The sequence below is a fragment of the Schistocerca piceifrons genome, chromosome 3 (assembly GCF_021461385.2).
Source record: "Schistocerca piceifrons isolate TAMUIC-IGC-003096 chromosome 3, iqSchPice1.1, whole genome shotgun sequence".
Lineage (NCBI taxonomy): Eukaryota > Metazoa > Arthropoda > Insecta > Orthoptera > Acrididae > Schistocerca > Schistocerca piceifrons.
The window spans coordinates 907,708,034-907,780,122 of NC_060140.1; the positions used below are offsets into that span (position 1 = coordinate 907,708,034).

The following is a 72,089-nucleotide window of genomic DNA, read 5'->3' on the forward strand; positions in this document are numbered from 1 at the left end:
GGCAGCTGACATGCTGCATGGCGCTATGGCCCTGTTGAATTCATTGATTCTACATTCACACGACAGTCGTGGGATCCAGACCATCTCGGAACTGTAAAAAAACAGTATGGACAGGCGATAATGCTGTCGCTGTCTAATTCCGGCACATGTCGTCTTTGTCTCCTACAGATGCGATAAACAGTGCTAGACTTCTGAGGGCGCCACACTTCATGCAGTCGCAGCATGGTGTCACACATAACATGGGCGGGTCTGCTAGATGGCATATACGAGGGTGGTTTCATAAGTCTTATTAAAAAAGCAAGAAAAATTTTTTTGATTCGTAAAAAACTCACTTTACTTCTCGACGTAGTCTCGTTTGAGGGATATATACTTGGCACGGCGAGCCTCCAGCTTTTTCATCCCGTCGGAAAAGTTGGTTCCGGCAAACTCTGCAAAATACTCATTGACTGCAACTATCACTTCCTCAATTGATGAAAATCTCTTCCCCGCAACCCAAAGTTGCAAGTTAGGGAACAGGAAGAAGTCACATGAGGTTAAGCCTGGTGAATAGGATGAATGAGGAACCATTTCAAGCCAAATTCATGCGCTTTCGTCGTTGTCGCTGATGTTTGGGATGATGCATTATCTTAATGAAAGAGCCCTTTTTTGCTTGCCTACCTTGGTCTTTTTTCGGCCAACGCAAGTTTCAAATGAGCAATACAGCGTAATAGTGTCCAGTTAGGATTCTATGAGGATTTTTCCTGGGAGTCCCAAAAAGCAGTGGTCATCAGCTTACCAGCTGACAAAATGGTCTTTGTCTTCTTCAGCGCACTTTCATCAGCCTTTGTCCATTGTTTTGACCCGTTTTGACTCTGGTGCGTAATGATGGTTTGAGGTTTCATCAACAGTCACAAATTGGCGCAAAAAGTCTAGTGGATTGTGATTAAACATTGCCAGACATTGTGTTGAAATGTTGTGCCGGATGGCCTTTTGGTCGACTGAGTAATTACGGCACCCACCCCGTATACAGCTTATTCATAGCGCAGGATATTATGCATTCGCTCAGTTGAGTTGCTTACAGTGTCAGCAATCTCACGATTTTTTATTCGACGGTCTTGCATTACCATATCATAGATTTTATCAGTCGTTTCCTTTGTGGTGACCTCAATTTGACGGCCTGGACGCACTTCGTCTTAGGTGCCTGTCCGACCACGTTTAAATTCATTAATCCAAAAGTGAATGGCCTTCATTCATGATGCAGAGTTTGCGTGAACTCCACCCAATTCTGTTTTGATTAGTGCGGCAGTCCAACGTTTCAAATAAAAATGTTTAATAACAGCATGAAAATCGGTTTTCTCCTTTTTTCAATCGCTGTCGACTCGCTGACCAATTCGGACAGCTGTCAATAATGAGCTGTACGTTGTACATTGTTGAAATTCTTTATACGATCCTTGGAATAATCAGACTAGCCGACCATGAAGGTGCAACAAAAATGTTCCATTCTTTTACAGAAGTTTACCAGACTTACCAAACCACGCTCATATACCAGGAACTACTTTATAATTCCGTTAAGAGACATTCATATAGCCCACTCATCCGTCGATAGCTACGTCTACCACCATATACAGTGCTGAAACCCGGAACGATCTGATGCATCCACCAAATAGACCGAAGTTGCAAACTGATACGCAGAATATAAGGTTTAAGCGTCTGCACGCTGACATTCTGTTAGATATAGTTGTCTACAGTTACAGTTCCGTACAGCAATCAAACATTCCTCATCTGCAGCCCTCGGTTGCCGACCAGATACAGTCGTCGGACAGTTACCGCCGAGTGTCGAAGTTTAGTCGAAGTGATAATCAAAGTGTTTACTTAGTGAGAGGCTGTAGTCTTTAACTGCAGTCCAAACTGAACTACAGTAAGTTCCTAACCTTCTACTGCGTTAGGTTGGATTAACTTCAGAACTTTACCTCAGCCCCACGTCTTCTTAACACAGCAAAACGTCAGCATGTTTTCGTGTACGAGTACATCTATATAAACAAAAATGTAAATGTCCGTTTGTTCAAAATCGTGTAGCTCCGGAAGTTCTTGACCGATTGCTTCGGAATTTTGGCATAATGTTCCATTGGCATACGTCTGTGTTTTCATTTACCTATTTTTTAAACATATCTACTACACAAAAAAAATGGTTCAAATGGCTCTGAGCAATATGCGACTTAACTTCTGAGGTCATCAGTCGCCTAGAACTTAGAACTAATTAAACCTAACTAGCCTAAGGACATCACACACATCCATGCCCGAGGCAGAAATCGAATCTGCGACCGTAGCGGTCACTCGGTTCCAGACTGTAGCGCCTAGAACCGCACGGCCACTCCGGCCGGCTGCTACACAAATTTATTTAAATTTAATAACAGGAAAACGTCATAAAACATACAATAATTAAACGTTGTTACCTAACAGGAAAGCTATATTTTTGGCTTATTGGTTTACGTTTAGAATACTACTACAAAATCTGAATTTTCAATAACAATAGACAAGGCTCAAGGTCAGAGAGAAGGGCCATTTTAAGCTTGAGTCATCCAGAATTTCTATTATACTGTGGTCCTCGAACAACTGAATGCCTTGCTAAATTTTACAACATCCTACGCAATGGACAGCTACCACCAATACTCAAAAGAGCTAAAATTGTCACAACACTGAAACCTGGGAAAAGTGGAGATAATACAGAAGATTATAGGTCTATTGCCCTCCTGAGTGTCTGCTACAAGCTGCTGGAAAGAATAATATATAATAGAATCTCGTCTACAACCCTAGATAACAACATACCAATAGAGCAAGCTCGCTTTAGACCAAAGCGCAGTTGTACTGACCAGGTGCTGGCTCTAACAAGTCACACAGAAACAGGGTTTCAGGACCTGTAGCTGTGTTTGTGGATCTGACATCATCATACGACACAGTTTGGTGAAAAGCGATGATCCTCAAATGCCTTAATATAATCCACAGCAAAAATCTTGCCACCCTTCTGAACAACATGTTGGCCAGCAGAGCGATTGAAGTGCATATAAATGACAACGTAAGCAGACCTTACAATGAATGATGGATTACCACAAGGATCGGTCCTTGCCCCATTGCTGTTCAACATTTACACTGCGGATTTACCAGCTACTACTGCTAGAAAGTTATAGGCTGACGACTTTCCACTGACAGCCCAGTCCAATGACTTTGCAGCAGCAGAAACCGCACTCACAGAAGATCTTCAGAGACTCGACTGGTTCTTCAAAACCTGGAGACTGAAACCAAACGAAAACAGAGGTCAGCAGCTTTCATCTGAGCAACAGACAAGCCAACTATATTCCTCAAGTTCAATATCGTGGCCACCTGTTGAAGTTCAATCCTCACTCTAAATACCTAGGAGTCATCTCAGATCGATCCTTAACCTTCAGGGCACATCTAAGTACAATATCTGTTAAAATCAAAAGGCATAACAACATCCTACACAAACTCACAGGAACGGGCTGGGGTCCCTCTGCAGCCACTCTCAGAACTACAGCACTTGCCCTAGTATACCCAGTAGCTGAATACTGCAGTCAAGTATGGCTTAACAGTACCCATACAATGAAAGTAGATGTCCAGCTGAACGACATAATGAGGATTATATCGGGCACCATCCAGTCTACTCTTCAGAAGTGGCTACTGGTACTTCGTAACATTCCACCTGCTCATCTCCAAAGAGCATTAGCACTGAAGAAGGGATGGCATAAGTGCTGTGACAACCTTCTCTTACCAATATATGAAGACTTTCTACATGAAGATCTCAGGCTGAAATCTCTGGACTCCTCTTTGTTTCTAGGAAAGAAGCTGGCCCAGGATCAGTTTACAGTAAGTGAAGCTTGGCGCAGCGACTGGCTGTCCTCGAACCCAGACAAATCTGGACTGATCTCGTACCCAACTAAGAAACCCCCTAATTTGAACCAACACAGGAAAATGTGGACATCACTTAACCAGATAAGAACCCAACACGGCAGATGTCAGTTTTGTAAGCACAAGTGGAAGATTGCTGATATCTCTTTCTGCAACTGTGCAGACGTGCCTCAGACCATAAGCCACATCGTTATGGATTCCCCACTTCGAAGGTTGAGTGATTCAATGGAGGAGATCCATCAGGCCAGTGAGGGAGCTGTGGAGTGGTTAAGGTCACTGAACATCCATCTGTAATAATACTGATGTTACTCATAGATCGAGGTCTAAACCTGTATATGTTTGTAAATATCTAAATAATTGTACATTGCATTTTGTAACAACACACTGTATTTTCAAGCCATACGAAATATATATAAGGTCAGAGAGAGGGGGAAGAGAAAATGGGCAGAGGGTGTGAGAGAAAATGGACATACAAAACGAGAAGGAGGAGGTGAACAAAAAGAGAGAGTGCATGAGGGGATGGTGAGTGATCGGTAGCGGGGAGGGGAGGAGGTGAGAAAGTGGATAGAGAATGGGGCCAGGAGGTGGTGGACTGAGAGAGGGGGAGAGAGAGAGAATGGGGAGGACGTGATGGGCACTCTATCCATATTAGGACGTATATCCAAATCCCATACATATTTTCTTTCTTTTCCATTTAAGCAGTCTGAGCCACAGCAGAGCGTGGCAAGGTACAGCTAGTTATTGTAATACATTATTTATTCTTATTTCAGCTACTCTATGATATGATAGCAGTTAGCGCGCAACTATAGCACTGTCCTATAGCCACTGAAGTCTGTAGCTGGAGGTTCGCTTCCTGCTACCTCTAAGTTAACGGTGAATACAACATGCCGACGGACGTTTCTCCTTCTTACACGAGAAATTTCTTCAATCTGTCCGCGGTATACTAGTCCAGAATAGTTTGATAACTGCGAGATAACGAATTAAATAGTGTGTTCGTATCCATACAACTGGAACGAAGCGTAGTTAATGCTGTGTGTGATGATATTGGAGCTTCAGAACATGTAAGTTCCGTTTCAGAAACGTGTGAATCATTTATTGCATCTTGCTCACATTCAGTGACGTAAAGAACGGTAAGCGTACAGCACTAAAAAATCAGCATAACCCTTACAAGGACACAGGTGAGCCACTGGTCATTAAAGTGAGAGCACCATAAAGGGGAAAAGCAACAAACGTGAAATTGACATGAAGTGCATTAAATGCGTACTATCAGTGTTTCACATCTACCACACAGAGGAGACAGGTATAACGGCATCTACACTGTGTGTAAAAGAAGTATTTGTAGCGGGTTTCTTAAGCAGAAATAATATTTCAGTGCTGTTTGTGAAATGATTCTGTTATACACTCCTGGAAATGGAAAAAAGAACACATTGACACCGGTGTGTCAGTCCCACCATACTTGCTCCGGACACTGCGATAGGGCTGTACAAGCAATGATCACACGCACGGCACAGCGGACACACCAGGAACCGCGGTGTTGGCCGTCGAATGGCGCTAGCTGCGCAGCATTTGTGCACCGCCGCCGTCAGTGTCAGCCAGTTTGCCGTGGCATACGGAGCTCCATCGCAGTCTTTAACACTGGTAGCATGCCGCGACAGCGTGGACGTGAACCGTATGTGCAGTTGACGGACTTTGAGCGAGGGCGTATAGTGGGCATGCGGGAGGCCGGGTGGACGTACCGCCGAATTGCTCAACACGTGGGGCGTGAGGTCTCCACAGTACATCGATGTTGTCGCCAGTGGTCGGCGGAAGGTGCACGTGCCCGTCGACCTGGGACCGGACCGCAGTGACGCACGGATGCACGCCAAGACCGTAGGATCCTACGCAGTGCCGTAGGGGACCGCACCGCCACTTCCCAGCAAATTAGGGACACTGTTGCTCCTGGGGTATCGGCGAGGACCATTCGCAACCGTCTCCATGAAGCCCCAACATCGTGCAGCCCGCCTCCAGTGGTGTCGCGACAGGCGTGAATGGAGGGACGAATGGAGACGTGTCGTCTTCAGCGATGAGAGTCGCTTCTGCCTTGGTGCCAATGATGGTCGTATGCGTGTTTGGCGCCGTGCAGGTGAGCGCCACAATCAGGACTGCATACGACCGAGGCACACAGGGCCATCACCCGGCATCATGGTGTGGGGAGCGATCTCCTACACTGGCCGTACACCACTGGTGATCGTCGAGGGGACACTGAATAGTGCACGGTACATCCAAACCGTCATCGAACCCATCTTTCTACCATTCCTAGACCGGCAAGGGAACTTGCTGTTCCAACAGGACAATGCACGTCCGCATGTATCCCATGCCACCCAACGTGCTCTAGAAGGTGTAAGTCAACTACCCTGGCCAGCAAGATCTCCGGATCTGTCCCCCATTGAGCATGTTTGGGACTGGATGAAGCGTCGTCTCACGCGGTCTGCACGTCCAGCACGAACGCTGGTCCAACTGAGGCGCCAGGTGGAAATGGCATGGCAAGGCGTTCCACAGGACTACATCCAGCATCTCTACGATCGTCTCCATGGGAGAATAGCAGCCTGGATTGCTGCGAAAGGTGGATATACACTGTACTAGTGCCGACATTGTGCATGCTCTGTTGCCTGTGTCTATGTGCCTGTGGTTCTGTCAGTGTGATCATGTGATGTATCTGACCCCAGGAATGTGTCAATAAAGTTTCCCCTTCCTGGGACAATGAATTCACGGTGTTCTTATTTCAATTTCCAGGAGTGTATTTATTATAAGAAAGAGAGACGGTTACCAGCAAGTGTCGCAATTCGACAGCGGCAGCCTCGTCATCCTTACAGACTACGGTTTATCATCCTGCGACATTGCTAGTGGCAAGACACAAAGGAATTAAAGACATTAGCTGCCAGCGGGCATCGATTTTCATCAACGGGGAATGTTGAGAATTTGTGTTGGACGGGGCTCGAACCCAATAGTCAGATGCGCTGACCGCTACGCCATCCAGAAACAGTGAGCACCAAAATCGCACGGACTACCCTAGCACGCTTCTCGTCAGACACAAATTCTCAAGTGGTCGGGTTTCTACGACCGTCGAGCTATTACGGGCTCCGTGGTTTCAGGAAGGCCATATTCAAATCCATGCAGGATCTCAGGGTCCGCGTGTGCCTAGTGCCCGGGAAGACAGACATACTGTACGCTCTGCTATACAGCATCGCACAGCCACGTCACGGATCTCGCTTCAGAAAGGGGGCTTGCTTGCAGCAAGACCAGTATCAACACGGTGAGAGGGGTGATATCGACAGTGGGTGTCAAGTTGATTCCATGTTGATTTCTAGAACGGTTTTGACATAGTTCCTCACAAGCAACTCCTAATGGAACAGCTTGCTGCGGAGTATCGTTTCAATTGTCACGATTTTCGTGACAATCTGAGCAGACCTCTTAGATTGTTTGCACAGGATGCTGTCATTTATCATCTTGCAGATTTATCAGGTGATCAAAACCAGTTGCAAAGAGACTTACACAAGATATCTGTATGATGCGAGAAGTGGCAATTGACTCAAAATAATGAAAAGTGTGAAGTCATCCACGTGACTACCAAAAGGAACCCGCTAAGTTTCAGTTACACGATGAATCACACATAACTAAACTGTCAATTCAACTGAATGCTTAGTGATTACAATTACGAATGACTTTAATTCGAACGATCACAAAGATATAATTTGTGGGGGAAGCAAATCAGAGACTGCTGTTTACTGGAGTAACAATTAGATAAGTAGGTGTACTAAAGAGACTGCCTACGCAACACCTGTCTGCCCTCTTCGGAACTTCTGCTGTGGGGGGTGGGATCCGCATTAGACAGGGTTGATGGAGGCCATCGAAAAAGTTCTAAGAACGGCAGCTCGTTTGGTATTATCGCGAAATAGGAGAGGTGTCACGGGTACGATAACCTAATTGGAGCGGCAATTATTAAAACAAAGGCGATTCTCTTTGAGGACATATATTTTACGAAATTTCAATCACCAAATTTCTTCTTCGAATGCGAAAATTCACTCATTGAACGTTTTTGTATTATTAGTAACGATGTTAGGAAGATAAAATAAAAACTTAATATTCTTTACTTGAAAGTAAATAATTTAGGTTTCTTCATGAGAGATTGATCCTATATTTTCGCTGTGCCTAACCATAACGGATGTGAAGCAAATAATGATTGCAGTGCCTTGTGAAATAAAAAGGAAGATATCCTATTAGAAATATTGTTTTGTAATTATGGTTCGATCGTAAATGCTAATACGCGTTAGTGAAATACCTTAGGTGGTGAGAAGTCAGGGTTTTGGAGTGAGCGGTCAGTCGCGAGCCGCACAGGTATGGATGGCTATCTATATAAATACACTACTCGCCATTAAAATTGATACACCAAGAAGAAATGCAAATGATAAACGGGTATTCATTCGACAAATATATTATACTAAACTGACATGTTATTACATTTTCAAGCAATTTGGGTGCATTGATCCTGAGAAATTAGTACCCGGAACAACCACCTCTGGCCGTAATAACGGCCTTGATACGCCTGGGCATTGAGTCAAACAGAACTTGGATGGCGTGTACAGGTACAGCTCCCCATGCAGCTTCAACACGATACCACAGTTCATCAAGAGTAGTGATTGGCGTATTGTGACGAGCCAGTTGCCAGGCCACCATTGACCAGACATTTTCGATTAGTGAGAGATCTGGAGAATGTGCTGGCTAGAGCAGCAGTCGAACATTTTCTGTATCCAGAAAGACCCGTACAGGACCTGCAACATGCGGTCGTGCATTATCTTGCTGAAATGTAGGGTTTCGCAGGGATCGAATGAAGGGTAGAGCCACGGGTCGTAACACATCTGAAACGTAACGTCCACTGTTCAAAGTGCCGTCAATGCGAACAAGAGGTGATCGAGATGTGCAACCAATGGCATCCCATACCATCACGTCGGGTGGTACGCAGGATGCGACCTTCATGATGCTGTAAACAGAACGTGGATTCATCCGAAAAAATGACGTTTTGCCATTCGTGCACTCCTGCCTATGATGCAGCGTCAAGGGTAACCGCAGCCATGGCCCACGAGCTGATAGTCCATGCTGCTGCAAACGTCGTCGAACTGTTCGTGCAGATGGTTGTTGTCTTGTAAACGTCCCCATCTGTTGACTCAGGGATCGAGACATGGCTCCACGATCTGTTACAGCCATGCGGATAAGATGCCTGTCATCTCGACTGCTAGTGATACGAGGCCATTTGGATCCAGCACGGCGTTCCGTATTACCCTCCTGAGCCCACCGATTCCATATTCCGCTAACAGCCATTGGATCTCGACCAACGCGAGCAGCAATGTCGCGATAGGATAAACCGCAATCCCGATAGGGTACAATCCGACCTTCATCAAAGTCGGAAACGTGATGGTACGCATTTCTCCTTCTTACACGAGGCATCACAACAACGTTTCACCAGGCAACGCCGGTCAACTGCCGTTTGTGTATGAGAAATCGGTTGGAAACTTTCCTCGTGTCAGCACGTTGTAGGTGTCGCCACCGGCGCCAACCTTGTGTGAATGCTCTGAAAAGCTACTCAGTTGCATATCACAGCATCTTCTTCCTGTCGGTTAAATTTCGCGCCTGTAGCACGTCATCTTCGTGGTGTAGCAATTTTAATGGCCAGTAGCGTATTTGCTGTCGAAACGTTGGTGTCGGCTCTAGGTCAGTGGAAGCTGCAGAATTTTATGTGCAGTTAACACACTTGCATCTTGCTACACCACCGTCTGTCGTACATTAGGGTGTACAAAACCGTTAACCTGATGAAGCGTGCTGCATGGCCGTCAGTGATGTTGCCAACAAAACACAGCAACGATTCTCCTGAAACAGCCTGAACTTCTTCGTTACAAATAACGTTATTTTTGCGTTTTACTGTTACTTGTTGATTAAAAATTTCTCTTTACATCTGATAATGTATTGAAAACTAATGTATATTTAGAAAACTAAAAATAAAAACAATTAATATGAAACCTTGGTGGTTTTAGTTTTGTGAACGTGATATCAAGGTCCAATGCCTTTTTCTCTTCCCAACGTTTCGTCTCCCACTGCTGGAGGCATTATCAGACGGTATGAAGTCTCAGATAGCAGTTTCAAACTTTAATCCAGTTCAATAAACTGACCTGTTTTTATGTATCTACGAAACGGTCGATTTGTGACGTCATCAGGCCCCAGCCTAAGATCCCAGAGTCACGGCGATGTGGGTTAAGGAACTTGGCAGTGGCGAGGAGTTGGTGCTGTTTGCTTTATTTGGCACTAAGGCCAACAACTTGTGTAACTTCAACCTATCTTATTTTCTGTTAAAGTTATTTTTGAGCTTTTGAATTTCTATGGCCCCTCTGTATATCCTTGCATAGTAACGATTGGTTCTTGATAAAACCATAGTATCGGAAAAACGAGTTTGTTTGTTCCTGGTCCCACTACATGATCTGCTGCTGCTGATTCATTCCTGTTTCCCAGACGAAAATGGCTCTTGTGGTTCTTACGTCGGGTCGTAATACTTCTTTTTGTAGTTCCAATTTTACACTTGACTTAATGGAATTTTGTACAGTACTCCCGTGACAGGCGTCGGGTGAAGGTGCTTTGCAATGTTCAACTATTCGCGTCCTTCTCTTGTTGGTTAACCGTATCACTAATATCTGCTGCTGCAATTTTTTTACTGCTTTTGTGAATGAGAGGAAAGCTATCCCATAGTGGGTTGTTTATTACTAGAAGCTCCAGATGTTTTAGGCAATAGTGTCCTATTTATCTTTTTGTCAGAGCAGTCGTTTCGCATGAAAGCAGTTCTTAAATGATCGAGCTGTGGTTCACAGATTTTGTAGCTCGATCCACTCCGCTTTTCTGCTTGGGAAAGTGACTGAAATTTTTGTGTAAGCGTCTACCCACGTGAGTAGGGTATATGTAAACTTTATACCCTAAAGCTGATTATGGTTTTCTAATTATATGTAGGACCAGAAAATAAATTTAACCATCTTTCTCTTTTTCCATGGTAAACTTTATATTAGAATTAATATCATTAAGAAAATTTGAAAATTCAGAGGGTTCCTTTTCTCCCTGAGCCCATATAGCGAAAATATCAACGTAGCGAAGCCAAGGTTTCTTCTTCGCCATCTGAAGGGCAGTTTCGTCAAATTTTGCCGTATAAAGATTCGCTACAACACAGCTGGGTGGTTTCCGCATAGCCACGCCATCAGGTGGGACATTGGATGGAGAAATATGCCATGGAACACTTTGAGGTGACCATAAAACAAAAATCATCAAGGACGCAAATATCAGCTGTTAAAGCCTGTATTGAACTGTTATAAACTCTCTGTTCTGATTGAATGCTACTGTGCATGTCCAAGTGGAAATACGTAAGCATTACTCGACAAAGTTTAATCTCAACCTGTTCTTCATGTGATTTGCCGTACTTCCTGAGTTATAGAGATAAATGCTAGGATGTGCAGCAAGGCCACAGAAATTAAATACTTCGTACTTACATTAAAATATTGCCGACAGTAAATTCGTATCTCGCAGAACAGTGATTAATGCTATCTTTATTACATTTAGGTTCGTTCCATTTGTCACGGCAGCTCGATGCAGCTGATACCAAAAGTCACAAGTGGTCTGAACTGAAGTTTCAGCATGCTGTGGAGGGCTGCGTTTCTGCTGGCGACTGCCGTGGCGGCGGCGTGCGGTCACGTGGTCCGCTACGACGGCTACCGCGTCTACCGGCTTCTGCCCTCGGACGAGGAACAGCTGCACTTGTTGGCCGGGCTTGACCAGTTCCACGAAGACGTGAGTATTCCCTCCGCTCACTACTTCCCATTTTCGTGAAAAATGATCTCTATTTTACAGGCATAATGATCCAGTCGCACATCTAGTTTATTCCATTCCTCGCTGTTTCCTTTGTATCCACAGATATTGCGCGAATGAAATTATGTAAACAAATTAATCTACGTAATAATAAAAGCTGGGCTACTCCCGGAACATAGCGGGACTCAACCCTGCTGGGTGCTCCAACATACTGTGCGTGCCAACTACCGCGTGAGTGAAAACGCTCCATTCTCGAAGTTCAAACGATCGCCAGAACGCTAGGCTCAGCACACACCAGAATACTTTTTTACCACAGTTAAAAGGAGCGTGAAAGCATTGATAAATTCGGCCACTTTGTGACGGACCAAACTAGGAGGTGGACCTGCTCTAGTAGTGCACACCGGTAACGTACGAGGGCGAGTCAAATGAAAACCTTAAATATTTTTTTAAATTCAAAAATGGTTCAAATGGCTCTGAGCACTATGGGACTCAACTGCTGAGGTCATAAGTCCCCTAGAACTTATAACTACTTAAACCTAACTAACCTAAGGACATCACACACATCCATGCCCGAGCCAAGGTTCGAACCTGCGACCGCAGCGGTCGCGCGGTTCCAGACTGTAGCGCCTAGAACCGCTCGGCGACTCCGGCCGGCTGCATAAATTCCTTTAGAAAAGAATTCTTTTGGTAGTCCGCGTAACGTCTTAATCAGATCGGAACTTCTTTCCTCCCATTGCGCCTTTTAGTGGTCCAAACATACGGAAAACACTTCGGACAAGGTCTGGTGAGTATGGTGGATGAGGAAGGCACTCAAAATGCAGGTCTGTGATTGTTGCAACTGTTGTACCGGCAGTGTGCGCCCTTGCATTGTCATGTTGCAAAAGGACACCTGCTGACAGCAATCCACGTCGCTTTGATTTTATTGCAGACCGCAGATGATATTTTATTAGATCTGTGTATGATGCAATGGTGACAGTGGTTCCTCTAGGCATGTAATGCTCCAAAATGACGCGTTTTTCGTCCCAAAAGAGAGTCAGCATAACCTTCCCTGCTGATGTTTCTTTTCGAAACTTCTTTGGTTTTGGTGATTAGGAATGGCACCATCCCTTGCTCGCTCTCTTCGTTTCCGGTTGGTGGAAGTGAAGCCAGGTTTCGTCCCCAGTAACGATTCTTGCAAAGAAGCCATCACCTTCTCGTTCAAACAGCCGAAGAATCAACACGTCGTTCTCTCATTTCAGGAGTCAGCTGCCGTGGCACCCATCTTGCAGACACTTTGTGAAACTGGAGCACATCATGCACAATGTGGTGTGCTGATCCATGACTAATCTGTAAACATGGTGCACTGTCATTCAGTGTCACTCGGCGGTATTCCTTCACTATGGCTTCAACTGCTGCAATGTTCTGTGGAGTCACAACTCGTTGTGCCTGACCTGGACGAGGAGCATCTTCCACTGGTCACACCATTTGCGAACTTCCTACTCTATTCGTAGACTTGCTGCTGTGACAAACATGCATCACCGCACTGAAGCTTCATTCGTCGATGAATTTCGATAGGTTCCACACCTTCACTATAAAAACCGAATAACAGAACGCTGTTCTTCCCTCGTACAAGTCGCAAGTGGGGCGGCCATCTTTATACTGACACTGCGACGGTATGTGTGCATCTGCACTATGCTGCCACCTACAGGCCATTCTGCACGCTGTTTGTAGCACGCTTACCAACTTACAGGATAACGACGCTAAATTTCGATTTGTTATTACAAATTTAAGATTTTCATTTGACTCACCCTCGTATATGGTGGTTCAAGCAAGTTGAGCTAGTAGTTCACAGTACCCACATCTAGTGCAGAGATGAATCTTGAGTTTGGAACCATAAATATACGATCAGTTATTTTACTTGCCTGTTATAAGGTCGACACAATAAACTACTGAATCACAGCAAGCATTTTAATTATACTTGTAGTATCCAGCGTATATACTGTATATTACGGATGTTGAGATTTTCAGGCGAGGTCTGCAGGCTGACCATTAGCGTTGCCATGTATTAGTGTTTGGCTTTTCATATGTCTTTAACAGGAACCGTGGTGCACAGCAGGACGATGCCGCCAGTCTATAAGATAGTGTGAGGGCTGGCACGCCTGGGGTCACAACGCGACTCACGTCCTACAGTGTTTAAGATTCGCTACACCACGAGCCATCATAACCTGTACGTTTTGGTCCTTAGGTGGTAGTGTTCACAACGGGCGACATATCTTCTAGCTTTTGTGTGCGGCGACAGCGACTGAATGTCTGAATGACATCCCAGTCGTGTGCGCCAATTCTTATGGGCAACCTTTCTTGCCATAATATAGCAACGCGCGTCTGGACTACGCTTGAAATGACTCTTAGAGACACTTTGACAGATCCAACAGCATATGGGTGCCGCGTTGGCGCATTTACCGTTCGAGTCACATGGCAATCTGCTGAGCTATACTGGAAATTCAGCCGTCCTAAATTACATAGGTAGCTGTACGTAGTGATTTCCCATGATCAGTAGAGCAACGGAAAGACAAATAAAAACACATACAGCTCGGGTTACGAAAGGATGGGGAGGAAATCTGTAGTTTCCTTTTCCAAGGTGTGATGTCCCTAGGTTAGTTAGGTTTAAGTAGTTCTAAGTTCTAGGGGACTAATCACCACAGCAGTTGAGTCCCATAGTGCTCAGAGCCATTTGAACCTTTTCCAAGGAACCATCCCGGCATTTCCCGAAAACCTAAATCTGAATGGCCGGACATTTCAACCATCTTCCTCCCGGATCCGAGTCCTGTGTACAAACCTACATCTACATTTACATCTGCATCTACATGCATACTCCGCAAGCCACCTGAAGGTGTGTGGCGGAGGGTACCTTGAGTTCCTCTATCGGTTCTCCCTTCTATTCCAGTCTCGTATTGTTCGTAGAAAGAAAGGTTGTCGGTATGCCTCTGTATGGGCTCTAATCTCTCTGATTTTATGCTCCTCTTCGCGAGATATATGTAGGAGGGAGCAATATACTGCTTGACTCCTCGGTGAAGGTATGTTCTCAAAACTGCAACATCAACTAAAGTCCGTACCGAGCTACTGATCGTCTCTCTCGCAGAGTCTTCCACTGTTCTCCGTTGGATCTTCTCTATCTCTTCTAACGGCTGGTCCCGGCGGAGGTTCGAGTCCTCCCTCGGTCATGGGTGTGTGTGTTTGTCTTTAGGGTAATTTAGGTTAAGTAGTGTGTAAGCTTAGGGACTGATGACCTTAGCAGTTAAGTCCCATAAGATTTCACATACACACACACACACACACACACACACACACACACACACACACACACACGCACACCTCTCTTCTATCAACCCTATCTGGTCTGGATCCCACACCGGTGAGCAATATTCAAGCAGTGGGCGAACAAGTGTACTGTAACCTACTTCCTTTGCTTTCGGACTGCATTTCCTTAGGATTCTTCCAATGAATCTCAGTCTGGCATCTGTTTTACTGACGATTAATTTTATATGGTCATTCCATTTTAAATCACTCCTAATGTCTACTCCCAGATAATTTATGGAATTAACTGCTTCCAGTTACTGACCTGCTATATTGTAGCTAAATAATAAAGGATCTTTCTTTCTATCTATTCGCAGCACATTACACTTGTCTACATTGAGATTCAATTACCATTACCTGCACCATGCGTTAATTCGTTGCAGATCCGCCTGTATTTCAGTACAATTTTCCATTGTTACAACCTCTCGATATACTACAGCATCATCCGCAAAAAGCCTCAGTGAACTTCTGATGTTATCCACAAGGTCATTTATATATATTGTGAATAGCAACAGTCCTACGACACTACCCTGCGGCACACCTGAAATCACTCTTACTTCGGAAGACTTGCAACGTATCTCGGTAGCTACTGTTTGGTTCAAAACAACAACTTGCTATAGTGATACTTACAATGCTAACGTCAGAGTTCTAAACATACAGCTAACAGCCATATACACTGAGGAGACAAAACATCATGACCACTGCTCTCCGCGACGTGGGATGGCGCCTGCTGCCGTTGCGGGCACATGATGCGGTACGAAAAATACCGTATGTAACCGTAGTAGACACGGACGGAGTATCATCCAAACGAAGATACGGACTGCAAATGGAGAAATTCATTGAGGATAAGCGGCTTTGACAAAGGGCTGATTATTATTACGCAGAGCCTGTGAACGACTATCTCAAAAACGACAAAGCTGATCGAATGTTCACGTGCTACTGTCGTGAGCATCTATGGAAAGACGTAGAACGACTGTGGAACTACCACTAGGCGCTAAATGGTTGGACGTCCACGACTCCTCACAGAACGCGGGGTTTGCAGGCTTGTCTGCTCTGAAATGTAAGACAGATGGTGATCTGTGGCATCTATGCCGAGAGAGCACAATTCTGGTCCACGCAGGAGTGCTTCGGAGCGTATATTGTTGAACATGGAGCTCCGCAGCAGACCACCCCTACGAGTGCACATGTTGACCCAACGACATCGTCAGTTGCGATTGCAGTGGGCACGGGACCATCTGGATTCGACCGTCGATCAATGGAAACGTAACATATATGGTGGTCTTCGAGTGAATCACATTTTGTTACGCTAAATCGCTGGTCGTCTCCACAAACGCCGTAATCGAGGTGAACGGTGACTCGAAAGGTGCAGCATGTCACGGATACAGCCTGGTAGTATTAAGCCATGGAAGACATTCTCCCATGCTTGCATGCGACTTTTGGTGGTAATCGAAGACACGCTGACAGCTGCCAACCACCTGCATCCCTCACGTATGATGTATTCACCGACGGCGATGTCATCCTTCAGAAGTACGAGGGCCATTGGGAAAGTGAGGAACGATTGGTAGCGAAATGGAAACCACAGTGAAAATCAAAACTGTTTTATTTGCAACAGTTAGCTACAACTCCCAGCTACTTATCTCCATAGTCGCTAATCCGATTTAGACTTTTGTCGTAGCTTTGTACGAACTTTCCAATACCCTCGTTATAGAAGGCAGCCGCCATTGCTTTTCGCCAATTTTCTACGCTGGCCTACAGCTCGTTGTCTGTGCCAAAATGTCTTCATAGCCAGCGGATCATGTGAGCCGAGATGAAACTAAGACGGAGACAAGTACGGGCTGAATTGTGGGTGATCAAACATTTCCGACTGCCCCTGCAGAATGCGGCTGAGAATAGTCTTGAAGAAGAAAACGCATGACAGTCATGTAATGTTGGCTGCATAGCTTCAGGCAAAATTTCTCACCAGGCCCTCCTACTTGACGGGAGACACTATTTTTCTATATATCTTTATGCGCTCCCTGTTCGGCCAGAACTAAACACAACGATGGGCATACTAGAGACACTGCCCAACATACGTGTGCCAAACTTCATCTGATTTTCACTATGGTTTCCATTTCGCGACCGATCGTTCCTTACTTTCCGAATAACCCTCGTATGACTGCCCGTGTCTTGGAGGCAGAACCATGCTTCAGCGGTTTGAGGAGCATTATAGTGAACTCACATTGATGTCTCGGCAGCCAAATTCGCTTGATGTGTATCCTATGGGACCCATCTGCGTCGCTATCGAGGGCCAGCACCACGTACGCAGATCAGCGCGTGATATTTACGGGAATTACATGTCCTATGCGTAGACGTCTAATGCCACATTCCTCCACAAACATACGAACAATCTGTGCAATCCCTGATAAGCAGAATCAGCGATGTATTTCGTTCCAACGACGTACAGACAAGCTATTAAGTAGGTGAACATAATGCTTTAACTCGTCAGTGGAGGTGTTACAACTAATAATAGAGGACTGATGACCATAGATGTTAAGTCCCATAGTGCTCAGAGCCAACTAATAATAGACTTGTACAAACGAACACACTTCGAAATTTGCATACTGAAGTTGGACTTTTAAAAAGTCACAAAAAATAATTTTGATTTTGCACTTCATATCTATTTGATTTTCTTTCCTGAGTAATAGAAGTCTGGGCTCAAGATGTAGCAGAGATGCGCCCAGTAATCAATGACTTAAAAATTATTTTAGTGACATTTGTAGATTAATTCAGCATTATTTGTAAATCTAACACTATATTGCAGATACAGTTCTGGAAGGAAGCCAAAGCCGTGAACAAACCGGTGGATGTCATGGTATCACCGCGGATAGAGGGTGCTTTCCTGGAGATGATCCAAATTTATGGCATGGAGGCGGCTGTCTACGTGGACAACGTGCAAAAGTATGTGCATACTACTGATTGATACCATATTTATTTTCTACGATACCGCGGAGTGAAATATAGAACACTGTTAACAGGACTACATATTTCGAATATTTTGGCGTATGTAATTGAAATATGTACATACATAAACACGTTATTAAACTAAATATTGTTCTCCGTTACGTGGACTCCTTTGAAAAATAGTCGGCATGTAGCCATGTTTAAACAAAAATTTAGGTGATATTACTTAAACCAAGTCGTTCCACGACACTACTATATATGGACCAAAGTTAACCCTTGAGAAGTGTAACTAACGAACTGACTGATTATTTAGATATACACAGTTCTGCTCCAAGGGCTTGTAGCAGCTGGTATACAGAAGGCTCCCAAGGCCTCTCCCAGTGTTCCATCTAGGATTTTGCAAATACACTATCTGATAAAAAGTATTTCGACACTGCTATGCAAAGCGGAATTGACCACTAGATGGCACGTGAGGCAGACCTGCCAGTATAAAATGAAGCGGGGAATACTGTACTGTCAGTAAGAGAAGTATTAACAGTAGAATGCGTGGTCAATCAGGAGAGTTCAGTGACTTTGTACGTGGCCTACCCGTTGGATGTCACGTGAGTAACATATCCAACAGGGACATTTCAACCCTTCCAAAGTTGCTCGACTGTTGGTGGTGTGATTATGAAGTGGAAACGAGAAGGATTTGCATTTGGCAAATGCCTGGAGAATGTTATCTGAAATCATGCATAGTGCCAACAGTGAAGTGCGAAGGAGGTGGTGTTTACGGTGTGGGAGTGTTTCTCTTGGATAAGGTGTGGTCCTTACTGCACTTACAAAAAAGCTAAATCTGGAAGGATATGAACACATTTTGCAGCATTGTGTACAGTGTACAGTGGAGCAACTGTTCGTAGACGATGATTGTTTGTATAGGCATGACAATGCAATCTGCTATAAAGCAGTGGTTTGTGGACAGAAACATTCATGAAATGAACTGCCTTGCCCAGAGTGCTGACCTGAACCCAGAACTCCTTTAGAATGAGTCAGAATGTCGACTCCACTTGAAACTCCTGCGTCCAAACTCAATATCTTCTCTGGAACCGAGAAGGGGGGCAGTGGTTAGCGCACTGGACTCGCATTTGGGAGGACGACCGTTCAATTCGACGTCCGGCCATCCTGATTTAGGTTTTCCGTGATTTCCCTAGACCACTTCAGGCAAATGACGGGATGGTTCCTTTGAAATCGCACGGCCGATTTCCTTCCCCATCCTTCCCAAATCCGAGCTTGTGGTTTGTCTCTAATGGCCTCGTTGTCGACGGGACGTTAAACACTAATCTCCTCCTCTTGTCTGGATTAGGCTCTTGAGGAAGATTGGTCTGCCGTTCCTGCAGATACATTCAGAAACCTCTATGAAAGGTTCCCCAGCAGAGCTGTAGGTGAAGGTTTGACACACCCCATGTTAACTTTCGAATAATAGATTCAATAAGCACGTTGTTGCTATATAACTAAGAAGGTAATTCATCTATTCATACTGTTTTGATTTGACCTCCGAAGCAAAGACTGAAACACAAGACTAGCCCTACTTTCTACATCTTGTCTATCTTTGTGTTATATCTTGAATATATCTGCTGGGCACATCTAATCACGTATCTCTTCTTCCAGACTTATAGACAACGAGAGAGGATTCAGGAGACAAGGAGAATCCTTTGGATGGGACGACTGCTACAACCTCACGGAGGTACGTTCTTTACATCGCGTATATACTATGTATTGTTGTCAAGAAGGATACAGCAGACGTGAGGCACTAGTGACTCTGACGTTACGATGGTAGTTACCACTTGCTCTTTAGAACGGCAGAGTGGCTTTATTCAGCAAACACACAAAGAGCGTACTGAACATGTCATCCCCCCTCATAATGGATTTCTGTATTAAATGTTTTCAACACCGTTAACACTCTACTTATACTTTTCGTAACACGGTATTTTTTGATAGGGTCACCCATCCTAGTATTAGCCGAGCCCAACGTTGCTTAACTTCAGTGATAAGCCGGGAACCGGAGTTATCAACACGACAAAGCCGTTGGCTCCAAAGTGATAATAATCGATGCCAATCCTCAGGGCAAGAAATTGATACATACAACTAACTGTTAAAGAAAACAGTGCAACGAAAACCAGCCCAAGCTGCAGATTTCACTTTTTTTTATTCACTCGATGACTAGTTTCGGACCGGGAGCCATTTTCGAAAATGCAAAAATCATGTAAAAAATGTGAGAATGTACAGTTACAGCGCATACCAACCTGTATTGGCTTCTTTTTTGTTGTAATGACTAACAGAAATTGCTGACCCACAGCAATTCCAGCATCATGGAGATTCGGGTTAAAGAAATGTTCATAGCCAAGATCGCGTTCAAAACTATCTTTTATTGACGGGTTTCGAAGGTAGAAACTGTGATCTTCAGATCTTCAAAAACTTGCTCTATGCACTACGTATTTCGAATGAGATGGTTCTAAGATGTGCTTCATTCGTCAAGTAAATATAAATATTGGTATAAATGTGCCCTTTCACTATATACTGCGGAGTTTAACAACTGACTAGCATCAAACGAGTGCTCTGTATTTGGACATGACAAATTGTAGAAGTTGCATTTACTTGTGACAAACCTGTTTAAATTTTATTTGTGATAGACCTGTGCGGCATGTAAGATACACATTTTAGTATGGCATAAGTAATGAACGCACAATGGAACATGACGTACAACCAAAAAAGTTTTTGTAGATCTGAAGATGAGAGCTGCACCTGTCAAAACCGTTCAATAGAAAATAGTTTTGAGCGAGACCTTAACTGTAAGAATTTCTGTGAAGTAGACACAGATCGTTCCTTCTCATTTCTCGCGATGAGAAACTTCACACAGCTGTCGTTTAATTATGACTCAGTATCAGCAACGCTACTATTCCTGTCCATTTATTTGCACAAAAACTTACTTAAATCTCGGGAACGTGAGCCACGGTACTGTGGCGACAAAACCTTAGAACCAACTAGACTAAAGAAAATGGAGCGCTTAAGACAGGAATTGTAATTCAGAACTTCACGAATTAAAGAGTCGAAAGATTTGGATTTCAGTTTTATGTGTGATGCGATGGTAACTGATTGATAATACGAGGAGCGTTCAATAAGTAACGCAACACATTTCTTACTCGGCCAATACTGAATTTGTTGTATGACTTCGTGAAATATTCTCGCTTCAGCCCCTGTAATTTCATAACATCCGAAAGGTGGCGACGCTCTACGTAGGATTCAAAATGGCGTCTGTAATGGAGGAGCGTTCCAAGCAGACAGTTGTCATTGTGTTCCTTTTGTACAAAACCAGAGCATCGCAAGTATTCATAGGCACTTGCAGAAAGTTCACGGAGACCTGACGGTGAACAAAAGAACTGTGAATTGTTGGGCGAGGCGTCTATCATCGCCCGGGGGGTAGCCGTGCGGTCTCGGGCGCCTTGTCACGGTTAGCGTGGCTGCTCCCGTCGGAGGTTCGAGAACTCCCTCGGGCATGGGTGTGTGTGTTGTCCTTAACGTAAGTTAGTTTAGGTTAGATTAAGTAGTGTGTGAGCCTAGGGACCAATGACCTCAGCTGTTTGGTCCAATAGTTCTTACCACAAATTTTCAATTTCCGTCTGTCATCATCGTAAGAAGGCCGGACAAATCCGTCCGATCTGCCGCGTGCCGGCCGACATCACACATCCTCAGGAAACAGATGAAACGATTTCAGGCTGTTCGTCACCACAAAAATGCAAACGCACGTGTGCTTCTCTTTGACAACGCAAGGCACTACACAACTCTGCGCATCAGAGAGGAGCTCACGAATCTTCACTGGACTCTTCTTGTTCATCCACGCTGCAGCCCGGATCTCGCACCTTCGATTACCCTTTGTTTGGCCCAATGAAGGATGCACTCCGCGGAAAGCGGTACGTGAATGATGGGGAGGTTTTTGATGCAGCAAGACGTTGGCTCCGATATCGACCAGTAGGGTGGAATTATGTGGGCTTACCCAGTGAGGTGGCGCGAGGCCGTCGCATTCGATGAAGGTTATTTTGAAAAATAAGGTTTTGTAGCCAAAAGAGTGCACAATAATATTGTGTATTGGAATCCTGGACAAAACTAACCTGATTTCAAAAAAAAAAGAAGCATTGCCTTACTATTACACCCTTCTTCCTTCTCTAGGCCATATGCCGTGTTTTCACGGGCCGGCCGCTGTGGCCGAGCGTTTCTAGGCGCTTCAGTCCGGAACCGCGCTGCTGCTGCGGTCGCAGGTTCGAATCCTGCCGCGGGCATGGATGTGTGTGGTGTCCTTAGGTTAGTTAGGTTTAAATAGTTCTAAGTCCAGGGGACTGATGACCTCAGATGTTGGTGATGTTAATGGTTGAGGGTGGATGGATGCCCTTTCTGTCGCCACCTATTCTCCCTGGGACGGAAGCTGCGTACGACATCATTCTGCGTCTATTGTTATTCCACATGAAAGCGTGAGAAAATTTTGGAAATTTTTACGATTCGTGTAACTGAGACAGGACTTGAGTACTAGCCCGATATTCACCTAATCGGAAGTGGGATACCGCCTAAAAACAACAGGCAGGTTGGCCGGGACACCAGCCCTCGTTGTTAATCTGCCTGGAGGATTCGACGCGGGGACGGCAAATTTACTCGAGTCCTGCAAAGAAGCCGCGCGGGGTAGCCGTGCGGTCTGGGAGGGCCTCGTCACGGTTCGCGCGGCTCCCCCCGTCGGAGGTTCGAGTCCTCCCTCGGGCTTGGGTATGTTTGTTGTCCTTAACGTAAGTTAAAGTTAGATTAAGTAGTGGGTAAGCGTGGGGGCCGATGACCTCAGCAGTTTGGTCCCATAGTCCTTGCCACAAATTTCCAAATTTTTTCCTGCAATGAACGTGCTAACGTGCGCGGCTATCTGGATGGGTCAGATGATAAATCTACTGCCTGACAGAAAACGTTAAGCATGCAGAATAGAAGGAGGAAACGAAATGAAATTTTACGGGTTGAGAGGTCATTTGATGTTATTTCATGATTACAAAATCGAGAAAAATGTACAAAGAACTTGGCAGTATGAGCCACTTGTCAGTGTGACATTGCAGCTTCTCTGGCCTGGATGCATGTCCTTATTCGGTTAGGAAGGATGTCATAAAGCAGTTGTGTCCTTTCGTGAGACAAACTAACCCTCAGTTGTTACAACTGGTCTTTCATTTCCTGGACACTGACACTGAGACAAAGTTGATGTCCAAACTGGTCTTAACACATGTGCTATCAGGGACAGATCTGGGGGTGGTTGTGACCGCTCGAGCACCGCAACATCAAGCAGACAGTTCATAGAGACATGTGCGATGTGTGGATGAGCATTGTCCTGTTGAAAATTGGCACACTGGTATTGTTGCATGAGAGGTGACATGTAAGGTTCAAATGGCTCTGAGCAGTATGGGACTTAACATGTTAGGTCATCAGTCCCCAGAACTTAGAACTACTTAAACCTAACTAACCTAAAGACATCACACACATCCATGCCCGAGGCAGGATTCGAACTTGCGACCGCGCGGTTCCAGACTGAAGCGCCTAGAACCACTAGGACACCACGGCCGGCGCATGTAAGGACGCGGGGTGTCAGTGACGTGTCCCTAAATCACTACCATCGTTACCTGAAGTCATTCTCGATGGCTCCCAGCACTACGACGCCAAGAGTAAATCTACTGCGCCTCTCCAGATTGGAAGAGTGGGAGCTCTTCCCAAGTCGTCAACATACTTGCTGAAGATGTTCGTCCAGGTTAGCGCAGAACCGCAACTAAGGGACGTTTGCACCTGGCAAAGTAAGGTCACTTGGTGGTCCTTCCAGTGGTCCTTCTGCAAAAGACACAGGTTGATCATAAAAAATAATGCTACTTCTCTGAGTCTATTGTCATATTGTGAGCTGAGGCTTTAAAAAGCACTCAGAGCGGGCAGTAACCCTCAGTTAAGCACGTTTTGAACCTCCTCGATGGCCGGCCCGAGTAGCCGTGCGGTTCTAGGCGCTACAGTCTGGAACCGAGCGACCGCTACGGTCGCAGGTTCGAATCCTGCCTCGGGCATGGATGTGTGTGATGGCCTTAGGTTAGTTAGGTTTAATTAGTTCTAAGTTCTAGGCGACTGATGACCTCAGAAGTTAAGTCGCATAGTGGTCAGAGCCATCTGAACCATTTTTTGAACCTCCTCGATGACGTCAAGAAGTTTTTCATCGCTAAGGACAGTCAGCCTGTGGGTCACATGGAAGCGCCATGTTGTAGTAGGTTCTGAGTGCTGAAGCGTCATAAGATTAGCCATGGCTTCCGTTTTCAAGGAGCTCGTTGCTCGTATTGCTCAACAGCTTGATTAATAAATAATACGTTGATAGCTCCAAAACGCGAGCGTAACCGAGTGTCGGAGCCCTCTACGCTGCCGCTCAGGTAACGTTAAAAGTCCTCTGCCGCCACAGCATCGTTTGACAGTATCTCTCTCTGGCTTACCTGCGTTTCTCATCAGTATTTTAGCACTGACTGTGTGTGATTTTCTCCTTTTGACTCGTGTGGCTGCCAGTTCAATAAGCGGCACAAGCTGAACAGTTTAAGCATACGTTGCCACTCATTTTAATGCTCTCATTTCATTTGATGAAACTGTTTTCCTTTACCTGTAGGTGAAGGTTATATTCGAGAAATGTTTCTTTCAGTCTGTCTCCGAATATTATTTCTGTAGCTCTGGAATCTCCCCACAAGACCATAATGGTTATCAGTAGTTAGAACACAATAACAATTATTAAGCTAGAGGTCGAGGTAACTACAAGAGGGAGCTGATGTCGCGGTCACTGGCAGGACAGAAAGCTGTGCAACGAGTGCCCACTTTAGCAACAGCTTACGGCACTGGGGGAGGATACTACAGTATTACTTATACTCATGGACATTATCCCATACGTGGACAGTTCATATATACTCGTGTACACAAGCAGTTCAAAGCTGTTAGTCCCACTGTGATTCTCTACGTTCCACAGTACTATTTCAGATCACTTGTACAGGTTGCATCATGTTCTTTGTTGGGAATAAATTTTGGACTATGGTTAAAGTGCTCGTTTTAATGTCCACTTTAGTGAAATAGATGACACTGTTAAATTTTTCTTTACATGTTTTGAAATGGATGAATGTTTCAATTTTCAGTTTCAGTGATATACATGCAGCAAGAGAACCGGCGTGAACGAACTGTTTATAAAACTGAATAGGATCTATCTATCTGTCGAATGGCTGTAAGTTTCATGCGAAAATATCACTGGCAACTCACAGGAAATATCCCTATGTTCGAGCCCCGGTCCGGTACACACTTTCACTCTACACTCATGCTCATAAATTAAGGATAAAGCTGATACATAGTGAAACAATGCTCTGATGGGCGGTTTGCGAGTTTAAATCACCTCGGGGTATGACCATGCGGTGCATTTGACCTGCGGTCGTCACACGGTGGCGCTGGCAGCAGTCCACGTATGGAGAGGTGTGTTGGTGCATTTCAGAGTATGGTGCAGCGAGTAAATGTGCACACGTTTTCAGACGTGCTAATGGTGACTGTGTGTTGAAAATGGCTCAAAGAATACATATTGATGACGTTATGGGGGGTAGAATACTAGGGCGACTGGAGGCTGGTCAAAGACAGCAGGTCGTAGCAAGGGCCCTCCGTGTGCCACAAAGTGTGATCTCAAGATAATGGTAACGACTCCAGCAGACAGGAAACGTGTCCAGGAGGTACAGTACAGGACGTCCACAGTGTACAACACCACAAGAAGACTGATATCTTACCATCAGTGCCTGCAGACTGCCACGGAGTACTGCAGCTAGCCTTGCTCGGGACCTTACCGCAGCCACTGGAACAGTTGTCTCCAGACACACAGTCTACAGACGATTGAACAGACATGATTTATTCGCCCGGAGACCTGCAAAGTCAAGAACACAGTACATGCTCATTGGAACAGTGGTCCCAGGTTATGTTCACGGACGAGTCCAGGTATAGTCTGACCTGCAAGGTCAAGAACACAGTACATGGTCATTGGAACAGTGGTCCCAGGTTATGTTCACAGACGTATCCAGGTATAGTCCGAACAGTGATTCTTGCCGGGCTTTCATCTGGCGTGAACCAGGAACCAGATACCAACCCCTTAATGTCCTTGAAAGGGACCCGTATGGAGGTCGTGGTTTGATGGTGTGGGATTATAATAGGTGCACGTACACCCCTACATGTCTTTGACAGAGGAACTGTAACAGGTCAGGTGTATCGGGACGTCATTTTGCACCAGTATGTCCGCCTATTCAGGGGTGAAATGGGTCCCACCTTCCTCCTGATGGATGATAACGCACGGCTCCACCGAGGTGCCATCGTGAAGGAGTACCTTGAAACAGAAGATATCAAGCGAATGGAGTAGCCTGCCTGTTCTCCAGACCTAAACCCCATCGAGCACGTCTGGGATGCTCTCGGTCGACGTATCGCTGCACATATTCAAACCCCTAGGACACTTCAGGAGCTCCGACAGGCTCTGGTGCAAGAATGGGAGGCTATACCCCAGCAGCTGCTCGACCACCTGATCCAGGGTATGCCAACCAGTTGTGCGGGCTGTGTACGTGTGCATGGTGACCATATCCCATATTGATGTCGTGTTACATGCGCAAGAAACAGTAATGTTTTGTAGCACATGTACTTCGGCACATGTATGTGTGGCACCACATTCTGCAATTATCCTTAATTTATGATCGAGAGTGTACCAGGAAGTTTCTCAAGAAATACGTCAGTACTTCTGCGACAAACTACCCACAGCTATAGTTATCATCAAAAGATTCGCCCGTATGTTCCCAAGCATTGATGTGACTTCATGCATTCCCCACTGAATGCTCTCCATTTATCATCGTCACCTTATTGGCTCATCAAGAAAACGAAGCTGTTCAAAGAGCTTACCTGAGAAATGCAAACCAAAACACGCACAAAGACAACCAACACGTATTGAAGAGCAGAGGCGTTAAAGTACGTACCAAGTACTATATTTTCTATGAGTTTCATCCAAATCCTCACACTACTGCCAGAGTCATTCCTTTGCAATAGCTGTAGGTGAGCCTATCCCAGTTCTGACCAAAAGCTTGATTTACAGATTCATGCCTGGCTGAACTCTCTGTCGGAGACATACCCGGACATTGTGACACTGGTTGTGGGCGGATCCAGTTACGAAGGTCGAGAGATCCTGGGTGTGAACATCACCTTCGCAAAGGGCAATCCCATCGTAGTCATTGAGGGAGGTGAGTAAAAAACAAGTTTCCTATCAGTAGCCAAACCTAAAAATCTCGATGCGGTTGTTAGTCCCTTTAAAGTATTGTCAAAAATCACAACAGATGCAGAATCATTATCATAGTGGATAACATATCTTTCAAGAATTTATGAGCCCTTCTAACAATGAAAGTTAATAGCAGTCTTCAGCACCGTAGCCCTGCGTTCATTCACAGATTTTATATTCACAATTTGACGCATAAAATTCTCACACCAAACGTTCAGTTTCCTTTTTTCTTGTTTAACCAGGAGACATTTAAACAATAATTCTATATCTAACATCTGAAAAACAAGGAGGCACTGATAAAAGGTGGTCGAAATAGCGCGAAATGAATTTAATTATTGTCGTAAACAATTAGCCTACTCTTAGGGATCTGAAAATTATAATTAATTTGTATTTAATAAATCCAGAGTGAATGCTTTGAGGAGGAGGAGAAGACATTTAAAATAGTTAGCTCCACACGCATCCATCCTTCTTTCCCTAGATACACACACACGCACGCACACACACATACACACACACACACACACACACACACACACCAACATAAACACAATAAAATTTCATTTTAATTCACTTTGGAAAACCTACTTTCGACTTCTATTTTTTGTATGGGAGAAGCGGTTAGACAATAACAGTAAATTAATTTGTTAAATCCCTGTTACAATTTCTGTTTTATCTTCCGACATACACCTTAATTATAATTTGATGGCTTAATCCAGTGTTCTAAATATCTCATATACGTTTAGTAATTACACTGTTCACTTATTGCGTACTAAACCGGCACTGGTTTGTCAAAATTTTAACATAGAAAAGTTCTTGCCATCTCGTCTTCTCATCTTGACACATCTATCTGACCACACTGACTATTCAAGATGGCTGACGACAGTCCTGCGTCATCTGGACTGTTTCTCCTTTGCGCTTCCGTAAACGAGTTAACGAGAAGTGATAAGACTTATATCACACTATTCCAGTCATTCGTACGTGTTCAGGGGCCAATAGCATAATTTTTAAGGTAATAATCAGTAGTAAACGGTAAAACTAAAGTTATATTTCTTAACGTCCTGTCGACATGGGACAGAAATGTATGGAAGAATACTCAGTGCGATAACGGCCGTTAACCAAAGACACGCATTACCACCGACGGCCTGATTTTCCCAGAGAGCTGAACTCAATGATTCTGGCTAACCGTTACCACACAGCAGTGCTTGTATCTTGCTACATATGTTTTATTTAGAATAACCCTCATGGAGATACACTCTTGACTACGGTCAATCGAGGTTACTATGTATCACTTTTTCCATTTTTTTCAAAATCTGGACACAAAAAAAAATTCCCCATCAGAGCACACATTGTAACATTTTACGTCTAAAGTTACTGAGTGATTGAGAAAATTAAAATGTTTACTAACTGTGACCTAGTAGAGTAAAATTTCAAATTTAATACTCTTACCCTGTCATGTAGGGTAACTTTAGACCTGTCCTAAAAAGTATAGTATTTTTCCTATGTCTTATGCTCTGGATAACTTTAGATCACTCCAGAAAGAAATCAGGTATTAATAAGAAGTAAAAAAAATTGTGTTAATTCGGTAGTGTAGGTTTACTTTGAAATGTCAACCTATTTGTACCGAGCTGTCACTGCTCAGCTTAAATCACTATCGCCAGAAGCTCTCTTCACAGCCAATACAGTTAAAGGATAATCGAAAGCCTTAGAGCTTATATGAAGGTGAGAACACAACGGAAATACTAACTAGAAATCACAGAGGCAATAAAACCCTTGCTTTTAGTGCAAAATAATGAAAGCAGGTGGAGCAGCAGACATTTGAAACGAAAGTAGCAAATGGTACAAAGATACCCTGCCTGGTGAAAACTCGCCCTGTTTGACTGTATATGATCGGTTCCACTCAAGAATGCTTATTGCGTTGCAGATAAAATTCTTGGAAGGAACTTTCGCTTAGATCTCATGCATTAATTATCCGTAATATCCTTTCAACATTCAGATGTTATGCATGTCATTGTGATATCCATTTTTCTTGTCGACATGGTATTTCTTCTCTGAAACGTACTACAAACTTCCTTTGATGCTTACTTTCTACGCGATGTTATATTTCTGGTAAATTCATGTTCCGTATATTCTGCTTTACTTAGATTTCTTCATTATGCTGTATTACGTTTAGCGCTGCGTTAAAATATTACTGCTTGAAACTCTCCTTTCCTTCAAAGGATGACAAGCACACTGCATATTCCTTTCCAATACGATGCTTGGTTTGTTGGTTGGTTTGGGGAAGGAGGCCAGACAGCGTGGTCATCGGTCTCATCGGAATAGGGAAGGATGGGGAAGGAAGTCGGCCGTGCCCTTTCAGAGGAACCATCCCGGCATTTGCCTGGAGTGATTGAGGGAAATCACGGAAAACCTAAATCAGGATGGCCGGACGCGGGATTGAACCGTCGTCCTTCCGAATGCGAGTCCAGTGTCTAGCCACTGCGCCACCTCGCTCGGTTACGATGCTTGCATCTCGTATACTACATAGTACACAAAATCCGTTCATATGATATGTTTCTGGTAGATGGTGTCCGGGTATGGTCATGATCCTTACGGATAGTGTGATATTAAGTATTACCAAAGGATCTTTGATTTTCAAGGTTCACTTAACAAAAAAATGGTTCAAATGGCTCTGAGCACTATGGGACTTAGCTTCTGAGGTCATCAGTCCCCTAGAACTTAGAATTACTTAAACCTAACTAACCTAAGGACATCACACACACCCTTGCCCGAGGCAGGATTCGAACCTGCGACCGTAGCGGTCGCGCGGTTCCAGACTGTAGCGCCTAGAACCGCTCGGCCACCCCGGCCGGCTTCACTTAACAACTGAATTGATTTTATTAACAACTGTTGTCGCTACACAATTTAATACTAAATAATTAAACCATTTTTCGTAGAACGAAAAATACATCACAATAAAAGCTTCAGTACTTTTTTAATGTATTAATGACAGAAATTTATAGTTCTATACAGGGTGATTTTTCCCACCGTGTGCGAACACTAGGGACTGATCGATGAGAGTATGCGGAGCAAAAAAGGCGTAATGAACTTATGTCCGGAAATGCATGGTTTCCATACTAGAGTTCATTTATTCAGTCCTACACTGTTACAGAGACTGCAGTCTGATACACACTGTACCATGCAGCCACGGTTACAGTATGTGTTGAAAATGATTTCCATGTGCCCCAACGCATGCGTGTACGCGCCGGAGCATGTTCTGTCTCACACGTTCACACCGGCCAGGCTGCATCCGAACAGTGACAGAGGGCAGCACGAATGCGCTGCTCCACTATCTCCACATCTGGAATGGGCTCTGCATACACGATACTTTTGAGATGCCCCCTTAACCAGAAATCGCACAGGTTGAGATCCGGTGAAGGAGCAGGCCACGCAGATGGACCCCCTCGTCCGATCCACCGACCAGGGAAGACACTATTGAGATGCATCCGGGCGTTAACAGCGAAGTGGGCTGGAGTACCGTCATGCAGCAGTCACATAACGCTTCGAATTATCACTGGCACTGCTTCCACCAGGGGAGGCAAAGTCACCTGCAAGAAACTCCGGTAGTTCCGGTCCGTTAGGCGACGTTGGAGGAAGACTGGCCCCAAAATGCAGTCACCAATTATCCCGGTCCACACATTCCGGCTGCACCGTTGTTGGTGATTCGCTGCCAACATATCATAGGGGTCTTGCATATTATCTCCCAGATGACTGTTACGAAAGTTTAAGATACCACTCCGCGGAAATGTGGCTTCATCTGTGAATTGGGTGGATAAGCAAGTTCGTGGTTGCCTAGTGAAGAAAACAGTGACAAAATTGCTCCCGATGTGGAAAGGCTGTCGCTAGTAACTCCTGCACACGCTGAAAGTGTGCTATTTTCCTTGACTTCCGGAAGGCGTTAGATACAGTCCCGCACTGTCGCCTGATAAACAGACTAAGAGGCTACAGAATATCAGACCAGCTGTGAGGTTGGATTGAAGAGTTTTTAGCAAACAGAACACAGCATGTTGTTCTCAATGGAGAGACGTCTACAGATGTTAAAGTAACTTCTGGCGTGCCACAGGGGAGTGTTATGGGACCACTGCTTTTCACAATAAATATAAATGATCCAGTAGATAGTGACGGAAATTCCATGCGGCTTTTCGCGGATGATGCTGTAGTATACAGAGAAGTTGCAGCATTAGAAAATTGCAGCGAAATGCAGGAAGATCTGCAGATAGGCACTTGGTGGAGGGAGTGGCAACTGACCCTCAACATAGACAAATGTAATGTATTGCGAATACATAGATAGAAGGATCCTTTATTGTATGATTATATGATAGCGGAACAAACACTGGTAGCAGTCACTTCTGCAAAATATCTGGGAGTATGCGTGCGGAACGATTTGAAGTGGAATGATCACACAAAATTAATTGTTGGTAAGGCGGGTGCCAGGTTGAGATTCACTGGGAGAGTCCTTAGAAAATGTAGTCCATCAACAAAGGAGGTGGCTTACAAAACACATGTTCGACCTATACTCGAGTATTGCTCATCAGTGTGGGATCCGTACCAGGTCGGGTTGACAGAGGAGATAAAGAAGATCCAAAGAAGAGTGGCGCGTTTCTTCAAAGGGTTATTTGGTAAGCGTGATAGCGTTACGGAGATGTTTAGCAAACTCAAGTGGCAGACTTCGCAAGAGAGGCGCTCTCCATCACGGTGTAGCTTGCTGTCAAGGTTTCGAGAGGGTGCGTTTCTGGATGAGGTATCGAATATATTGCTTCCACCTACTTATACCTCCCGAGGAGATCACGAAGAATGTAAAATTAGAGAGATTCGAGCGCGCACGGAGGCTTTCCGGCAGTCGTTCTTCCCGCGAACCATACGCGACTGGAACAGGAAAGGGAGGCAATGACAGTTGCACGTAAAGTGCCCGCCGCTACACACCGTTGGGGGGCTTGCGGAGTATAAATGTAGATGTAGATGTTAGTAATAAGAGTAGTAACAATTGTCACGGGGAATGTTCCACGCGGTCGTCTGGGTTACCCTGTACTGGCGCGCCAGTTGACTGGTACTGACACGGCGGTCACCTCCCACAGTGTTAATCACGTTCTCCTCCAAGTCTGGTGCCTAACGTTACGGGTACATCATTCATGATTTCCTGCTTCCTGAAACGATCCTGTCTCAGAGAAACGGCGAAACAATGTTGCAGACGTTGAATGCTGGGGTTGTTGTCGCCGGACGTAGGTGTTCTGACACAACCTTGCTGCACGCCGACCGTTGCCATTTGCCTTTTCGTAAGAAAACACCTGATCGGCAAGCTCTCGATTTGAATACGGAACTATTGTGTACAATGCTGTATCACATCCACTACAAGATGAGTGAGCAAGAGAAATGAATCGGACTCAACATTACCAATTACTATGGTAGCAGAGTGTGCTGGAGCATGACGTATGAGGAACAATGCCATCCTCTAGGAGGGAACCATGCATGCTGTAAATGTGGCTGCGTAGTACAGCGCTTCTGAAACCGCAGTATCTGTAACAAAATATGATTCAATAAATGGTCTCTAGCATGAAAACCATGCATTTCCGGTCATAAAGATCATTAGATCTTTTTTGTTTCGAATCCTCTCATCGATCAGTCCCAATAGTTTGTACACGGTGGAAGATCATTGCACGATTTTTAAGCAGTCTTCAGTTGAGTACAAATCTGGTGCAACGTGTTGTTACGCTCTGATGAGTCGCGATTTTGCCTCTTTTCGGATGGTGAAACGCGTCGAGTACACCGACGGGCCAATGTCGTGCTTACCCCACAGTGTGGAGGGTGTAATTACGGCAGAGGATACTTCCGTGATGTTCTGAGAGTGTTCTCCGTACCACGACTTGGGCTCACTCGTTCAGGTTACCCTGAACGAAAACCCGGATGTTGATTTCAAGTTGACCTTTCTTCACGATTAGTACGCAGTAGACACTCTCGTCTTCCAAGATGACAATAGCCGACTTCAAAGGCTGCGCGCACACTTTTCTCGTTTGACGAATCCACAAGTACCCTGTCGAATATCGACTGGTCTGTTAAATAAACCGAGCTTAGCCCATAGCTATCTCCAGAATTATGTGGGACAATGGCCGAAACAGAACGATCAACATACCCGTAATTTGGTAGCTCTAACGTACAGAAGTGTACGTCTTCAGATTGATACGGCATATCTGAAGAAAGTTTTGGATTCTCTTCCTCAGAGATCTGAGGTCACAATATAAATGTTACGCGGTATTAGCGTGATGTCTACTGGGTGGTGACTAATTTTTTATTCGCTATGCTTAATACGGTGTTCTACATGTAATGACACAGGGCTATATGGTCATTTTCGAACGGTTTTCTTGCTTAAATATTTTGTTAAAATTTTTATTTGCAACAGTCACTCATTTCTGAGAATTATTAAACGGCCAGTTTTCGAGTGAATTGTTACTGTGTAAGTAGACATGACGATATCACAGGGGCAAGTCAAGGAGGTGCATTTTCTGCTCTCCGGGAAAAAGTGCTTGTTGGACAGTAAATACACTAATAGATTGTGAGGAGCAGGGGTGGGGAGGCAGAAAACCGACCTTAACCTTTTCAAGGATTTATGACGTGGGAAATCTAGATAGTCGGAAAGCGATTTGAATTTCGTTTCTTCCATATGTGAGGCGAGTCCCTTAACAGATGTGCCAACTGGTTCGGTGGCGTGTGTGTTGGGCAACATCGCTAGTAATGTCTTATAACCCCACCTGTAATTAGTATGTGTGGTGCTTTGCAGTGCGAAAAGTTATAAGAATATGTCAGAAAAGCTGTAGTCCTACATTCTAACAAAAAGAAAAGAAAAGAGGGGGACTTTAAGTGTTAGCTGGAATTTGGAAGTTTTCTTGAGAGGACGGTATAATTGAATTACTTGATCCATGCAAGTAGGTCTTGTATTTTGCTGTTGAAAATCATGTAGAATGAATTATGTTATTTGGAGCATAGATAGATTCAACTGATGTTGTGTATTGTGTCAAAACTAGATTACGAAATGACACTGTTTCATGTTTATATGTTTTGACGATGCTATGCTGAGTATATTTATATGTTTTGACGATGCCATTACGGCCTTATCACTTTAGGACATGGTGTAGAAAAGATCTGAGGATGGTCATTACTGACTGAAACCGGTCATCGTCAAAAGAATTGATACTGTAATCAAAGACTAGAATAAAAAACATTTCACTGTTATATTGGTTTGTGACTTAAATCACATCTCCAGTGTGAAACAAATTAAGTATGTTTTCAACAGTTCCCTGTGGGCACTATCGTTTCTTCGTCCATAAATTCTAAGTATACGAAAAAAAATATCAGTATATTAGATTGTTACAAGTATGGTAACATTTCATGACAGTATTCAGTCTCAGTCATGTGAACGTCTTCTAACCGAAAGTATAATTTGCGGAATTCTGACTCGACAGGCATCCATGCGAATGAGTGGATCGGCCCCGCCAGCGTCACGTGGTTTGTCAACCAGATGCTAACCACCAACGACTCGGCGATCAGCAACGTCGTGAGGCAGTTCAACTTCTACGTCTTCCCCAGCCTCAACCCCGACGGCTACGAGTACACCTGGACTACGGTGAGAAGCTATCCTAATCTTGGCTTTGAATTTTTTTTTCAAGATATGTTGAATAGTTGCGACAAGTAATCATTCTGCACACCGCCATGACCTAAAACAACTCACTGGGGTTTCGTGAGTACACATCTACTTCAACATCTACACTGGTGTCCAAAATTAAAGCAACAAACCGAAATTTTGCAAGGTGCTTTTATTTTGCCACAAAATAGTGTAAACAGGTGATTGTAAAGTAGAAACAATGCGAAGAATTTAGAACGTAAACAACAGCAACCTTCATAACGGTAGAAAAACATGTTCTTCGTTTTTTTCCAACTTAACAGATTTGTACACACATTTCAATAACTGGTTAATGTGCTCATTATGGGTTGACCCCCTCTGGCTGCAAAACAGGCCTGAGAACGACGGGCATGCTGTGAATGACGTCATCAGTCTCATGTTGAGGCAATAGCGCCCAGTCTTCCTGCAGAGCTGCTCGCAATCTTGGAGAGTGGTTGGTGGATGCTGACGCGGTGCAAGCCATCTCCCTACTGCGTCCCAGAAATGCTCTATGGGATTCAAATCGGTAGAACGAGCAGTCCACTCCATGGGTGCAGTATCTTCCGTTTCCAAGAAAACATCAACCACTCGTGCTCTATGAGGTCGAGCATCACCGTCCATCAATGCGAAGTCTGGCCGCACAGCACCTCGCAGCTACCGTACATGAGGTCCCAAGACTTCGTCACAATTCAGCAGTTCAATCTTGCCGAGTCACCCGCAAAATTTCATGAAAAGGGAATCGAGTGGCAAACATAATCCCTGCCCACACCATTACGGATCCTCCTCGATATCGATCTGTTTCCACAATGTTTGCGTCCCGAAATTGTGTTCCGCGTTCCCTCCAAATGCGAATCCATCGAGAATCATTCTCAATACTAAATCGGGACTCATCTGTGAAAACAACATTGGCTCACTCTTCGACTGCCCAGGTGGCATGGTGATGACTTCATTCTAGACGTTCCCTTCTATGAAGGCCCTCCATGGCCCTCCATGGCTGAGAGTCTAGTAGGCATATTCTCTGTGCCATACTGCACCGCCTGTGACTGTGTACGCAGCGAATGTGGATGTGAGACTACCCGGCAAACACTACCTCGTTTCATAGGTGCCCTGACGTCATCGTTCGCATGGCTGTCCATTGACCGGAATGCCAACTTCCGTGCAGAACAAGATCGTACGGAGATCTGGTTGACAGTATGATTATAACCTGAATTAGACACAGAACTGGGAAATAAAGGTTTGTTGCTTTATTTTTGGACACGAGTGTAGTTTCTCTTGTAATGTTGGTGTTTCAACAGCTGCTGCTCCCCCAGAAGTGTTGTAACCACATGCTGCCTATCAGAAAATGTCTTGGTTCATAATGTTTTCTTTGCGGTAGTCTTTATTCATTTTCACTCTCTTTATTTAAGTCATCTGGCTGACACTCATACAGCTGGGTGTTTCACGTTGATCACAGCTGATACAAACGAACAGCATGCTTTCAAAGGCCTCAGCAGCTTAGCGAATAAGTTGAAGTTTTCTTTTGTGCATTGGTTTACCTGTGCGTGATAGAGTTATGTTAAGTGCAGTTATTAAATACTCACAGACAAAAATGCGAAAGCTTAAAAGAGGGGATGTATTTTTGAAATACTGCATAAAATTTGATGTCCTTTGCATTATGTTCTGTAAGAACATGGCTTTTTTTTTTTTTTTTTTTTTTTTTTTTTACATTGTGTCCGTTGCAACGACTAAAGGTCGTATTTTAGCTGACGCATATGACATGTGGAAAGATGTTTTATTAGATACATAGTGTTGTCTTTACAATAGGCACCTTTCAACCAGTGAATAAAAATACAGTTGTCACTATAACCGAAATATTCGTCACGAGAGAATTCAGCAACTTTGTCGACATTAAAAAAAATTATACATTACTTATTTTTCCGTTACAGTTGCACATGTGCAGCCGCGATGGAAAAGTAAATAATTATTAAAAATTCACACATTTTTATTGGAAAGTATCATCAGTGACCTTCAATATATAAGCCTTTAACTAGAAAATTCTATGTCCAATTGTTGTTTGATTTATATTCATAATTGTCTGGAAAATTAAAATGTTGGCACGCAATAGAAACTTACATAAATTTTTGTAGGAAATAGTAAACTCACTCCAAATTGAAGTTAACGACAATTCGTGATTCGATTTTTCAGTGTCTGCACTGTAAACTGTAAACAATTTTGATGCCTCCTCGAAGCAGCAACAACCTTGGGTGTAAGAGTTGCTAGTAGTAAAGTCTGGACTATTGACTATTCACAGTAATCTGATATATCCAAAATCGACATTCTAGAACTCACTACACAAAACTAGAGGGTGAATCAGTACACATTTTAACAATAAAACAAGAGAGTAAGGATATGGTTTACTATAGACCATTGAATGTGATGAAGTAGACATTTGACATCCTCGTCGGTGTCAGCGAGTCAAGTATTTCATAGTAAATGTTCGTTACTTTGACGTGCAACTCGGATTCCTGAATTTTGTTAACTGTTTGTTACAGTGAGCGGCTATGGAGACATTACACGATCTGACGTTCGGATACCTAATGCCTCGTCAAATTATCACAGCTGTTACTGCGCCTCTGATGCGACGGACTTCTGTTCGCAGGATCGCAACTGGCGCAGGACTCGCACCCCCTACTCGCCGTGCTACGGCGCTGATCCAAACCGCAACTGGGATTTCCATTGGGCAGGTAAGGCACCTGCCGGTTCCCTGCGTCTCCTAAAGCACACTTATTGGTAACATTGGCGACTTTTTCGAATACATTTTGCGTAATTACGAAGAGCTTCGAGAGATGGAAGGAAGAGTCAATTTCAACGTCCGTGTAACACAGCGGTCATTAGAGACGGAGTACAAGCTCGGATTACGCAAGGATGGGGAAGAAAATCGCCCGTGCCTTTTTCAGAGGAACCATCCGCCATTTACCTGGAGCGATTTAGGGAAGGCACGGAAAACGTAAATCTGGATGGCCGGGCTGGGATTTGAACCGTTGTCCTCCAGCATACGAGTCACCTTCGGGAAACCTCCGCGTTATTTGGAGAAATAGCAGAGCTGATGATTATAAGCAGGAAGAGTAACTCACTGGTGCCCACTATATGTTCTGATTTGAAAAGGGCAGTATACGTCTTAAAGATATAGCAGTTCATGACAGAATTCAGTGTCTGTTGACGTGTAATTTTAAAAGGAAATATTACAGATCGCCTTGTCGAATGCTTAGGTAACCATGTTGAGTCTGGAGGAAGACTATGGGTGTTAAGTATGTTTTCTAAGTGATAATGATGAAGCATCAGAAGTCTGTCACTGTTATGCTCTAAACGTAGTCATTTATTTAGTCAGTAACGGTTTCATACTAACATTTCGCTCTTGAACGTGTGAGGGTAGCACTGAAATTTTCCTTATAAAACATTTTGATAAGTAACATGTCAACCAATTTCGTTCAACATCCATCTGAGCCAAATAACACTTTTTTAATTCCACCATATGACAAAAAGAAAGACTGTTGTAATATCCGTAAAAAACGAGAAAACTTTCGGCTTGTATTACGTTGAAAACATTGCAATATCGAGTAGAGTTTATTTTGAATAGAAGTAACTCTTATTTCTCAGAATTTATTGTAAACACGAACTGTTAGCATTTTAGCTATAAAATTACTATGCCATTTATAGGACCGATGTTACACTAAATTTTCAACACAGAAAATAGGTATAATACTTTAAGAGAATAGTACGAATTTCAATGGACACACAGCTCTTATCGTCCCTTTCACGGCAGTGAACGTTATTAGATTGTCTAACCACAAGTAGGTCGTGATGTTGACGGACGGTCACAATGGGTGCCAAATTTGAGACTTGTCTATTTATACTTCGTCAAATAACGCAATGTTCGAAAAGTGGTCCTCATGTGCATGGGATTCTTTTCGGTTGTTATTGCAGACGGATTGTAACAACCCTCGATGTGAAAATGCTACCTCTGCTCTAGTGGGATGTCACCTAAAATACTCCCTGCTATTGGCCAAGTTGTAACAGACGTTGCCTCTCATCTGTCGTCTCGGAGCTTACGTAGCATCTGGTGAAGTCCTACTCGCCACTGTGGCGAATCCACGCACTAACTATGCCATGCGGTGAACGAGACAAATCACGTGATGTATTGCTCCACAGATGTCCTCCGAAACGTTTATTGACGGAGCCGTACTATTTCTGTGCACTTCTACACACATACTATCAAGCAAAATAAGGGCGGGAAGCCACGCTTTGACCGGCGAAACAGAGTGTGAATGGTCATTTTTTCCATACCACTAATCAATGTCTTTACGTTATTATATGAGCTCTCTGACCACCTAGCAAATGCTCCCTCATTAAGTCGCTACCCTTTCTCTAAAAACCGGAAAACAACATCATTGTTCGCTGAGGATCAATGAATGTTGACTTTACGCACCCCACACTTTTAAAACGTGAGCTTCGCCCCACATGGCTCATGACTCTCGTCCTATCGTCGCGAGGACTGCCGATTGACTCCCGATAACCCAAACTGCACCACGAAATAATTTTAACATACAGGCCTTTCGGTTAATCAGCCTCCAGAGAAGAATCTAGGCACTTCAATTGGTACTTCCATGCTAATGCTCATAGTAGTTGTAAGTTGTTGCTTCCTGCCCGTCTTGTGACAAGTTTCCCGTCCAAAGGGTATTAGGAAACACAGGTCATGCTTGGAAGTATGCCTCTGACACATCAGCGCTGGGTCAGACCACCACCATTTAGCTGAACTGCGGGTGAGGCCGGTCCAATTGGGTAAGTCCTGAAGAGTTGAATCACTTTATTTTCCCCTCGGCATAATTTTTTTTTTTTTTCTTCTGGCAGCATGGTCGTATAGAGTGTCATATAAACTTTACTACAGTATATAACTTAGTCACTGCCGTGTAAAATAAAAGAGGTATGATAAAATGAAAATGCCACTTAACTCGGAAACGGAGCAACGTTACGAATTTTTTCTTAACAGTTATTTCTCAGCAGAAACTCCCTTGCAACATCCTTACAAGGTTTTCAGCTGTTTCTGACCTTCCTGCACATATGTCATCGAAGTGGCGCGTGACGATTACTATTTCATTTTTGACCTTACAGAAACTAAGGATCATTAGTTTGTGAAACGAATGGGTCACAGTATCATATTTGTGTTAAAAAGAATATATTTTTGCATGTTAAAAGCCAACAATGACTTTGACTACAGTGGAACCTAAATTAATGTCAATATTATAAAGTAGCACCGTGCTATTGTTGTACATCTACCCTTCCGACCAGACCAACCTTATCCATAAGCCCAAGGCCACGAACTAACTTCAGGCTACAATACTTATTTCAATTACTACTGCCGGAAAATCTATTGAAAGTTGTGTAGAGCTATACCCATTGTAGAAAGGTGCTCATACATCCCATTCTTAATTCCTGCGACCGTAGGAAGTACACTACTGACCCTTAAAATTGCTACACCACGAAGATGACGTGCTACAGACTCGAAATTTAATCGACAGGAAGAAGATGCTGTGATATGCAAATGATCAGCTTTTCAAAGTATTCACATAAGGTCGGCGCCGGTGGCGACACCTACAATGTGCTGACATGAGGCAAGTTTCGAACCGATTTCTCGAACACAAACAGCAGTTGACCGGCGTTGCCTGGTGAAACGTTGTTGTGATGCCTCGTGTAAGGAGGAGAGATGCGTACCATCACGCTTCCGACTTTGATAAAGGTCGGATTGTAGCCTGTCGCGATTGCCGTTTATCGTATCGCGAGATTTATGCTCACGTTGGTCGAGATCCAATGACTGTTAGCAGAATATGGAATCGGTGGGTCCAGGTGGGTAAGACGGAACGCCGTGCTGGATCCCAACGGCCTCGTATCACTAGCAGTCGAGATGACAGGCATCTTATCCGCATGGCTGTAACGGATCCTGCAGCCACGTCTCGATCCCTGAGTCAACAGATGGGGACGTTTGCAAGACAACAATCATCTGCACGAAAAGTTCGACGACGTTTGCAGCAGCATGTACTATCAGCTCGGAGACCATGGCTGCGGTTACTCTCGACGCTTCATCACAGACAGGAGCGCCTGCAGTGGTGTACTCAACGACGAACCTGGGTGCACGAATGGCAAAACGTCGTTTTTTCGGATGAATCCAGGTTCTGTTTACAGCATCATGATGGTCGCATCCGTGTTTGGCGACATCGCGGTGAACGCACATTGGAAGCGTGTATTCGTCATCGCCATACTGGTGTATCACCCGGCGTGATGGCATGGGGTGCCATTGGTTACACGTCTCGGTCACCTCATTTTCGCATTGACGGCACTTTGAACAGTGGACGTTATATTTCAGATGTGTTACGACCCGTGGCTCTACCCTTCATTCGATCCCTGCGAAACCCTACATTTCAGCAGGATAATGCACGACCGCATGTTGCCGGTCCTGTACGGGCCTTTCTGGATACAGAAAATGTTCGACTGCTGCCCTGGCCAGCACATTCTCCAGATCTCTCACCAATTGAAAACGCCTGGTCAATGGTGGCCGAGCAACTGGCTCGTCACAATACACCAGTCACTTCTCTTGATGAACTGTGGTTTCGTGTTGAGGCTCCATGGGCAGCTGTACCTGTACACGCCATCCAAGCTCTGTTTGACTCAATGCCCAGGCGTATCAAGGCTGTTGATACGACCAGAGGTGGTAGTTCTGGGTACTGATTTCTCAGGATCTATGCAATCAAATTGCATGAAAATGTAATCACATGTCAGTTCTAGTATAATATATTTGTCCGAAGAATACCCGTTTATAACCTGCATTTCTTCTTGATGTACCAATTTTAATGGCCAGTAGTGTAGATTTCGGAAAGACTCTCGAACACAATCCATATCTGGCAGGGGAGCAAGTACTGTTGCTTTATTATCAATTGGTGGAAATCTGATTGATGGTAGTCCCATCATTTTAGTTGCTCGTTTCTGCAAACATTCTCTTGACTTTTTCGTTCATTGTCGTCGCCTTGTTTTATAATTGTAGCAGCGTTTTCCTTTCTTGAAGCCGCTGCCTGTATTGTCGTCCAAACACAGCATTTCAAACGTTAACGAAGGAGACTGAGGAAATTGCGAAATTGCCAGGAGAACGTTCTTTTAAACATCTCCGTTCAGGTAGCTAGGGTATTGTTATTAACTTCTTTACATTCACGTTATTGCCCATCCAAACCGGACAATGTCGTAAAGGACCGGTCTTGAACGACATTTACCGTATTTACTTTATTCTCCCATGACAGCTGATTCAGAACTGTTACTCTTTGCAGGCGACACAAACGTTATTGTCAAAGAGGTGGAACATAAAGTAAATCTTGTCGTTGATAAGTTAGTCAGTTACATCAGCACGTGACTATCGGAGAAGAGATTAATGATTAACTGTGACGCAAACCGCGTCGCATATTGTTTCTAACATGGACTACTGTAGAAGTTACTTTTTATTGTCACCAGGTGGTCAGACAATCAATCAAGACCATTTTAAATTCTGAGGACTGAGGATAGACGGAAGGTTTGCTCGGAAGAACCACGCTCAAAAACTATAAGATTGACCGCTCTCTTGTCTCTGACAATGAAACAAGAAGAAGGCTTATTTACATTCCTTAAATTCACCCTATTATCGCCGATGGTATCATATTTGGGGCAGTTCTGTGTGCGCTACAAGGATATTCTTAGCTTACAATAGTGCAGCCAGAGCGCCCTGCAGTGTCAGTTCGCGAACTTCGTGTAGATCGTTGTTCACGTGCAGCGGACTTTAACGCTGCTATCCTTCTGCATCTATTCCTTCATGGGATTTGTTGTTGACAGTACCGTCTCATTCAGACTAAATTGTAACGTTCATTCAATGAAGACTGGACGGAAAAACGATACGACCTTGTATAACAAGTACTTAAGCGTTGTAGAGATAGGTGCGCACTATTTGGCAGGTTTCATTTTTAATAGACTTTCAGCAGAACTGAAAGAATTGAATGCTAAACCCCAAGCTTTCAAGCCCAATTCGAATGCCTTTCTTGTGTTTGATAAATAAATAGACATAATAAATAACAGTTTACAGCAATGCTCGCGATAAATACTATGCAATTAACACCCACCGACGTAAAGCTATGAAGTAATTCTTTATTCAGCTTTGCAAGAACAATACCAATCGAAAATAACAAATTCTTAACAATCATCTCCATCTGAACAGGCCTCGGAAGGCCCAACGGAACCAACCGACCGACCGCCTCGTCATCCTCGGCCGATAAGGGTCACTGGATGCGGATATGAAGAGGCGTGAGGTCAACACACCGCTCTCCCGGCCGTCTTAAAAACTATGCAAATGTTATAAAAAACAAAGAGCAATAGTGATGTCACTCTACTTCCTCCAAAGCACAACATTTTGATTCGCTGTGCATTTACGAGGTTTGGAGGATTAATAGTGGCAACTATTTGTTTACTGCTCGTACAAAATAGATACTTGCTTCAAAGTTTTACTGACGTACAAAGTAGTCACCAGCATTGTGTATAACCCGTTGCGAGCGATGTGGAAGTAGTAGGACACTCTTAGCAGTGCCAGTTGTGTTGACAGTTCGAGTGGCGCGGTCTATTGTCCGACGAATCTGTAGCAGTTCTGAAGCGAATGCCGTGAAGTGTTTACTTCAGTTTAGAAATCGAGTTGAACTTACGAGGGCTTAAGTGAGGGGAGTGCAGTAGCTGGTATAGCACTTCGCAGCCCCATCAGTCAAACAAATCAGTAACAGCTTGCACGGTACGTACTTGAGCATTGTCCTGCAAATTGATGGTCAGGTCCTGCAGAAAGTGTCATCACTTCTGTCTCTGTGCTGTTAATTTTTGGAACACAACCTACGACCAGCTTAGAGACAGAAGTGATGACACTTTCTGCAGGACCTGACCTTCATTTTGTAGGACAATGCTCCAGCACGCACCGTGCAAGCTGTTACTGATTTGTTTCACTGATGGGGCTGCTAAGTGCTGTACCACCTACTGCACTCACCTGAGTTAAACCCTCTTGAGTTCAATTCGATTTCTAAACTGAAGGAAACACTTCATGGCATTCGTTTCAGAACTGCTACAGATTCGTCTGACAATAGACCGCGCCGCTCGAACTGTCAACACAACTGGCACTGCTAAGAGTGTCCTACGACTTCCACATCGCTGGCAACGGGTTATACACAATGCTGGTGACTACTTTGAACGTCAATAAAACTTTGAAACAGGTATCTATTTTGCACGAACTGTAAATAAATAGTTGCCACTATTAAAGTTCCAACACTCGTGTTTTGTCTGACTGCAGCGACTCCCACAAGTTCATTGATACGAACGTCATAAAGTCACATAAAATTTAAACACTCCTAACTAGAAATGTCTCCATAACGTCACGGGAAACACCCCAAATACTGTGCGCAGAGCAAGTGTTTCTGGATGTTTTCAACAAACCCCTACATACTACACTCGTACAGACAGCCTGCGCTCAGGGATTTAAGCACGCAATCTTCCCGCACATCAAACAGAAAGAAACAACGAGAAATGGTACAATGGGAAATACACTACGCCTTGTACTTCACAGTGATATGTAGAGTATAGATGTAGATGAAGACGTGTGGTGTGTGTAGGGGAAGTTTAACACGTCAGGGAGGAAAGGGGGTAGATATGCAGTACTGATGAAAGCTAGCCTTTAGCACTCGAGACTGTACAGCACTACCCAGACACAGGAACTAGGCTGAATATTTAACGACCCTGGGCCTAGACCCACGTACCTGGTCCTTCCCGCCGCGGTTAATGTGCTGTTCTCTGCACTGCCTGCTATGATGTGCCCTGTAATAACTATCGTCTAGCAGGGAGAGGAGCCACTCACACTAACCAACACCAAGTTGATTTGGTAGAATTCACTGTATTCTGTTAAACACTCGCACATGTTGGGGCTACACTGTTCACAATTAACATTATTCCACAATGGACATGATAAGCATTTGTGCTCCAAGTACGTGTCCGTTGTGACGTATAAAGTTGTTGTCTAAATGATGGCATCCAATGCAAAAACACGGTGCATACAACACAAAATAATCACTGTTCAAATGTGTGTGAAATCTTATGGGACTTAACTGCTAAGGTCATCAGTCCCTAAGCTTACACACTACTTAACCTAAATTATCCCAAGGACAAACACACACACCCATGCCCGAGGGAGGACTCGAACCTCCGCCGGGAGCAGTCGCACAGTCCATGACTGTAGCGCCCAAAGACCGCTCGGCCAATCCCGCGCGGCAGTCACTGTTCAACAACAACCAGTTGACGATTGGCACAGTTCTTCCAACAATACTGAACAATTCTGTAGCTTATAAGACAATCATGCTCGTGACCGAATCGCGACGCAGATGCTCCATAAAATTTCGGGTACGATATACGAACGAAAAAGTACCTCCGCTCGTTATATTCAGCCAGTGAAAACGATATGTGTTTCTCTCACTTAGAACTTGCAATTAGGATTATACCAGTTCACATTATCTTCCCGTAACCGTCGCGAAGCGGTTGTTGTTGTTCTCCCGACATGACATACGAAACCGAGAAACATCTCCTTTTGGATAAACATTGATACTGCGTCGTGAACATTGAAATTAAACGCAAAACTTTTGTGGCAAACATTTTCAATTACTTCACCATAGCTTGGAAGATACGTGCTCAGCCAAGGCATCAACACAACACCCCGCCAACGCCCCACGAAAGCTACGCCACGACTCGCAATTGTTGCTCTGCGCTCGACAGAGAGGCGACTGTCGATACTCAACGATACAATTCTAGAAAGACATTTTCACTCTGCAGCGGAGTGTGCGCTGATGTAAAACTTCCTGGCAGATTAAAATTGAGTGCCGGCCCGAGACTCGAACTCGGGACCTTTGCCTTTCGCGGGCAAGTGCTCTACCAACTGAGCTACCCAAGCACGACTCACGCCCCGTCCTCACAGCTGTACTTCTACCAGTACCTCGTCTCCTACCTTCCAAACTTTGCAGAAGCTCTCCTGCGATCCTTGCAGAACTAGCACTCCTGAGAGCACCGCTGCAGAGTGAAAATCTCGTTCTGGAAACATCCCCCAGGCTGTGGCTAAGCCATGTCTCCGCAATATCCTTTCTTTCAGGAGTACTAGTTCTGCAAGGTTCGCAGGAGAGCTTCTGTAAAGTTTGGAAGGTAGGAGACGAGGTACTGGCAGAAGTAAGGCTGTGAGGACGGGGGGTGAGTTGTGCTTGGGTAGCTGAGTTGGAAGAGCACTTGCCCGCGAAAGGCAAAGGTCCCGAGTTCGAATCGCGATCCGGCACACAGTTTTAACCTGCTAGGAAGTTTGATACAATTCTATTCTGACAGGAGGCATAAAAATATCTAAAACGGACGATATAAGTATCGAATCCGTAGCAGACGGACTTACTGAGCTGATTGGTGACGTACTCTAAAGTTTTTCGTGTTTAGCACAAGATTTGACAGCGCCGGATAACCCCACTGCAAAGTCATTTGCATATTGTTGGGCGTACGTTTTTTTCTCCACCTCGCCGTCTGTTCTCACTTCTGAAATTTGCTTTAGGGTAACCCTTCTTGAGTAAATTCAGTCATTGAGCAGTGATGATCCTGAAGGAGTGGAATCGAAACGATGAGGAGGAGAGATTTTGAAACATGTCCATTTCACACTGTATTATTGCAGTTGTAGTGTTTTTAGTTACTCGGTAACAATGGAATGTGCCTTGGTGCCGACAGAGGAAGGCGCCAACACGACCGGCTGCACCAACTACTTTGCCGGGCCGGCGCCGTTCTCGGAGGTGGAGACGAGGACCTACTCGCAGTTCCTGGCCAGCCTCGGCGACGACTTCCAGCTCTACCTGGACTTCCACAGCTACGGCCAGATGCTCATGTTCCCATACGGACTCTCCAGTCTGGTCGCTCCCAACTACGACGAACTGGTGAGGCAACTGAAGCACCGTTCCAGTCTGTTGCAGTGCGCTCATACTTCACTCTGTTTGATAATACCACCATCTTCCCCACTCGAAGCAGGGATAAATAGCACACTTCTCATATTGTTCACTGTGATTGTGTCTTAAGAAACAGCCTTACAAAATGAATCTTTGCCGTTGTGGTCTTCAATCAGAAGCCTCGTTTGATGCAGCTCTTCACGTTATTCAGTCCTGTGCGAACCTCTTCATCTCTGAATAACAATTGCAACCTAAATCTACTTGAACCTACTTATTGTATTCAAGTCTTGGTCCCCCTCTACGATTTCCCCCTCCCCCTTCCCCCTCCACACACACACACACACACACACACGATTCTTTGATGTATCAGGATGTGAGCCACCAATCTATCCCTTCTCTTAGTCCAAATGGACCACAAATATCTTTTTTCCTTAAGTCTATTCAGCATTCATTCATTCGTTATTCGATTAACCCACCAATTTTTCAAAATTCTTCTATAGCACTACATGTTAAAAGCTTCTATTTTCTTCTTGTCAGAATTCTTTATCGTCCATGTTCGACTTCCTTACAAGGCTGCAATCCAGGCGAATACCTTCAGAAACGAATTTTTGCCACTTAAATTTTTATTCAACGTTAGGAAATTTATCTTTTTTCAGAAACCCGTTTATTACAATTGCTAGGTTGTGTTTTAGATCCTCTGCAGTTCGGCCATTGACAATTATTTTACAGCCAGAATAGCAAAATTCAGTGAATGCATGAAGGATCTCATTTATAATCTTATTCTATGTGTGTCACCTGATTTATAAGGGCAATAAAAAAGTTTCTGTTCGAACGCCATACAATCCAGGCTTGGTATGCCAATCAGGAAAAACCGCAATGGGCACTGTGGTAACCATCCCGCCGATGTACCAGGTGGAACATATCGTTTCGACATAATAGCGTCTCCTGCTGGGTAAAGAAGAATAAAGTAGAACAGAGTTTATATATTTTCGAACATTTTACATGTTGTTGCTGTAAATATTTATATATAAATCTAAGATACAAGAGGTACATAATATTTCACGGTATATCAGTGGCACATTGTTACACATAACGTGAAAATTAAATATGCAGGAATATACTAACCGACGACTTGTTACAACTTACAAATTAGTATGAGAGTAATTAGTAAGAACTTCATGTCACTTCAATCTGATCCCTTATACTCTTTTTGAAGTAGCGCGCTTTTTTCTTAAATCATTCCGCTAAAACAACTTTTTAATATACTGCAGGGAACGGAATGTGCAGCTTTGGAAGAATGATGAAAAATCTGGTGCCTGGATATTTGTGGCTGTTGTTAACATTAGCTACCCTACTGCCGGGTATAGTCATTATAAGGTTAAAATTATTTAAGTTCTCTTTAACACTGAGAAGGCAGCTATACCTACACTGATCAGCCAGAACATTATGACCATCGATTTACAATCGATATAAACCCGTCCGGGCGATAGCAGCGTCACCTGGCGAGGAATGACTGCCAGTCAGAGACACGCACGGTGCATGCAGTATGCGACTGCTGTCCCTGTGTAGAATGGGGAAGACACGCGATCTGAGTTTGACAGAGGGCAGATTGTGATGGCCCCGAGGCTCGGAACGAGCATTTCGAAAAGTGAACGACTTGTCGGGTGTTCGAGGAGTGCTCCAACACGGGGCGAAACCAAGGTGAAACGATGTATAACCGTCATGGGGTTGGGCGGCCACCCCTTCTACAAATGTCGGACGTCGTAGGCTGGGCAGAGTGGTAAAAAGAGGACAGGCGGCGAACTGTAGCGGAACTATCAGCAGACGTTAATGCTGGGCGGAGTGCGTCTCAACAGGCAGTGTACCAAAACTCCTGACGGTGATCCATGCAGGTGACAATGTTACCACCACGACATCGGCAACTACGACTGAAATGGGCAAGTGACCGTCGCCACTGGACGTTGGCGCAGTGGCAGAGCGTTGCACGGTCTGATGAATCCCGATACCTTCTTCATCAGCCCATGGGAGGGCGCGAAAGCGTCGTCTTCCAGGGATACGGCTCCTTGTCCCTGTATTGCTCGGCAGACACAAGTTGGCGGCGCTCCATTACACTCTGGGGAATATTCATGTCGACATCCAAGGCTTCAGTGGAGCACGTGCTAGGCACAATGACGGCCGAGGAGTATTGTACACCGGTTGCTGACCATGTACGTCCCTTCGTGACGATCATGTTTCCCGGCGGCAGTGGTATTTTTCAAGAAAGTAATGCGTCATGTCACGAGGCCAGGAGTGTGATGGAGTGGTTCAAGGAATACAGTGCCGAGTTCCCATTGACGTTCTGGCTCCGCAACTCGCCAGATCTGAGCTGGGTCGAACAAATCTGGGATGTGATTGTGCATGACGACAGACCTCATCGCCCTCTCCTCGGAATTTACTGGAATTATACTACTGGCCATTAAAATTGCTACACCAAGAAGAAATGCAGATGATAAACGGGTATTCATTGGACAAATATATTATACTAGAACTGACGTGTGATTACATTTTCACGCAATTTGGGTGCATAGATCCAGAACAACTACCTCTGGCCCTAATAACGGCCTTAATACGCCTGGGAACAGAACTTGGATGGCGTGTTTAGGTACAGCTGCCCATGCAGCTTCAACACGATACCACAGTTCATCAAGAGTAGTGACTGGCGTGTTGTGATGAGACAGTTGCTCGGCCGCCATTGACCAGACGTTTTCAACTGGTGAGAGATCTGGAGAACGTGCTGGCCAGGGCAGCAGTCGAACATTTTTGTATCCAGAAAGGCCCGTACAGGACCTGCAACATGCGGTCATGTATTATCCTGCTGAAATGTAGGGTTTCGCAGGGATCGAATGAAGGGTAGAGCCACGGGTCGTAACACATCTGAAATGTAACGTCCACTGTTCAAAGTGCCGTCAATGTGAACATAAGGTGACCGAGACGTGTAACCAATGGCACCCCATACCATCACGCCGGGTGATACGCCAGTATGGCGATGACGAATACACGCTTCCAATGTGTGTTCACCGCGATGTCGCCTAACACAGATGCGACCATCATGATGCTGTAAACAGAACCTGGATTCATCCGAAAAATAACATTATGCCATTCGTGCACCCAGGTTCGTCGTTGAGTACACCACTGCAGGCGCTCCTGTCTGTGATGCAGCGTCAAGAGTAACCGCAGCCATGGTCTCCGAGCTGATAGTCCATGCTGCTGCAAACGTCATCGAACTGTTCGTGCAGATGGTTGTTGTCGTGCAAACGTCCCCATCTGTTGACTCAGGGATCGAGACGTGGCTGCACGATCCGTTACAGCCATGCGGATAAGATGCCTGTCTTCTCGACTGATAGTTACGAGACTGATAGATACGAGGCCGTTGGGATCCAGCACGACGTTCCGTATTACCCTCCTGAACCCACCAACTCCATATTCTGCTAACAGTCATTGGATCTCGACCAACGCGAGCAGCAATGTCGCGATACGATAAACCGCAATTGCGATGGGCTACAATCCGACCTTTATCAAAGTCGGAAACGTGATGATACGCTTTTCTCCTCCTTACACGAGGCATCACAACAACGTTTCACCAGGCAACGCTGGTCAACTGCTGTTTGTGTATGAGGAATCGGTTGGAAACTTTCCTCATGTCAGCACATTGTAGGTGTCGCCACCGGCGCCAACCTTGTGTGAATGCTCTGAAAACCTAACCATTTGCATATCACAGCATCTTCTTCCTGTGGGTTAAATTTCGTGTCTGTAGCACGTCATCTTCGTGGTGTAGCAATTTTAAAGGCCAGTAGTGTAGATGACTTGTGTGTGCAGATGTGGTGACAACTCCCTCCAGTCACCTACCACGGCCTCATAGTTTTCATACCACTTCGGTTCCCCTCTGTTATCAGTGTCAAAGGTGGACACATTGGTTATTGAGGTCTTGCAAGCTACCTACTTGCTGTACATCCTCTTCCGAAAGTAGTAGCCGACCTTTCAAGGCCCTTTTTTCAGGGACCGAAAGGGTGATAATTAGCTGGGGAGAGACCAGGGCTATAGGACAGGCGTTTCAGTGTCTCCCACGAGTTGGCTTAACGATATTTGCGATACGGTAACGTGCGTTTTCATGCAGCAGCAACATTCAGTACGATGCTTGCCGCACACTTCCACAACGGTCGTTTTCTGCAGACATGCTGCCCCGTACACATGCTTTATTCTCCGATTGATGTCTGCCGGTGTTTGTCCTTAGGCAGCTCATAAAAAATAACAGGTCGTTGGTTATCTTTGGACGCATTTGGTAATAACGTCGGCATAGGTCACGATTCCGCATTCACTGCACGCACTTCGGAAAGGCACAAATGCTGCAAAAACAAAAAAAAAAAAAAAAAAAAAAAAAAAAAAAAAAAAAAGGTTCAAATGGCTCTAAGCACTATGGGACATCTGAAGTCATCAGTCCCCTAGAACTTAGAACTACTTAAACCTAACTAACCTAAGTACATCACAAACATCCATGCCCGAGGCAGGATTCGAACCTGCGACCGTAGCGGTCGCGCGGTTCCGGACTGAAGCGCCTAGAACCGCTCGACCACACTGGCCGGCACAAATGCTGCACTAATCTCTTGCCGACGTGTTGTTGCTTATACACGCGCGTCGGAGTAGCGCTACGTTGCCTATACGGTGCAGCAACGCCCTCGAATGGGAACTTTTTGATCGCCCTTATAATTCGACTACAGAACTCACGTTTTTCTTTCATTGATATTCACTTTATACCTTATTTCGAACGCACTATGCTTCCAGTTAAAGTGCTATTGCAAATCCTTTGCCGTCTCTGACAGAATTACAATTTTTTTGGAAAACTGCATAGTTTTCATGTTTTCTTCCTGAACTGCCATTCTTTTTCCAAATCCCTGCGAGGTTTCTTTATTGTTTGCTCGCTGTACAGATTAGTTAACATCGGGTAGATACTACAGCCTTGTCTCACTCCCAACTTACGCTTTTATTTCGTGCCCTTCGATTCTTATAACACCAGTCTGGTTTCTGCACAACTTGTAGATAACCTTCCACTCTCTTCATTTTAGCCCTGCTGTCCTCAAAGTTGCAAAGAGTGTATTCCAGTCTACGCTATCAAAAGCTTTCTCTAAATCTACAAATGCTGTAAACGTAGGTTTACCTTTCTTCAGTCTGTCTTCTAACGTAAAAATGACTCATACGAATGTTTCCGCTTTTTTTCCAGCTTGAAATAGCGGGTAGGGCTGCAGAAGTTCTGGCTTCCAGATACGGCACCCAGTTCACATACGGCAGCATTGTGGACACTATCTGTGAGTACCAACACGATTCTGATGTAACAATATAGAGTGTACCAATAACAAAAGCCATTACAACTAAAAAGATATCAGCTCAAAAATATCAGTAGTAGCTTTAATAATAGTTGTAGCAGTAGCAGTTTTATTCATACTTAGATCACTTCTAAGGGGATATCGTATGTGTCGTAGTATTACAACAGAAGAACAACAAAAATTATGTAATTCATATATACTGTCATTCACATACTTACAGGTTTAGTTTAACAAAGATGGGACACATAGTCGCCCGTGTCCTTACAAAATCTTTGAAAGACATTTCATCTCCCTGTAACATTTAAGTGCTATTCACTCTCCCTGAAACACAACCTATTGAACATAATCGGCTAAACAGAATAATTCCGTGACGAATATGCGATACTGTTTACTCCGGAATCATTCCGTGCCTGCAAGAAGCGCGGCAACATAGCCCGTGACTGGACAGCAGGCTTCTTCTTTCCATCTCTCCTCAATACTAAAATTCGCAACACCATAAGATTAAAAATTAGATTAATATGGATTATTAGTCGGCAATAATAACGTAGACATGTTATTCTTTTGATTTTCACGTATCCTGAGAAAAAGTATTACGTATTTATTTAAATCACTCGAAGTACATCTAAGGAGACAGGTAGATAGTTTATGTGTCAGATGCTGCAACCAAGTAAATACATATTTTACGCCAAGGAATCTTCCTTGAGCTTGTGTAGTATTGAACCATGTCTTGAAGATGGTCGCTTGACGGTAATTAGTTGTCTCGAAATCAATACTCATTACAACGCCTTTTGGTTGTTCCACGATGTCGGTGTCTGAACTGGAAAAATCCCGGAGTGCTTCTTATATCCAACGAATGAAAAAAAAATTGATTTGAAAATAAAGATAATAACAAAAAACGTCGTGTGATTAGGGCCTCCCGTCGGGTAGACCGTTCGCCGGGTACAAGTCTTTCGATTTGACGCCACTTCGGCGACTTGCGCGTCGATGGGGATGAAATGATGATTAGGACAACACAACACCCAGTCCCTGAGTGGGGAAAATCTCCGATCCAGCCGCCAATCGAACCCGGGTCCTTAGGAATGACATTCTGTCGCGCTGACCACTCAGCTACCGGGGGCGGGCATAAAACTAATAATAATGGTAATAAATATAATTATAATAACAGTCTTAGAAAAGCGAAACACACTAGTTAAACATCTGAAGCGTCCGATGCAGATATTGACTCTTTAATTTAGGCTTCACAAAGTTGTCAGTGAATGGAACAGAGGCTTCAAAGGCAAAATATATAGGAAAACTGTAAGTGCAGACAGTACTGTCTAGCAATTTCTTGCCCTCAGCACCCAGTCATTCACAAACAAGCAGCACTCCATTCATTGGTGCGCCATCTCATGTCAGTTCCAGTGTCCAAAGAAGATTTCCAAGAAGAACTAGACACTGTGAAATTTATTACGTCAACCATGGGCTATAAAATAGCCATGAAGCGAAAACCAAGCGACAGTCTTCCTTTATGCTTCCTCAGCTGTTTCTTTCAGTGTTTCCAAAAGGTGGTGTACTACCTCATACCTAAGACAAGTGTCATAGATCGTAGCTAAAACACTGCAATCTTGCGTGTTTGAAGATTCCTCCTATTTGGTAAAAACAACAGCCCAGTATATTTTCAACAAAAAATACCCAATTAATACCGGACAGTGACGCATATAAAATTTTTCATCTTGACTGTAATACGTTTTTCATACGTCAGTCAGGCTGACACATAGCAGAAAGAACGGCTGACCGTGGACGTCGTTCGGGGTCGTAATATTCTGACTACACATTTGCCGAGCGTGTACTGCGTGACAGCCACAGCTGTTAGCCACGGTATCATGTCCTCTTCATGGCAAGTAAAGGGTGAACACTGATTCTATTCGAAGCCCTGGAGATCAATAAACATGTGACACACGCATTCCTCATTTAATGTTACATGACCAATCATAGCTTAATACTTCCCCTGTCTTAACATCACTTAAGCCCAACGTATCTTCAATTCTTCTCACACTTTGTGTTAAATTCTATGCCTCCATTTCACTTTCTATTTATTTATTTTTATGCAACTGTCATTGTATTCAAATGGTTCAAATGGCTCTGAGCACTATGGGACTTAACATCTAAGGTCATCGGTCCCCTGGACCTTAGAACTACTTAAACCTAACTAACCTAAACACATCACACACATCCATGCCCGAGGCAGGATTCGAACCTGCGACCGTAGCGTTCGCGCGGTTCCAGACTGTAGCGCCTAGAGCCGCTCGGTCACTCCGGCCGGCCGTCAGTGTATTCCAAATCGTTATAAACTGAGGTGATAAAAGTCATAGGATAGCGATATGTACGTATACAGATGGCAGTAGTATCGTGTACACGAGGTATAAAAGGGCAGTGCATTGCTGGAGCTGTCATTTGCACTCAGGCAATTCAAGTGAAAAGGTTTCCGACGGGATTGTGACTGCGCGACAGAGAGTAAACAGATTTGGACGCGGAACAGTCGTCGGAGGTAGACGTATGGGACATTCTCTTTCGGAAATCGTTACGGAATTCAGTATTCCGAGATCTACAGCATCAAGAGTGTGCCGAAAATACCAAATGTCTGGCATTACATTTCACCGTGGACAACGCAGTGGCCGACGGCTTTCACTTAATGACCGAGAGCAACGGCGTTTGCGTAAAGTTGTCAGTGCTAACAGACAAGCAACACTGAATGAAATAACCGCAGAAATGAACGCGTGACGTACGACGAAAGTATCCGTTAGGACAGTGCGGTGAAATCTGGCGTTGATGGGCTATGGCAGCAGACTATAGACGCGAGTGCTTTTGTTAACATCACGACATCGTCTGCAGCGCCTCTCCTGTGCTTGTGACCACATCGGTTGGACCCTAGACGACTGGAAAACCGTGGTCCGATTTGAGTTGGTAAGAGCTAATGGGAGAAATAGAGTGCCGAAGACGCCACGAAGCCATGGACCCAAATTTTTAACAAAGCACTTTGCAACGTGATGGTGGCACCATAATGGTGGGGATATGTTTATATCGAACAAAATGGGTCCTCTGGTCGAACTTAACCGATCATTGACTGAAAATGGTTATGTTCGACTACTTGGAGACCATTTGCAGCTATTCATGTACTTCATGTTCCCAAACAACGATGGAATTGTCAGCGGGCCACAATTGTTGGCGATTGGTTTGAAGGTCATTCTGGACAGTTCGAGCGAATGATTTGGCCACTCATATCGCCAGTCATGAATCCCATCGAACATTCATGTTACATAATCGAGAGGTCAGTTTATATAGAAAATCCTGTACTGGCGACACTTTCGCCCTCATGGGAGGCTATAGGGGCAACATGGTTTAGTATTTCTGCAGGGGACTTCTAAAGACTTGTGTCCATGTCACGTCAAGTTTTCTCAGCTTGACTGATAAATGTTCTTCCTGGTGTTCTGCCAAGTTGTTTTTTTAAAACTTATGCACAATACTTCGACGACCGACCCAATAGCCTCCTTAAAGTGCTACATCTGTTGGAGTCCAGACAGCGAGTATACATAACAGCAAATCTCGCAGTACCTGAAGAAGACGACTGATTCGGTCGTCTAAACATTGTGCATACAATATTAACGTGTAATAGTTATTAGTGTTACCTTTTACTCTGTTTTTGCATCACCTTCCATGTGTTATTCCTTTTCAGGCTTTTCTCCAATATTCTTGTATTTATTTTACTTTGTTTTAATGATATTAATAATTTAATTTGAATTTTTGTATGGGCTGTTCTGTTATTTTGTCCACATGTACCTCTGCTCTTTGTTGAATATAATTATTTCCTCATATTGTCGTTCTCTTCTTTCGCCTCAACAATCTCTCTCTCTCTCTCTCTCTCTCTCGCCACACACACACACACACACACACACACACACACACACACACACACACACACACAGAGCGCTGTTTTGTCTAAGTTTAGTCTTATTGTTTTATGGTATGTCTCTTTCACACTTGTTTACTGTTTGACTTCTATACTTTCAATTATGTTACAATTGCACTGTCAAAGATGTCATTTTCTCTGGTCTTGCACCTCAGTCTCCACGTATAACATTCAGTCAAAGCTAGTCCCAGTACTGTTTGGTCTTTTGTGAATATAGTCGGCAGTAGTCTAATGAAGAAATTTTGTGCTTTTCGTGTGTAAACATCTTTACTAATGAATTCTTCCTGACGGTTTGCTTGACCATGATACCGTAGAGAAACTTGTAAAGTGTGTGAGAGACGCTCTTCTGCCTCAGACCCGGCGGCCGGCAGCAGCATCGACTGGCTGATGGGGGTGCAGGGCAAGCGGTTTCCGTTTGCATGGGAGCTGCGGGACACGGGCGAGTTCGGCCACCTGCTGCCCGCAGACCAGATCGTCCCCACCAGCGAGGAGACCTTCGACAGCGTCCTCTCTGTACTCAGCGACGTGCTCGCGCGCACCCAGCTTGGCGACTCCTAACATCTTTCCTTCCATGTGTGAACTTTGTACAATAAACGGTCTTTCTTAAGCACACTTGTGTTTGACATTTCTGACGCCCTTATCTCTTACGACAGCCTCTGTATAATGACAAATACTCGAGAGTGTTTCCTGTCAGAAAGGTCACAGTTCGTAGTAATAGACGGAAAGTCGTCGAATAAAACAGAAGTAATATCCGGCGTTCCCCAAGGAAGTGTTATAGGCCCTCTACTGTTCCTGATTTATATTAACGAGATAGGAGACAGTCTGAGTATCCGTCTTAGATTGTCTGCTGATGATGCTACCATTTACCGTCTTGTAAAGACATCAGATGATCAAAACGACTTGCAAATTGATTTAGATAAGATATATGTATGGTGCGAAAAGTGGCAATTGACCCTGAATAAAGAAAAATGCGAAGTTATTCATATGAGTACTAAAAGAAATCAGCTAAATTTCGATTACGCGATAAGTCACACAAATCTGAGTGCTGTAAATTCAACTAAATACTTAGGGATTACAATTACAAATAACCTAAATTGGAACGATCACATAGATAATATTGTGGGTAGAGCAAACCAAAGACTGCGATTCATTGGCAGAACACTTAGAAGGTGCAACAGGTCTACTAAAGAGACTGCTTACACCGCGCTTGTCCGCCCTATTCTAGAGTATTGCTGTGCGGTGTGGGATCCGCATCAGGTGGGACTGACGGATGACATCGAAAAAGTACAAAGAAGGCCGGCCGGTGCGGCCGTGCGGTTAAAGGAGCTTCGGTCTGGAACCGCGTGATCGCTACGGTCGCAGGTTCGAATCCTGCCTCGGGCATGGATGTGTGTGATGTCCTTAGGTTAGTTAGGTTTAATTAGTTCTAAGTTCTAGGGGACTGATGACCACAGATGTTAAGTCCCATAGTGCTCAGAGCCATTTGAAGTACAAAGAAGGGCAGCTCGTTTTGTATTATCGCGAAATAGGAGAGATAGTGTCACAGACACGATACGTAAATTGGAGCAGCAATCATTAAAACAAAGGCGTTTTTCGTTGTGACGGGATCTTCTCATGAAATTTCAATCACCAGTTTTCTCCCCCGATTGCGAAAACGTTCTGTTGGCACCCACCTAAATAGGGAGAAATGATCATCACGATAAAATAAGAGAAATCAGGGCTCGCACGGATAAATTTAAGTGCTCGTTTTTCCCGCTTGCCGTTCGAGAGTGGAACGGTAGAGAGACAGCATGAAGGTGGTTCATTGAACCCTCTGCCAGGCACTTTATTGTGAATAGCAGAGTAATCACGTAGATTTAGATGTAGATGGTACTCCAACGGGCACCAATTGTAACTAGAAAGAAACAATAATGGAATTTTATAAAACAGCTGTTGCTGCTATCTACCTATACCGAAATTAACACTATGTAATAAACGAAGAATCCATACTGTAGAAGTAAGATTTTTAGTTTAGTTTTGTGAACACAAGAAGAGGAAGAGTGAAAAAAACGTGAGACGGTCGGAGTTGAACATCCTGAGCTCAGGAGAAAATATTGTAAATTATTAAACAACTCATGGAACGGCGCACGGCGGACGGAAGATTATGCACATGGCCACCATAGTGAAAAAAGCGTTGACAGAGCAAATGGCACACAAATCCAACTGCTGTGAAACTGTGCTTGCAACGGAACTTTTGTCTCTATTGCAACGGACCTTTCGTGTCTGTACTTGATGGAAGAACAAAAATAGGAAGAAGACGCTGTAGTGGCGTCATTCTGTTGTAGATTTTCTTTGGTTTCTTTTAATCACTCAACCTAATGTAAAAACGGTTATCAGGAGGCACTACCGTCTAAAACTCTATATGTTATTTCGAAATGTTACAGACAGCTCCACCGTGAAAGGACTGCACTCACTGCAGGATACACTACAACTGTTGGGGAGCACATAAACTAATGTTCTAGTTGAAAGCATGTCCGTTGATCAGACGAGGTAAATTAATCTGAAGAATGGTGATTTCTAACGATAATTTTTAACATTTTTATGCAGCGACAGCAACTGATATTGTTTATATAAGAATATACATAAGAATATATTTCTAACGAACCTAACTAGGTAGCCGGCCGAAGTGGCCGTGCGGTTAAAGGCGCTGCAGTCTGGAACGGCAAGACCGCTACGGTCGCAGGTTCGAATCCTGCCTCGGGCATGGATGTTTGTGATGTCCTAAGGTTAGTTAGGTTTAACTACACTCCTGGAAATTGAAATAAGAACACCGTGAATTCATTGTCCCAGGAAGGGGAAACTTTATTGACACATTCCTGGGGTCAGATACATCACATGATCACACTGACAGAACCACAGGCACATAGACACAGGCAACAGAGCATGCACAATGTCGGCACTATTACAGTGTATATCCACCTTTCGCAGCAATGCAGGCTGCTATTCTCCCATGGAGACGATCGTAGAGATGCTGGATGTAGTCCTGTGGAACGGCTTGCCATGCCATTTCCACCTGGCGCCTCAGTTGGACCAGCGTTCGTGCTGGACGTGCAGACCGCGTGAGACGACGCTTCATCCAGTCCCAAACATGCTCAATGGGGGACAGATCCGAAGATCTTGCTGGCCAGGGTAGTTGACTTACACCTTCTAGAGCACGTTGGGTGGCACGGGATACATGCGGACGTGCATTGTCCTGTTGGAACAGCAAGTTCCCTTGCCGGTCTAGGAATGGTAGAACGATGGGTTCGATGACGGTTTGGATGTACCATGCACTATTCAGTGTCCCCTGACGATCACCAGTGGTGTACGGCCAGTGTAGGAGATCGCTGTGTGCCTCGGTCGTATGCAGTCCTGATTGTGGCGCTCACCTGCACGGCGCCAAACACGCATACGACCATCATTGGCACCAAGGCAGAAGCGACTCTCATCGCTGAAGACGACACGTCTCCATTCGTCCCTCCATTCACGCCTGTCGCGACACCACTGGGGGCGGGCTGCACGATGTTGGGGCGTGAGCGGAAGACGGCCTAACGGTGTGCGGGACCGTAGCCCAGCTTCATGGAGACGGTTGCGAATGGTCCTCGCCGATACCCCAGGAGCAACAGTGTCCCTAATTTGCTGGGAAGTGGCGGTGCGGTCCCCTACGGCACTGCGTAGGATCCTACGGTCTTGGCGTGCATCCGTGCGTCGCTGCGGTCCGGTCCCAGGTCGACGGGCACGTGCACCTTCCGCCGACCACTGGCGACAACATCGATGTACTGTGGAGGCCTCACGCCCCACGTGTTGAGCAATTCGGCGGTACGTCCACCCGGCCTCCCGCATGCCCACTATACGCCCTCGCTCAAAGTCCGTCAACTGCACATACGGTTCACGTCCACGCTGTCGCGGCATGCTACCAGTGTTAAAGACTGCGATGGAGCTCCGTATGCCACGGCAAACTGGCTGACACTGACGGCGGCGGTGCACAAATGCTGCGCAGCTAGCGCCATTCGACGGCCAACACCGCGGTTCCTGGTGTGTCCGCTGTGCCATGCGTGTGATCATTGCTTGTACAGCCCTCTCGCAGTGTCCGGAGCAAGTATGGTGGGTCTGACACATCGGTGTCAATGTGTTCTTTTTTCCATTTCCAGGAGTGTAGTTCTAAGTTCTAGGGGACTAATGACCTCAGCAGTTGAGTCCCATAGTGCTCAGAGCCAGCCTAACTAGGTAGACTATGGGGATGAGTTTACTGCGTTATAGTGAAAAGTGCAGCATGTGTTTGTACTAACCTCATAACCTGGCCGCATTAGTTTGCCAGCCTAAAATCAGGTCAGACCTACAGTTACGGCTGGGTCATCCCCATGCACTGAGCTATGGGCCGCGTACATTGCAGTACGCACTGAATGAATGGGAAGGTCATTTCCGTAGCCGTGCTCTGTTCAGTAAATAACTGAACCCTGCCTCCTGAGAATACGTGGTGGCTGACTCACAGATAACAAAATTTTAACTGTGCTTTCGAAATTCTGTTCGGGATCTTTGCCTGCTGATGATATATTTCTGATCTCGACAGCGAAATGCCATTGTCGGCCAAAGAGATGGACAGTAAAACCGACTTCTAAAAGTACATCTACGGCTACGTCCATGCTCTGCAAACCACGTTTTCTTACCGTTCCACTCTTGTATTAAGAGAAGGGAGAATAGCTGCTTAAACGAATTATGCGTGCTTTAATTAGTCTTACCTTGTCTTCGCGGTCCCTACGAGAGTGGTACGAATGAAATTGTAATGTATGCTTAGTCTCCTCACGTAAAATGAATTGGACTGTCATGTATTCCTAGTGTCGTCACGCACTGCGGGCTGCTAAAACGCAGAGCGTAGGCTGGTACTGGGTAAATATTATATGGAACATTGTCCTAGGGTAAACAGCGATCTAAGGTATGTCAATAAAATTTTCTAAAAACAGTCTTGATCGTATAAATATTTTATGTAAACTGATATTGGTTTCGATGTATTATACTTAGCTCGTCTTCAGACCTTGTACTCCATGTTGGTGGCAGGAGCTAGGCTGGCTGGGCAGGCTGCTCTAGAAAGCAGTCGATTACATGACGAAATAAATCTCGGGTGAACAGCCTAGTATTAGTGTGCATACAGACTTCCAAATACTGGGACTGTGTCATCAAAGAAGCCATAGAGGTCAGAGTAAGAGAGCCACAACTAAATCGTGACAGCGGTTACATCCTTAGCAAGGCGTGGGAAGCCGCGGTCACCCGGATGAAGAAGAAAAAGGATATTTCCCAGAGTGTACGGACTTCGGGGGAGGAGGGAAGAATTACGAGAGCGGTGCCGGCAGACCCTCCTGAACGAGAAGACCTAGGACGCGGCGCCCAGACGGCGGGAGAACGGACGCTGTACCTGGACCGCACCGACTCATAGGAAGCGCCTGTGGGAGGAGCGGGAGGGGGATTGTCCTATATATACCTGGCGCCGGCCCACCGCCGGTCAGTACATCAGCGCACCTGATGATGGCAACGTGGTCGATTGCCGAAATATTGTGTCCTATGCACACTCATACCAGGCTGTTCACCCGAGATTTATTTCGTCGTAAAACACGCCTGGAGAAATTGAAGAATCACAGTCGATTACATCTCTCTAGAGCAACCTGCTCAGTCAGCCCATCTCCTGTCACCACCATGGAGTACAAGGTCTGAAGACGAGCTAAGTATAATACATCGAAACCTGTCACCAGTTTAAATATAATATTTATGCGATCAAGAGTGTTTTTAGCAAAATTTTATTGTTATTGGGTAGTTGGACTCAATATTCAAGCGTCCGCCAATTCATCTTCTTCAACAATTCTGTGACGCTCTACCACTGATTAAAGAAACGTGTGAATATTAATGTTGCTAAAGGTTTTTCCGCATGGTAACTTCGGTTCTTGTCTGATCAACGAAGTTAAGCGCTGAGCGGCTCGGCTATAACTTGGATGGATGGTCGTCCGAATCTGCCGTGCTCTGTTGCCAACCGAGGTGCACTCAGCCCTTGTGAGGCCAACTGAGGAGCCAGTTGACTGTGAAGTAGCGGCTCAGTTCAAGAGAACTGACAACGGCCGGATGCGCGGTTTGCCGGCCGCTGTAGCCGAGCGGTTCTAGGCGCTTCAGTCCGGAACCGCGCTGCTGCTACGGTCGCAGGTGCGAATCCCGCCTCAGGCATGGATGTGTGATATCCTTAGGTTAGTTAGGTTTCAGTAGTTCTAAGTCTAGGGGACTGATGACCTCAGATGTTAAGTCTCATAGTGCTCAGAGCCATTTGAACCATTTGATTTGAAGTGCGGTGTATGACCACATGCCCATCTGTTTCCACATCCAATGATGCCGATCGGCTTCGGATGACAATGTAGTCGGTCGGTACCGTTGGGAATTCCGATGCCAGTTCGGACGGAAAGAGAGAGTTATTACTAACGCTGACCATCGTTGTATACGTTCCTGCTAGTCCTATGCCTTATGGGTCCCATACGGTTGTGCAAAATTCTAGGGTTGGCCGTAGGAGTGTTTTGTAAGCAACCTCATTTATAGGCTGAATGCAGTTTCCCAACATCCTAGCAATGGACCGAAGTCTGCCATGTGTTCCCTATATGATCATTCCATACAATACGCTCATAATTTGTTACATTCGATTATTTGCATGGTTTGACTAATTCCAGTTATGACTCACTGTTTTTTTAGTTATAGGATAAATACTACATTTCTGTATCTTACATGCACGAACATTAAATCAATTCTCGATTTTTAGCAACACTTTGCACTATCATCAAAGTCTGCCACGACATTTGTGGAGCCTTTTTTCAGATAGTGCTTCAGTATAGATAACTCTATCATTTTCAAAAAGCCAGAGGTTGACGTTACTATAGTCTGCCAGCTCATTAATATACAGCATGAGCATCAAGGGGTGCGAAACACGTCCCTGTGGCACGCCTGAAGTTACTTCAACATCGTCAAAGACTTTCCACCCAAGATAAAATGCCACGCCCTCCCTATCTAGAAATCGTCAATCCAGCAACAAATTCCGCTTGATAGCCTATACGACCATAATAAGCGTAGGAATGGTACTGAGTCAAATGTTTTTCGAAAGAAATAGTGCCACCTTCTGATTGCCTTGATCCATGGCTCTTATGATGACATGGGAGAAATGAACAATGAACAACGGTTCCGGAATCCACGCTGGTTGCCATGAAGGAGAAGGGGGTAATTCTGTCCGAGGTACATCTCCACATTTCAACTCAGAATATACTCAAAGACTGTAGGGTAGTTTTGCGAGTCAATACTTCTACGTAACTTGAAGACATTTACGAACCGTATGTTCTTTATTTACCGCCAAAATAATTATCCCGTAAAGAATGTCACACATTGTTCGACCATCTTGATAACAAGAGAATTTATCACTTCTTTCAGCTTTGCCATATTTCAGACTGTTCAAGTTGTATCCGAACCCAGAAACAGGTTACAACTAACATTCTAGAAAAACGTCAAAAGCGTGTCCTTATGTCGTCCTGAGTTGTAGACAGCCGCTTGTAGTCGGTCTTCCGTCACTTTGGTAGTCAATCAGTCTGTCGAAAGTTGTGTGTGAGGTGAAATTAGCATGGGAGTTGTTCCGTCTTTTGCGACACTATGCAGTTTTATTTTGAGCAGACGCGTGTTGCATTACCTAAAGCATATTTAGTGGCCGCTGTAAAATTGTGGTTTTGTTTTCAAATCGGTTTAACGAGATCATAAACAGATCTCACGTTTAAAATTACTTTTATTATTCACATTTTACGGCCCCTGCAATATGTTTAAGCGTTCTTCTATATACAAGCGTTAGATCTTTAGCACAATGCACTCAACTGACGCAAAATGTTTTCTCGCTAGCATATTTTTATATACCCATATTAACATCGTGTGGATCGCGCGGAATGTCTGCTGTGTATTTCTGTTTTCAACTGGTGTTTGCGTGTGTGTGTGTGTGTGTGTGTGTGTGTGTGTGTGTGTGACCGATCTGCAAGCAATAACGCAGTTGCCACAGTATCCACTGATGATGCTTCAATTAGAGCAACACGTGTCTGCTTCGAATAAGACTATATACAGTCGCAAAAGATGGAATAACTCCCATATTACTAGTAAAACTGCGCCTGGAGAAAAAAGGTCACAAAAACAGAACGACAACATGGATGTGTCTGGGGGAACCTACAGCTAATTCTGCACTCCTCTTCACAAACTGTGATTTGAATAACTTTGTGATTTACATTTCATCGAGTCGAGTGGTGGGGGCCAGCCACCAGCCAATCACAGTCTTTCCTGTATTAAAGGACGTCAGGTTTGCGACCCATCGACAGCGATATCGTTAGAACCAAAGTGCTCTCTCAGATTATGGAAACGGCAAGAAGGGATCAAAATACGTCGTTTTCAAAGCAACCAGCGCCTTCAGGGAAGTACCGGGAAACCCAAATACGAACCATTGTCCTGGCGAATAAGAGCCCACAGTGGTAACTGGCTCGGCTCCTGTCAAGAGGACCATCTTTAGTTACTGGTCGGTAGTATCCACTGGGAACGACACGGAGATAGCTCTGTCAGAATATCCGTTATCACAGAGTTTGGGCCGCTATCTGATAGACTCAGTCGTGCAGTGACTCGTTGATCAGGTGAGAGTAGGTACCCGCTGGGGAAGTCGTCTAAAATGTGAAGCAATCTAGTAGTCACTAGTACCACGGTTCCTTTAGGAATACAATGCAACTCCTTGGCAGATAGCCGGCCGGTGTGGCCAAGCGGTTAAAGGCGCTACAGTCTGGAACCGCGTGACCGCTACGGTCGCAGGTTCGAATCCTGCCTCGGGCATGGATGTGTGTGATGTCCTTAGGTTAGTTAGGTTTAAGTAGTTCTAAGTTCTAGGGGACTGATGACCTTAGAAGTTAAGTCCCATAGTGCTCAGAGCCATTTGAACCTTGGCAGATACACGCTGGTTATTCCTAGAACTGTGTCAAACTGCCATGCCTCAAGTTCCTAGGATGATGGGCAATCTCAGGCAGTGTAACATGTGTGGTACGGGTAGAGTCCAAGCGTCCTCGTCGGTTACGCGTCCATCATGGTGAGAGAAGCCATACTAACGTGAGAAATAATATATTCATGGGTTTGACGGCTAATTTCTCGAGGAAACTTGGATAAACTGGACTAAATCCTAACGAGCTAGAGAGAACAAGGCTTCGACAGTTGGCAGGTCTGGTCAACTACATTCTGTAGCCATTTAAAGGACAAAAATGGTTCAAATGCCTCTGAGCACTATGGGACTTAACATCTGAGTTCATCAGTCCCCCAGAACTTATAACTACTTAAACCTAACTAACCTATGGACATCATACACAGCTATGCCCGAGGCAGGATTCGAACCTGCGACCGTAGAAGTCGCGCGGTTCCGGACTGAAGTGCCGAGTGCCGCTCGGCCACCGCGGCCGGCATTTAAAGTGCACAGTGCGACAGCTATAGAAGCTGAGTTACATAAACGCAAAGGGGCAGTTTGACTTGGCGGAAGTGGGGACCTCTCCACGCTGGGTCCACACAGGCACCGGCTACGGTGTATCCAGGCGGCTGTGGCTAAGTGGGCTCCTCCAACTGGAAATGTCAATCTCATTTTTAGGAATAGTTTCCATATTGGTAGCTGATGAAGCTGCCAGTAGATGAAAGCATAGACCTAACACCAGACCAGAGAACTAAAGACAAGTAATGTGTTGTGCACACCATGCAATAGCGAATACCAGGTCTGTGTAGTAACTGAAACAGACCTTAAGCCCATAAACCTATTTATACGTTCGAACATCCACACCACTAGGGTGGGCTCAAGTCCCTGACTGACCAGCCATATTCACTGTCGGGTGTAGGCTAAACCAGGTTATTAGGCAGTAATTATGACGCCCATGTAATATTACGATTATTTATATATTATTTGCCGGCGAGGATGCTTGTCCACATGTTGCAAAGTCAGACTTGTGCACTTCCTTGGGGAACGCCGGATATTACTTCTGTTTTATTCGACGACTTTCCGTCTATTACTACGAACTGTGACCTTTCTGACAGGAAATCACGAATCCAGTCGCACAACTGAGGCGATATCCATAAGCACGCAGTCTCGTTAGAAGACGCTTGTGAGGAACGGTGTTGAAAGACTTCTGGAAATCTAAAAATATGGAACCAATTTGACATCCCCTGTCGATAGCCCTTATTACTTCATGAGTATAAAGAGCTAGTTTCGTTTCACAAGAACGATATTTTCTGAATCCGTGCGACTATATGTCAATAATTGGTTTTCTTCGAGGTACTTACTTCATAATGTTCGAATACAGTATATGTTCTAAAACACTACAGCAAATCGACGTTAGTGCTATGGGCCTGTAATTCAGCGGATGACTCCTACTTCCCTTTTTGGGTATTGGTGTGACTTGAGCAATTTTCCAGTCTTTAGGTACGTATCTTTCTGTGAGCGAGTGGTTGTATATAATTGCTAAATATGGCGCTATTTTATCAGCATACTCAGAGGAACCTGACTGGTATACAATCTGGACCGGAGGCCTTGTCTTTATTACGTGATTTAAGCTGCTTTGTTACACCGAGGATATCTACTTCTATGTTTCTCATCTTGGCAGTTCTTGATTGAAATTCAGGAGTATTTACTTAGTCTTCTTTGGTGAAGGAGTTTCGGAAAACCGTGTTTAATAACTCTGCTTTAGTCGCACTGTCATCAGTGACTTCACCATTGTTATCGCGCAGTGGAGGTATTGATTGCGTCTTGCCACTGGTGTGCTTTATGTATGCCCAGAATCTCTTTGGGCTTTCTGCCAGATTTCGAGACAGAATTTCGTTGTGGAAATTATTAAAAGCATCTCGCATTGAAGTACGCGCCATATTTCGAACTTCTGTAAAACTGTGCCAATCTTGGGGATTTTGCGTTCTTTTAAACTTGGCATGCTTTTTTCGTTGCTTCTACAACAACGATCTGACCCGTTTTGTGTACCGTGGGGGATCAGTACCATCACTTATTAATTTATGTGGTATATCTCTCAATTGCTGTCGATACTATCTCTTTAAAAACATTCCACAACTTTTCTACACTTACATAATCAGATCGGAAATAGTGAAGACTGTCTCTTACCACGAGGTAGTATCCAGAAGTTCCAGATATATGTTAATTAAAATTATTACATCTCTTATTCTTCACCATCAAATTCAAAGCAGTCCCCCTTGGAAGCAAATACACCTATCCAACATTTCTGCCATCATGGAAGATTTTCTTTCTTACGGTATGTACTGAATTCAGCGATTCTGCCTGGACCTTCCCACTTCAACTTGATTTTCATCACTGGTAAGCGGAAGAGATCAAAGTAGCAGAATTCTAATGAGTAAAGCGAGGAGGGAAAATTGTTACCTTGTTTTTAATCATAAATTCATGTATAATGTAGGCTATATGCAATCATGCATTGTCATCACTGAGAACTCAGTTGCCCCCATCCCACTTCTCGGACTTTTTATCCTCATCTGCTCCTTCAAATGTCTTAGAATGTCGCGCTATAACTCTTTATTGACTGTCTGATGAGAGGAAACGAAATCTTTGCAAGCAGTATATACGTTGAAGATGAAAAAAAAAAACATGGACTTAAAGTTACTCTCGATTTGTAGAGCTGTCTCTGGCCGAGGTGAAGAAAGACTCTTGCATTACGGCGATTGTTGCCTCAGGATCACAGGCTTGTTGCAGAAGTCTTGGACAGTCTTCTACGATCTTGCAGAGTCGGATCCCTCACTTTCTAACTCTTTTCTAGTGTGATATCAGTTGGTGGTTTACCAGAACGGTCGTTATCAGTCGCTGTTGGCCCGTATTTAGAAGTGACCTAGGACGTTGTCTTGACACGCTTGCTTCGAAATTTGGTGCCTTTCTGCAGCGGGTTTTCCAAGTTCCAAATAAAACTTTATAGAAACGCACTGCTTTTTGACGTAAACCACAGCAAAATCGCCAACTCACGGAAACACGACGGTCAACTAAGCAAAACCACTCTGTTGGAAGGCACCTCCCACACCGGTTCAAGATGAATGTTTGGGGAAACAAACAGTCGTATATCAATGTAGTCGTAAGATATTGCACGCAAAATTCAAATTTCGAAAAATTTCGGGTACCACCGCGTAGATCGCCGTTTTGGCTAATACAATCGTATTTGACAAGTTAAAAATAACTGCCCCACATTGTCATACTCGTAATTCCATGTGTTTATCTGGCTCCAGTAATAATTATTTGCAGTCAACCATCTGAAGAGTACTATCAGTGTGTTTGAATGAAAATAATTATTGCTGATATTGGATAATAATCGCTACGTCACACTCGAGTAACGGATAATTTTTAAGTTTGTGACAACTGTTAGGGTTTCAGGAGTGAATAATACGTGTAGTAGATATGCCGAGTATTGAATATCATATTGAGCTCAGCTAGCTGGATCTTGAACGGTCATACACTTTTCTGGAAAATTCAATTTTTGACTCAGTTCGATTTCTGACTCATTGAAAGACTCAACAACAAACACACTGTAATTAGCCATCTGATGAAGGGCTGCCGAAGGTCTCCTAATCACTGACTGTGACTTTTCCCATATGTTAGTATCTGGTAATGTAGTGTAATAAATTATCGAGTTGGAAAAACGCAATGAAATTGTTTCTATTTAAACTGAACTTTCTGTAGACTAACAGAATTCTCAAGACTAGTATTATTTATCTTCAGAGGTTACATCCAAATATTGGGAGAAATGCGTGTAGAAAATGTAATTCCACACAGAAAGTAATCTTGAAAAACGGAATAAATGGGTTCTGCACCCGTCAGTGGAATGTTCTCTAGTTGTTGTGGTTTGGGGATGAGACATTTAAAAGATTACGCGCTGTGTACCGGTTTGTCCGGAAGTCTCACGTGTGTGGGCAAGATGTAGACCCCAGTGACCGATCGCTGATCTCTCAGGATTCTCTTGCGATCTGAAGAATCACATGCGATGTGTAGCAATATGGCTGCCTGACCGCGACTCATTTGTCCAATCACTAAGTGTGGTTGTGTAGCTTTGCTTCGCTTCGTGCTGCACACGTTGAGTATGAATTTTAAATTATAATTTATGTTCAGGGAGCACGAACCACTGTGACAAGTGGAGGCCGCAGTTGCTATTTGTGTTAAGAAGTAATACAAATATAAAAACGTTAACATCCTCCGACTGCGCAGTGATTAGCATTTTGGTGCTCGTGATGTAGAAGTGGAAGTGATGGGAAGTTCAAGGCAGTATTAACGATACACTGAATCATCCATCTGATGATTAGGGTTATTCGTGAAACAACTACACGCATTATCAAGGTTTATAATTTCTAAACAGAACGATGTTCCGCAACATTAAGTGGAGATTTTAATCTAACTGTTTAAGGCAAATTTATTATTATTAAATGAAACAACAAGTTTGCTGCTACCAGTCACTGTTTATTTACCTCCACGACGCGTTTCAAAGGTTTAAACCTCCATCATCAGGAAGATTTACATTTGTTAGTATGACATTAGTGTGTGTGTTGTGTTACGATTTTTTGAAGGAACTTCTGGCACTGTCTAGTGGAGAAAACAAAACACTATTGCAGAACATGGTTGAAAAACCAGTGGTTTGTGTTCTCCACTAGACAGTGCCAGAAGTTCCTTCAAAAAATCGTAATACAACACACACACAAATATCATACTAACAAACGTAAATCCACCTGATGATGGAGGTTTAAACGTTTGAAATGCTTTGTGGGGATAAATAAACATGACTGATGTTTCATGCAAGTCAGTAACAGTCGCGGTAAAGCCTAACCTAAAATGTTCGCATTTTAAGTAAATTTATTATAATCTACACTCACGTCCCTTGTCATTTCATATAAACCATCTATCCCCCATACAGACAAGAGTTATTGTAATCATCAGTGCTGATATTGACAACATTTCTAAAGGTAGATCGAGATTACAAAACGAATTATGTAAATATTTGTTGGCAAACTATAAAACTAATGAATTAAAAACGAATTAAGGACTAATAAATGAAAAATGAATTGAATTAGCACACTGCAAAGACGTACGCAAGCCACTTGGCGTCAGTGAAAAATGTAATATGTTCTGAAAAGTAGCATACAGATCCCAAGAAAAGCATTTCAAAACAAGTTTAATAAATTACATTTCGCCTTTTTTTAAGGAAAAAGTATTGTGGCAGGCATTTGCGGAGATACGGAGATCAACTACCGCTGCTGCTAAAAATACCAGTTGATGTTCCATGCAGCACTTCTCGCCACAGCAGTGTTGGTAACACTGGCTGAAATTGCTCGGCAAGTCACTCGTGTGTTGCGGTGTCGAGGCGAGCGCCCGACTGCACGCGACACTGCTTGCGACAAATCGCTGCGATCTGCCGCTCATGTGTGCGGCGACGCTGATCTGCATGATAACAACTATGTTAAAGTTACGAATTATAAGGTTAACACACCTTAAGTGCTTTTTTAACTCTCGAGCTGCCTAAGATTTTTGTAAAATATAGCTTTTCACAACAATTACACTTAAACACGTCGCTGTGCGAGACTAAAATATATGGGAACTAAAAAAGTCGCAGAAGCCACTAACTACTGGTAAAATGTTTCGGAAGATAGTAGTCTGTCACAACAATGTGGTATTGTTACCGTGAAGCGGAAATTAAATATTTTAACGTAATTATTTAAAGTGACACAACCTCTTAGGAGCACTCGCCGATTTACAACTATCATTCATAACGAAAATTTTCGAGAAATATTAGTTTAACCTAACAAACGATAGTTAACGAATAAAAGGCAAGCCATCGTTGACACCAGCATGTAATATAATGACAGTAATGTAACCTAACATTAGTAAAGCAGGAAAAGAAGCTATTCTTTTTCATTTTGGGCCCAACCGTTTGGTTCGCAGCTCGTGGTCCTACGGTAGCGTTCTCGCTTCACGCGCCCGGGTTCCCGGGTTCGATTCCCGGCGGGGTCAGGGGTTTTCTCTACCTCGTGATGACTGGGTGTTGTGTGATGTCCTTAGGTTAGTTAGGTTTAAGTAGTTCTAAGTTCTAAGGGACTGATGACCATAGATGTTAAGTCCCATAGTGCTCAGAGCCATTTGAACCCAACGGTTTGGTAAATATATGTAACACACCATTGAAAAATCCTCATTAATTTCAGATAACAAGCTAGAACAAAAAATCAGCTGTGTTGTAAATTTCAGACAGGCATACAAACGTCAGTATGTGGTAGTAAGATACCTATTTATTCTCTTAGTATTTTTCTGTTTATTATAATTGTAAACACTATAGCCTTAATAACTGCGTGTATTATCATGCAAAATTTCTTTACATGTTATTTGACAGAAGGGAAATGAATCTCCTGACGATGTTGAAACTTCACAGAAACGTATTCCGATGTTGCACCGTAGCTGAGTGGACAGCGCGCCAGCTTGCCATGCCGTGCGCCCGGGTTCGATTTCCGACTGGGTTGGAGATTGTCTCCGCTTAGGGGCTGGGGGTTTATGTCGTCGTCGTCATCATCATCATTTGACAGAAGGGAAATGAATCTCCTGACGATGTTGAAACTTCACAGAAAC

The 72,089-nt window shown here is 44.3% G+C and overlaps 1 protein-coding gene across 1 annotated transcript; it reads left to right on the top strand.

Annotated features, from left to right (window-relative positions):
• Positions 1-11,601: 11,601 nt before the first annotated feature.
• On the top strand, positions 11,602-56,965 carry LOC124789195 (zinc carboxypeptidase-like). Its single transcript, XM_047256490.1, has 9 exons — positions 11,602-11,754; positions 17,906-18,042; positions 19,693-19,768; positions 27,209-27,353; positions 34,879-35,039; positions 37,714-37,798; positions 46,893-47,095; positions 52,359-52,443; positions 56,763-56,965. Exons 1-9 carry the CDS (start codon positions 11,602-11,604, stop codon positions 56,963-56,965), a joined length of 1,248 nt encoding a protein of 415 aa, XP_047112446.1.
• Positions 56,966-72,089: the final 15,124 nt, after the last annotated feature.

Coding starts and splice junctions, on each gene's coding strand:
- LOC124789195 (XM_047256490.1), top strand. CDS start 11,602: ATGCTGTGGAGGGCTGCGTTTCTGCTGGCGACTGCCGTGGCGGCGGCG. Junction 18,043..19,692: donor TACGTGGACAACGTGCAAAA/GTATGTGCATAC, acceptor CTCTTCTTCCAG/ACTTATAGACAACGAGAGAG. Junction 19,769..27,208: donor ACTGCTACAACCTCACGGAG/GTACGTTCTTTA, acceptor CTTGATTTACAG/ATTCATGCCTGGCTGAACTC.